Source organism: Corapipo altera, unplaced genomic scaffold (genome assembly GCF_003945725.1).
Source record: "Corapipo altera isolate COAL_440 unplaced genomic scaffold, ASM394572v1 55, whole genome shotgun sequence".
Taxonomy (NCBI): domain Eukaryota; kingdom Metazoa; phylum Chordata; class Aves; order Passeriformes; family Pipridae; genus Corapipo; species Corapipo altera.
In genome coordinates, this window is record NW_020884882.1 from 14,300,307 (window position 1) to 14,364,229 (window position 63,923).

Consider the following 63,923-nt stretch of genomic DNA (forward strand, 5'->3'; position numbering starts at 1 on the left):
CGCCGCCCGCCGCGCCTCGGCCGGAGCCCCCCGCGCCGGAGCGGCGGCACCGCCGGCCACAGGTAACGGGGGCGGCCCCGTCCCCCGGCCCCTGCCCGCGGAACCCCCCCTGTGCCGGCCGTGCCCAGCCCCACGCGTGACCCCACGCGGGTCCCCCCGGCCGGTCCCTTCTCGCTGCCGCCGGTGCTTCCAGCGCTTCCCTCTCCCCAGGTGTTTTCCCGTCGCCTCCGCGAGTGACCGGCGATGGGAGACCCTTGTGCAAAAACTGCGCTGGTTTGGAAGTATAAACTTTTCCCTGCGTGGTTTCCACTCGCAGCGCAGTTGCCAGAGACGCCGCGAAGGTGCGTGGAGGGTTTGGCTCCGCCGGCGGTCCCTCGGTCCGAGCAGCGGGTCCCCTCCTTTGCAAGGCTGGGCGAGCTCAGCTTCTGAAATAGCTGCTTTGCCGTTAGTTTTGGCCCTGTTTCGAAGGCTGACAGGGGCAGTGAGGTACTCGCTGGCTGGAATGAGGAGCTGCTGTCACCTCGGGAGCTTCGCTTCTGCGGATTTCTCCTTAGGGAAGGTGCCTGGTTGTTGCTGTGTGATACCACTGGGTTCCAAACTGCGGAGGCACCAGTGCATTTTGAGCTCTCCAGCTTTTTGTTTTGAATGCTTTTTCTGTGTAAATTCATTATGCATAACTTCTAAAAAAAGTTTGCAGTCCTGGTGTGTTGTATTTCCTCTCCCAGCACCTTACAGGCAAAGTATTTAAAAAACCCCAATTAGTTCAGAAAGAGACCCTGGCAGCTTTCGGTGGGTGGAGGACTGTTTTCCCCTTTGCATTCCAATTATATTATGGTCAGTGTGACCTCATATATCTAATTAACTTGGTATGTCTTTGTGTCTTTGATTCATGATTTCACAGGGATGTTCTGAATGAAAGACTATTCCTGTTTTTTGAGCTCTTACCCCTTAACTTATTAAAGCAGTTGGTTTCTCACCAGCATTGTTACCCCACTGAATGCAGGAGATGTTTACTGGGGCTGAGAATGGGTCACGGGCAGAATCCAAATGCCTGTATTAAAGCAGGATTATTTCCACTAGCAACTGTACCTCCTGAAGTCATTTTTCTTTAAGGCATATCTCTGTGATTATCATGGAAATCAAGAAGAACACTGAAGAAGGGAGCCCTGAAAGTATGGAACTGCCAGAGAGTGTAAACAACTGTTCCATTTCAATGAGCTTCTCAGTAGCATCTTCATGTTTCAAACTTTGACATTATCTAACTTTTCGATTATTTATTGACTTTGCAAGTACTTTTTACAAGGTCTGCAACACAGCAACAAACAACAAAAGAGGAATTTTGTATTCAAACCATGCCTTTTCTTCAAAATGTTGTTTGCTTATGGGGTTTGATTGTTGTTTTTTCCCTCATGATCCTGCACCATTGGCCCCAGCAGTTTGTATAACTGAGAAGCACAGTTCTGTGGGTCCAGTTCTGCCCCTTGCTGAAGGATGCTGGGTTGATTTAATTTATTTGGGTGAGAGTCTCCATAAAAGGAATTTTTGTGAGGCAGGTGTGACATAACCTGTTCCAAGTGGAGGTGGTGCCTGAATTCTTGGGAAGGCAGCAGGTGGTAGGATCTGCTGGGCTTAAAAATCCTGATCCAGGCGAGACTGAAAGGAGTGTGAGGGGCTTGAACTTGGAGCATAAGAGACAGGCCAAGATCCTGTGATGTGATCCCAGTGCACGTGCTTATAGGAGACTGCATAATCGATTCACAGAACCTTAGGGAAGTTTTGTCTGTGTGAATGTAAAAAGTTGTTTCAATTCAGTTTTGCCAAGTTGGTTTGTGTAGTTTGGTCAGAGGATGCAGGTTTTGGGCTGAGCTCAGAAACCAAAGGCATTTTCTAGGATGTGTTTGCTTTAAGAGAATCAGCACCTTGCAGGGAAGGTGAATTGTATTTTAGCTGGGATTTGTAATACTGCTTTCTATAGTTCACATAATGACAGAAGACATCAGTTTTTAGGTTTTAAGTACAGATTTATTCTAACATAAGTAGTTATACATGAAAAAAGCTTCGTGTATGCCCATATCATTAACTGGCTGGTACTTAGCAAATGTTATCAGTGACGTTCATGGGTCCTGCTTTGGCCTTTAGATAATTTTGGCAAATCTAGGTGAGCATTGCATTTAAGTTTCTGTTTAGCTTTGAAAACTGATTTTTGATGGTGGTTTTACTGCTCCTTCATATAGGAAGTAGCAAGTCCTAGGCTTTCAGTAAGACATTTTTTATATGAGGAATTTTAAGTATGTGCCAAACCAGTGTGTGCAAAGTATCCAAAAGCAGAAGGGTTATTTTACATTTGAGGGGCAGATGTGACCATGCTCTCTATTAAACCAGTGTGGCAAGGCTCAGGAAGGGAACCTTTGCCAGCACATTTAGTTCCCTGAAAGTAACTTTTCCAAAGCAAAACATCTCTTGCATGGCAACCTGTCAAGACACTTTTTCTCCCTTTGCAGCCTGTGTACACACACATACAAGTTTGGCTTGAGTTTGGTAATAACATGCTGAAGCCTCAAGTATTTAATACTTGTTTCACAAAGAACTCACTTGATAACAGGAGGCAGAAACACCCATTCTGGTTTTGAGTGTTGCTTTCCCCTCTCTCTGAGCAGTAAGAGGAGGTTGAAACTTCGATTTTTTGATTATCAGCAGCTACAGTTGGTTTTGTGCAACTCCACTGAAGTGAGAAAACTTTGTTTCAAAACATTTAGAGCCTTTCTAATTTATATTTTAAAGTGTGTAAGAAAATGTGTTTCATATCATGGAGCTGCTGTTGGGACATTGACTCAGGGTGACTGTCAGGGAAGGAGCCTGTTCAGTGAATCACCAGTTTGGATACAACGCCTAAATCGAACCTTGTTTGTGCTGCAACAGTAAATGAGATCATAATATGAAGAAGGTTTCAAAAATTAACAACTATATTGCATTTTGTAAGAATCTGCATGCATTATCTTCCTCTCAGGAATAAATTTGAAGGCTTGAATAGATTAGCAGGCTCTGTAATGAGATGGGAATGCATTATTTTGAATGGATTTGGATTGATTTAGACAGGTTTTGGGTTAATTATGTTTGAGACACTTTGACTGTGACTAATAAGAAAATTACATGTAATCTAAACTTTAAGACCTAGAAATGTACACTGTTGTGCTTGAGCACTCAGGCTGCTCCTGCTGTGTCAGTGCCTGCCTGAAAAAATGTAGGCAGTAAATAAAATACCAGTGAACAACTGGATGGGAGCTGCTCTGTGTTGTTGGGAGGTCTTTGCTATAAACATTTTATTGTGCACCATCTTATCAAGTCTGTATTTTGTGATGCTTTCTGTAGAGCTTAATCTTAGTTTCTTTATTTGTTTTTGTCAAACACATTAAACTTCAAGGCCCAGGTCACTGTATTGATTTAGATGCATTTAAACCTTTAATTTATGTTATAAAATCCGATTGTAGGCTCTATTCATAACCAACAAGTTGGAGTATAGATGGATGAATGTGCATATAACTGTTAGGAAGAATTGGCTAGTGTGGATCTATGGGCTTTTTAATGTGCTTGGGACTCTCTTGAGGTGGGGAACTGTTACTGCTCTATCAGCTGTTCCTGTTGTACAGGTGGCTGTATCCTGCACATCCTTAAGGAATATCCTTTCAGCCAGCTGATATTTCTCCCTGTCCCTTCCATTGCTCCTTGCACTGTGTGTAGGTGTGTGGATGAACAGAGGAGGGAGGGGGAGCTGTGGTGTCCTTTGCTGTGATCTGCTCATTTGCCTTCCTGGCAGTTCGACTTTGCCTTTACACCTTCCTCTCCTCAGACTTATGGATGATAATTGTTACTTTTTAAGGGCTAGGTTAAAATTGTAGTCAAATGCATCCTGCTGTGGCACTTTATCTCTTGTTCCAGCTCACCTTCGTTTCCACAATCCTCTAGTTTTCTTTGTGTACTTATAAAAAATATGCAAAATGTTGTGTTCCAAAGTTCTTCTGTACCTCTTTGTGACTTTCCTCACTAACTGTTGCCCTCAGTGTCCCAGACTGTTACTGGCATAGTTCAAGTACTACCTTGTGCCCCTTTTCTGAGGGATTTTTATTCCCCCCTAAGCCATTACAGGCTCCTGACCCCCTTTGCAACTGATAATTCCTTACCTCCAAGGCTCAGCTTTCTCCTCCACTTGCTGTCTCTTGTTATCCATACTCCCATGGGCTTACTGGGAATTCTGCTTTTGTCAAGGGTTGCTTCTGCTGAGTCTGTCCATTGGAAGTGCTTGTCTACACACACACTGGATTTTTCACTTCAAAATAGCTGCATAATGGAGAGCTGGTGGCTAAAACTGCACAGCAAAGCTGAGTGTTGTGGTGTTGGGTTTTGAAATGTTGCAATAAAAGTGTAGTTTAGTCCCTCTCCCAGTGAATTCCATTGCCACAAGCTACATCAAAGCAGCTCCCAGCCTGCCTATGGCTTGATTTAGAGACTCAATTAAGAGGAAACATTAAACAGATAGGGAGAAGGGGGAAAAGGTGATCTGTGTGAGCAGCTAATTATTCACTTCAATAATTCAGTGGATTTTACACTAATAGGTTGGAAAGTAAATACCACTTCACATAGATGTAGTATTCCATTATTTATACATTGATGAAATTGGGGGTTAATTAAGACTAAAGCAGAAGACTTTAAACCCTTAATAAAATATGTTGCTTTGGATAGTCAGTAAAGTGCCAGTAGATGGTGTTCCTTTACACAGAGGTGAGTTACTCTGTAAGACAGAACTCTGCTGTTTCACAAAGCAGCATTCTAATGTCTGTAAGAAAAAATAACAGCTTTATAACTGTCATTTTTCTCTTTATTTAGAACTTCTGTTTGTACTATTAACTTTACTGATTAATTGTGTGTATGTAATTACGTGTGCTGTGAAGGGGCCAGGATTGATGTCCTCTGCTCAGAGATATGTCCAGAAAAGGCAGTGATCTATGATTTGCCTTTTGAACTCTCCAAGAGTGATTACTGTGCTTCTAATTTAGTTCCTTGGTCAGCTCATCCCATGTAATATAAGTGCCATCTGTGTTAGAATGTGAATACAACATGGTAGAAACATTCCTGGGGGACACAGTTTTTAGCTCCACACTGAAGTGGGGGACACACAGAACCAAAAGGCTGTGTTTTCAAAACGTCTTCAACTCCCCAGGAGAGCCCTGATTTTTCTGGCCAGCAGGTACAATGTGCCTTTTACGTGCATATTCCCCTGTAGTCTGGCTGAAATGTATATAAATCCCACACAGGTGGATGCTAAGTGAAAACCCCATAGTTTGCCCCTTGACCACTTGTGGAATATAGTCTGACTCATCTGGGACGTGGGAATATGTTTGTTTTCAAAATTCTCTATTTTACCAAATCTCAGCGATTCCATGGGGTGAAATAGAGAGCAGTCCTTTGAAACTGTGCCAGTGCCTTCAGGCCAGGATTAAGGCATGCATCTTTAATAGCAAAATGAATTAACTGTTAGAACAATTTACATATGGATAGAGTGGAGTTTTTTTTAAAGTATGGATGTCTTCTTCCAGTCTAGCCATTATAAGCCTGGGAATGAAGTTGCTGGATGCAGTTGTGTGATCTGCAACGTGTTAGAAATTTGGCTGGGTAGCAGTAACTCTGTTCTGGCTTCCTGACCTCTGGGCTGGGAAAGGAGCTGTCACTTGCACAGAGCAAGGTGGTGTCTGGTTTGAGGTGCTGTGGAATTCGTTTCATCTGTGTCTGTAGTGCAGTGATTTATGCAAATCCAGAAATGTAGGAATAACAGAAAATTTCTGAAAACAGCAAATTTCTTTGTGTTATAATTGTGACGCTGTTGATCTGTACCATTGACAAAAATGAGTGTGCCAGTGCATGTTCTGTGGGTATCTAACCACAAAAAAACTCCTGACCCCTTACACAAGGAAAGGCAAGGAAAAAACCCTGCTGTCTGTTAATGCGGGATTCTCTTCATGTTTGCCTCAGTAATTTTTATATGCCTATTTCTGAATTTTCAGGAAGCCTGGGGAACAGAAACATCCAAAGGAGCCTTCATCCTTGCAGTGCATGCATCTGGCAGTGGTGGCATGTGGGGACCGGCTGGAGGAGACGCTGATCATGCTGAAATCAGCGGTTCTCTTCAGCAGCAGGAGACTCTGCTTTCACATTTTTGCTGAGGATTCCCTTAAGCCTGAATTTGAGAAGAAGGTGAGTTTCTTTTTCATTTGGTAAATAAATAAATAAACGTGCTAGTTATGAGTTGCAAATCTCTGAGAAGAATTACACGGACATCAACAAGTAGCAGCCGAGCTCGTTGTTTACTGTACACAGTTATAAATTCCTTATGCAAGCTCAGTTTTTTTAAAAAACTGTATAACATGTAGTGTCTGATTCCTCCCATCGTGTCTTTCAGTTAAAGGAGTGGCCTTCCTCGTATACAAAGAAGTTTGAATCCAACATTTACCCAATAACCTTCTCAGTAGGAAATGCTCAGGAATGGAAGAAGTTATTCAAACCATGTGCTGCCCAGCGCCTGTTTCTCCCGGTAAGGCACCTGGATTTCTGAGGAGGTTGCTTCAGGAAAAGGTTAATTCCACAGAAAGGAAGCTTTGCTGGTGCAACATTAAAACCGTTTTGAGGCCGAAACAGCTGCTTCAAGATATTTTGGTTTGTGCTTTAGACTCTGTAAAAAACAACACAGAAACCCAGCCTGGCTGTTTCTCGGCTAACAAAGGATGTGTGTTTCTGATTTGTCTCCAGTTCCATGAGCCTCTCGGGCTCTCCAGATCCTCCAGAGAAAGTGTGAGAGCTCTCTCAGGGCAGACCTTCTGGGGTAGATGCTGCATGCATTGTGTAAATAACATTCTTTTCAACGTGTCCTCTCCTCACACCATCTTCCCTTCCATATGTTAGCCCTTAAACTGATGCTCTCAGTAATCCCTTTTCCTTGAGTTTTATTTCTTTTTCCAAGACTGTCAGAATTACCCTTAAGGTATTTAATTAATACCTTAAGGTATTAATTCCAGTGTGCTCAAAGTTAGATTTTGTGCAAGAGCTTTGTGTGTCCTGGGATCTTCAAGTTCACTGAAAAGTTGTGTTATTTACTATATAATACCTAGTGTCAGAAACTTGGAAAATAGTGAAGGTTGCTGGAGAGAAGGAAAGTGTTGATAACAATTTTGCATCTCAGAAATGGAAAGAACTTTTGCATAAAGCAGTTTCTGTGGAACTGAGAACATCTATCAAAAGTATTTTGTGTGTTGCTGTTTATTGGGGTGACTCCAGTGAAGTGACAAGCTGTTCATATGGTCCAGATTTCTTCATTACTGTCTTATGAGACATGGGGGGGGGGACAAAGAAATCTTTACTCTGTCAGATGGAAGCAATCAGGAGACAGCTGCACGTCCAGATACGTAGCCTATGAATACATATGTGAGAAAATATGTGCTGTCAGCAGTTCTGTTGATCTGCCATTTAGGGGTGGACTATCAACTGCACAAAGGCCAGATGGGCTGAAAGTAACTCCAACTTCAGCAGGGATCCTCTATTCCCTGAGTAAATATTTGTATCACCTGGGAAATAATCCCTGAGCATTCGCTTGTTCAATACAGAGTGTTTGTCAGGATGTGCTGGGTAAACACAAATCTCTTCTCTTCTTATTTCTGTGGTATTTTCTGTTATTTTGGTGAACTAACACAAGAGTGCTTATGGTTTCACTTTTCGTTTGTCATCACCCTTTTGATTAGAGAAAGGGGTTTATGCTGATTCCTTCAGGCTGGGCAGTGCTTTTACGGATTCCTTTTTGTCACTCACATGTTGCCAAAGTTCTCCAGTAACTTTTTGTAAAGAATATTGGACTGTTGCACGTTGTCTTAGCAAAACAAGGAGGCGGCCTGGACTGTAAATGTTTGTGTCTCTTGGGGCAGTTGCAAAATGTTGTGTGTGGTCAGGCTGAGGTTTATGTCTTTGAATAGGAGGGGTTATCCTGGAGGAGCTGCAGCTGACACCGAGTCCATGTGGATATAGTAAAGAAAACAAGCTGAGGTGGCAAGTGTCCAGTTGGGCTTTGGTACTCGAGCTTGCAGGCTGACAGAACCTTGGGCTGTTTCTGGGCAATTTCAGCCGTCATTATTTTTGTTTTGGTGCTTGATAACTGGGTTCTGACATCCCAGCTGAACTGCCTGCACACAGCAGGAGCAGAGGGTTCCAAGTGTTATTCTTTAGATAACTATTTTTACTTTTATTTTAAATAAATACCAGCAGGATGTCAGTGTAATTTTTTTCTTATCCTTCCCTGTACTGAGCATTTTCCCCTGCAGCAGCATAAAATGTGCCTGGAGGACCCCAGGGGAGCAGTAGTTGAGTTTATCAGCTGTTTAGCTCTCAGTTGTGCAAATTGTCTTGCTCCTGATAATGCTAAGCCCGAGTGGAATGTGAGTCTTTGATTCACAAGTGCCTCTCCTGCCAAAGAAATCTCTGCTGCAGCACCAGCAGGCGTGTGAAAGGGGACAGGAGGGTATGAGGAATGTGTTAAGGGAATATTGGGTAAGAACTTTTCAGTGGTTTTACTCACTGATAAATCTGGAGCTGTGGGAGGTGACCCTGCATTTGCAGTAAGAAACTGTTCTGTCCTGGGTAACAGGTTGAGGTGCACATTCCCAGCTTGTTAAATCTACCTTGGATGCTAAAATACTATGGAAGATTGTACAGGATCCTGCATTTTTAGAGGCATTCTGTGACATCTGATCATGTTTAGCCACTTAGATGCAGATAATGCAGGTTGAGCCTCCGTGTAATCTCACAAGCCCCAATCTTTTGCTGCAGTTCGCTGCAGTAAAACCATCCAGGGCATTTGTAAAGACAAAGTTGGGAGAATGGAAATCTTTTCATGAGCACAAAATGAAACTGTAACAATAAACTAGGAGTTTATTGCTGCTCTCACCAGTCACCTGAAACTGGTTTGTTCTACTGACATGGATGTTAAGACAGCGGGTGAAGAACGTTCTCTGCTCCCAGGGATGTTGGTCCTGCAGAGCTGGCAGCAGCTGTCACCCTGCTGCTGGTCTGGAGCTACCAAAACAATCAGCTAAAGTATCCTGAAATGCTTAAGGGATTTTCAGATGATTTTTGGATGAACATTTAGAACCCTTCTCAAAACACTTAATCTACTTAAAGAGCTTTTAAGGTAGATTAGCAATATCCCTGTGTTATAGCTTTCCTCTTGAGGGTGCTCAAGTATCCAGCTCTGTGGATTGGTGGCAGCACTGGGAATAGATACCAGGGCATTATCTATACAAAGGTCTCTGTTGTAATTTGAGTTAATTGCTTACTACAACTAAGTTTACTAACTCAGCTGTGTGGTACTGTTACATTAGCATCAAGCTCTGTGATTTGTCCCTAATTTTGGATAAAGCTGGGACAGGCTGCCATGCCAGCCCTCACAAACCCTTAGGTTTGTACAGCTTCACAGTACTCCAGCATGTTTACCCAGGAGTGTGTTATTCCTTGCTAACCTTGCTAACACAGGGAGAATCTATGGAGACAGAAGTTGTGAAATCAAATTACAGATAACTGAGTATTTAAGTGAAGTGCCAGGCTAAATATAGCCAGTTCTGTGCAGAACTTTTTGACAGATTTATCAAGAATACTCTGTATAGCTGCAAAGCAAAAAAAAAAAAAAATCACACTTCTTTTAAGCTGTAAGTGCCTGCAGAGCGAGGGGGAAGACAAGCACAGTCAAGGCGTGTTCCTGGCCATTCCTTCCCAAAATCCTGGTCTGTCAGGTGTGTCTGCATGGTTTGAGTGAGCTCAGACCTGCAGACACAGTCTGGTGTGGCTCCTGCTCCAGGTCAGCCATGTGTAGTTTTTAAGCTGCACTGCAGTTCCTGTGAGGTGAGGAACTGTCACAACCCCAGTTGGGGACATTAAATCCCCCCCCTCCCCAAGGCACAGCCAGGAAGCATGTGAGCAACTCAAACTCACATCTCCAGGTTTTAAATGAGTCTTAACACTCCACATGTGAAAGAGAAAAGTGTGAAAGTCTTAAAGGAGGTAGTACAGCTTTTTTTTTTTCAGCCTGTTGGGTGTCCTGCAGGGCAAAACCTCAGACACAGGAGAGGGAAGAGTCTTTTTATGAACCAGCAAGGAGAGTGTGTGAACCCTGAGAGGAGGAATACAAGCTGGGGTCAGGTGCTGGTAGGCACCCACTGCACCAAGCACTGAAATACCTGCTTGAATCCATAGGAAAATTATTACAATCCATTGACTTCCACAGACTTACATTGATTTATATCTTGAAGGCTGCTGAAAGAGCATTTTTCTGCTGGAAGAGGCAGTGCCTGGGTTGTCAATTCTGCATGGCAGGAGTGAGGAGTGTCTATAGGCACCTGTTAAACTTCTCCCTTTACTGGGGGAAGTTTTTCCTACTGGAAAATACCTAAACTTGTCTCTCTACCAGCTCCCCCATTAGAAAAAAAATCTTACATGGTCTACAGTGTGGATCCCACAGGCAAAGTCTAATAGCTTTTGCTCTCTGTGTGTTCTTGTGTAATCTCCTGCCTCAGACTAAATTTTGGGGTGATTTTTCTTTTTTTAATATATTTTTATTTTATGTGACTTCATATAGTAGGTCCCTATGAATTAGGGCTTGCAGGTGTTGCAGAATAATTAATACACAATATCCAGGATATCCTTAAACTGAAAACTCTTTCTTCTTTTCAGTTGTTTGCCTTTTATTGATTTACAGTAGCTGTCTTTTTTATTGGTTTTGTCTTTAGGATTGGACTCAGGGATACTTAACATCTGCAAATATTTACTCTGAGCTCTTAGTGTGTTATTGAACTCTTTGTGTCATTTATTGATACCTCCACGTGCTGGTTTGTGGTTTTTTGTGGGAAAACGGTGTATTGCTGTAACATTCCATCCAGCAGAGTGATCTGAATTGTGTATGATGTGTTTACTTGGAGTTTGTTGTAAGTGTAACTTTGGTTTAAAATGCAGAGACACTTCCTTCTCCTGCTTGTCCTGTTCTGTAGGAAGAACGTGTCATTATCCTGTCAGAAATGCAGGTCAGGGATTTGTTAAACTTGACTAAATGTCAGTCTGAATCCTCAAGTGTTTAGTCAGGTGAAAAATCTCGTTTAAGTCCATCCTCACAGATTTGACATCTCAGTGGATGCCTGTTGAGTGTTCTTGGAGGTGATACTTTTCACCCACTTGTTGAAAATCTTAATGTTGTTCTCTCTATTTCAAGGGTAATCCTCAGTCACAATATGTTTGAATTTATGTAAAATCCAATTTCTTTGATAGAATTTATTGTAACCTGCATAAACAGGAGGGCTTGTGATTAATATCATTGCAGTTGGAGGAGAGAGTGATTGTTGTGTTCCACACCCTGGTGAAAATCTGAAGCCTTTTGGGTTTTCTTTTCAGAGCAAAAGAGAGAGAGAGAAATAGGGCTTTTGGTTGAGACCAAAGTAAGAAAATTTCAGTCCTTCAGGAATTTTTTGGACAGTTTTAGCAAATAAGAAGAGCAGCAAACATGCAGTTGAACTGGTGGCCAGCTGTAGGTAATGATCTTTATTATTTGTCAAATGACCTTACCAACAGCAGGTGCAAACATCCAGACAGTTTCCTTGGACTGTTGAAGCACATCCTGATTTGCCCCACTGGCATTCATGATCGAGTGTGTAAGGATTTGGGTAGCCACAAGGGGGAACATGGTCAGCAGGAATAGATTAAATGTCCTGCCTCCAATCTGCAGTTCACACCCTTCTCACCTGACCAACCTCACTGTGGTAATTCCTGATGGAGTCTGGTAACAGAGGTCAGAACCTGACCCTGGTGAGTTTTAGTGCGACACTTCTGTTCAGCAAGCAAATTTTGCTCTTCAGGAGGATGCACGTACATTTGTGATTGATGGGGTTGTCTTAATTAATGTGAAACAAATATATTAATACTGAATGCAAGTCTGTCGGTAGCACAAGGTTGGAATAGGAAAAACAGTCTCTAGAAAGGCATAAGGAAACATGATACAAAATGGAGATGGAAAGTATTCTGCTCTCCTGGGTTACCCTTTTGGTCTGTGGAGAACACTCTATGCTTCACCACTTACAGATCTTGAAAAGAGCTGACAAAGCTCTGTATATAGACATTATTTACATCCTATTTCTGAACTGATACTAAATAGTCCTTGCAGGTATTTTTGAGAGCTCAGTGTGTTGCTGTTTCATATGAAGGTTAATCCAACCTTTGTGCTCCGGTAGCTGTTTTACTGTGCAGATTAAAGAAAAAACAAACCACAACAAACAACAAGACAATAACCTGATAACTGTTGTTCCTCTGTGTAATTACGTTTAGCTGATAAACTGATAATTTGGAAGAGGTTATTGATTTAAAGGAAAAGCACTTTTTGCTAATAATCCTCCTGTTTGTTGCCTCTTTGATTTCTTTCCCGTCTCTTCCTCTCCTCGCCGCGCAAACCCGAAAGGTCATCCTGAAGGATGTGGATTCCCTCCTTTACGTGGACACTGACGTTCTCTTCCTGAGGCCCATCGATGACATCTGGCACGTCCTGAAGGAGTTCAACTCCACGCAGCTGGCTGCCATGGCCCCGGAACACGAGATCCCAAAGATTGGCTGGTACAGCCGCTTTGCGCGTCACCCTTATTACGGGACAACCGGAGTCAACTCCGGGGTGATGCTGATGAATTTAACGCGGATCCGCAGCACGCAGTTCAAGGTGAGAAGAAATGCAGCTGCTGCAGGAGCTTGGGTTTTATGTATTTTTCACGTCTTGGAAAACTTAGTGTGAAATTATATAAGGTTTGTCATATAAAGAATCGGAGAAATATGGAATTTATATGATTGCATGCTAAAGGCAACTGGTGAACGCGGTTGTTAAAACAGGTGAAACTTCCTCAAGGGGATGGAGCGGTGAGAACCTGCAGCTGAAGCAAAATGCCTTCTTCAACAGCTTACCTTCCCTTGAAAACATATTAAAAGATAAACTCAAGGATCTTCAGTGCAGTCACTGTATTGTTTTTAAAATTGGAAAGCTTGATGTGAAAATCCAGAGAAATTGGTAATTTTTGCATCTGCTGTAAACAGACTTTTGTATCCTGCTGCAGATAAGTGGCTCCGTGAACTGATGTGAGAAGGGAGCACTTTCATTGACATCTCCCCTCTTCTGTGAAAGAGGTTTTGGTTTCATTGAGCACATACTCTGAAATCACTAAAACTCTGCTCACCCCAAGTGGTTCCTCATGCAAGGCCAGGGGTTTCACACACCACTGCAAGAACAGCTGGAGTGACAAAAAACACATTGCTCTTAATACCATAATTCCCAGGGAAGATGATCCTTAGACTGTGTTTTTCCTTGGTTTTATAACTTGGTTTTCACCTCATCTCTGCGTTTTTCCACTTTTCCACATTTTTCCCCTCCTGTTGCTCAGAATAGGAAGATTGTGACCAGCAGGAGCTGACATCAGAGCTGGACCCAGGAGACCTTGTTTCCCTGTTTAGGCAAACGGGAGCACAGTCAGCTCTGCTGTTCCAGCCCTGTCCAGGTCTGACATTTCCTGGCAGTTCTTTGTTTTTCACCTGGTGTCTGATATGGCTTAGCAGACTTACAGATCTGTGTGTGCCCCACTCTGAGTCAGGTATCACAGCACTGGTCACAGTATTAACCCCTTGCTTCTGTTTTTCTGCCCTGCAGAACAGCATCATACCAGGTGGTTTGACTTGGGAGGACATGTTATATCCATTGTACCAGAAGTACAAAAATTACATTACATGGGGAGACCAGGATTTACTAAATATAATTTTTTACTTTAACCCAGGTAAGTAATGATTCTTGTGGTTGTGATTATCTGTGCTAGGAAAATCTCTTGAACTTGATTTTTCCTTTGAGTGCTATTTGTTATTTATAATTTGCATAAATACTCTGGCATGAAGTTATTGTGTAAGTGCACCTTGGATTTACAACCTGTGAAAATACATCTGACATAGCTGCAGGTAGTGGGACTTGGACTTGGTTCCATTGAATGTGTAAATTCATTTTCTGGAGATTTTGAGAAAACAGTGAAGTATAGGATTAATGATCAAATGCAGGAATGGAGTTCAGGTTGTATGTGTGCTTAAGGGCATCACTGGACCAGGGTGTAGCTGCAAAACTATTTTTGTTTCAGACGTTTTCCTGAATGTGAAATTGCCAAACTTTCTCCGAAGCTATGCCCTGTTTTTCTGAAGTTCAGAATTTTGAGTAACAGATGAGTGACAAAGATAATATAGACAGAAAGTGGACACAGCCACTGGAATATCTTGTCTAAAACTGCTGCCCTCCCTGCTTCTGCTCCTTCACTAGAAGTTACTATTGGAGGAAGATGCTTCCAGTCTCTGAGGCAAGTGATCAGTCTCAGCAGGCACCAGGATAGTGTCATAGATATCCTGCTGGTGAAAAATGCAGGGATTTAAACACTGGAGCATAGTACAAGCTTCCCAAAGAAGCTGAAAACCTTATTTCATGCTTTGAATGGATGCTGAGTATCCATTCTTATTGCTTTTCCTGTTTCCTATGTGATCCAATATTTCCTCGAGTGATCTTAAGAACGGAACAAGTTTGGATTTATCTTTATTTATTCTGTTCCCTTTTCTTTTTCTCTAAGGAGTCACAGGGTAGGTAATTGGATATACCCAAATCCAGGCAAATAAGAGGAGTGAGCAGAAGCAAAGCAATAAGCAAACGTCTGTTTACTGCAGACAGATGTCAAACATCAGTGTCCCTGTTACACCACACATTACCCTCAGACCTAGGGAAAAATAGAGTGGGAATTAATTTCCAAAAGAAATTAATGTTATGGGACTAGGGTCTCCTGGAATTGAAAAAGAAATTAGGCCAGATTAGTCATGAAGTCAAACTCAAGCTGCTAACTGAAGTGTGCAGCAAAAACCAAAGATTGCATGAATATCTTAATTTTGAGATGAGTGTTCTCTATCAAAGCCACATGTTGGGACTCCTCTGCACCACAGTCCTTTGCTTGTAACTGGTAAATAATTTTTTGTGAATTATGTAACATCAGACTGCTCAAGAAAAGAAAAAAAAGAACTGGATGCAAGTAATACAGAAAACTGGACTCTCTGAGGTTTTAAGCTCTAGATCGTTGAGACTGGCCTGCAAAGGAATCGGCCAAGATGCTGCAGGTACCTTTTTATAGATGCAAGTTAAAACCACACAGGACTGTGTTACCTGGGGCCTGAGGAGCTGCTCCCTTTTCCCATCTCCAAGGGCTCTTCTCCCTTTCTGGAGAGTTCTCCTGCTACAAAGGCTTTAAGGGAAGAAATGGTTCAGAAGCTTATTCTCCTACTCTTCAACGACCACATGGGACCAGCTGCAGACTTCTGGGAAGCTGGGAAAGGCCAAGTGAAGAATTCAATCTTCAGCACTTCTGCCATGACCTGCTGGCACCAGACATGATTCATTGTTCTCCAGAGCCGAGGCAGAAAGGTCGCAGGGACTGGTGTGATTTATGACAAGCAGATTGCGGGTTCTGTGTGCACGGAGAGAGTGTAAAAAAAATCAGTAGGAGAAAGCGAGTTACGAGCCCTTTTGAGGAATTAGGCTCATCTTTAAATAAAACCAGACCTGTGAAATTAATGGGTGATAACTCTTAGGAGGGCTGTGAATAAAATACACGAGTCCTCATGCTCTGCTGTGTAACAAATTATTGTGGCCTCCACGACAGCTTCAGCAGCAAACGCTGGATGTACTTTGCAAGTTTTCCCATGCTGTCTCCAAAGGAGTCAGGATTTTAAGTAACCCTCACTGTGTGTGCTTCCCTAGTCCTTCCTGTCACTCCAGAAACTTTCCTCTGGCAGAGGACACCGGATAGTGCCACCTGATGTGTACTCACTGGGTTTGATTCTGCCACTTTCAGCTCTGTGAAGGGCTCCCTTGGGTTGTGTTTGCTCCCAGACTTTGTGTTGCCCTGTCTGTTGGTTCAGGACCAACATCTGAGGTGTGTGTAGTCATCCTCTGAGGGAAGGAAGCATCTCCATGGAGCTGCTGCTTGGGATAATTGCAGAGGAAGTAACCGAACATTTCCTGGTCATCAGTCCCAGCTTTTCACAGAAATATGGTTTAATTTGTTCTAACTCTTGTTTGACTTGTCTTTTTGCCTTCCCTCTCCCCCGACTGACGTGGGCAGAGTGTCTCTATGTGTTCCCCTGCCAGTGGAACTACCGGCCCGACCACTGCATGTACGGCAGCAACTGCCGAGGGGCGGAGGAGGAGGGGGTCTCCATCCTGCACGGGAACAGGGGCGTCTACCACGATGACAAGCAGCCCACGTTCAAGGCACTCTACGAGGTGATCCGTGATGTGAGTCTGCTGCCTCCACACAGGCACCCCTTGTGTTTCAGTGTAGATTCCTGCTTTGCTGGGATTGCTCTTCCGGCGGATCAGGCTGAGCGTGGTTGTGTTTTGTGTAAACCCATCAGACACAACAGGACACGGCTGCTTTGGCTTCTCGTGTGTTTGAGGTGATTTAAACACTTCTCCATGTTATAGTAAACTTCCAATCAGAAAGGCTGATGAACTACTTTTCTGAAATATTGAAAATAGGAAAAGAGTTTTGGAATGGAGTTCTTCCTGCTGGGAAGCAGCTCTGGTCTACAAATACCTGGTGCAAGTTTGTCCTCCCTGAGCACCTCGAGCCTCCAGGCACATGGAAGGCAGAGGCTTGCACACAGACACAGTGCATGTGTCCACTTGGAATGTGGTGTGTGTGCAGCTCCACATCCCAAACCACTGTTTCCTTACAGTGTCCCTATGTCAGTAAAGCTCCTGTAAATGCACACTCTGGAAGTGCAGTTTCTGGGAGTTGGCTGTTTCAGGTAATATGCTGAGACAAACTTCTCTGAAAGCAGGTGCTCCCAAGCAGGGTTTGAAGTGATGGGCTTGGTGACACCTTGGACAGGTGAGGGACAAGTCATTCCCTACCCATAGAAGGTTTTCTCTTACAGAAACTTCTAAAATGCCATTTTGCATCTAGTGAAAACTAATAATTCATTTTTTCCTTTTCTTTAGTTTCCATTTGAAGACAATCTCTTCCAGTCCTTGTACTACCCTCTGCAGTCAAAGTTTCTGGATACAGTGCACACGTTATGTGGGAGAATTCCACAAGTATTTTTGAAGCAAATTGAGAAAACTATGAAGAAGGTGTATGAAAATCGTGTCATTGTCTACTTGGGGGCCAACCACAGATACTAATTGTAGCTCTGTTTTTACAGAGTTTTTAATTCTTGCACTCCATCTAATGAAGGATATAAATGAAGAATATGAACTCCTTTACCGAAACTCAGATTTAAGATATTTCCATATCCAATTTCCTAATAACTCCTGAAATTACAAAAAGTAGGAAATCCTAGAAGCCTACCTAAAGTGTTATTTCTTGGGCCTTTTTTCTCTTCCTATGTTTACTCTTGTTGCAACAGGGAGAGGTGATGAGTCTTACTTTAATTTGGGTTTAGTTTGGGTATTTAAGTACAGCTGTATTCCTGTAACTTTCCTGAAACTGTGGAAAAAGGTTGTGCTGCTCTGAGGCTTGACAAAGAAGTTATGGTTGGAGCTTTGTAACATGGGGACTCTTGAAATGATGGGGCAAATATTCTTGAGTGTCATGAGAATTCTGAATTACAGAAAAGATCACTCCTGTGACAGGATGAGTTAAAATTTACTGTAGTAAAAGGAAAGTATTTGCTTAAAAGGGTACTTCTGTCTGAAGGTGTATTACCTGCTGTTCTCCATGTGTAGGACCTGAGATTTCCTGTACTTAAAAAGATTAGGGGAATAGAAGTGCCTGTTTCCTTTGTGTTTTACAGCACTTTTTGTCTAACAATTGTCATTTTTCCCATCTGCTCTTCAGTAGTTTTGTGAGGGCTCCTCATGAGGAAGTAGAAGGAAAATACTTAAGGCATAAGACAACCATGTACAAGAAGTGGGAGGTGACTGCAGGGGAAGCTGTGGCACCTGCTCAGCTGACAGAGAAGAGCAGGAGAATCCTTTCCTGAATGGATTACAGTCATGGTCCTGCTCCCCCAGTCCCTTACAGTTTAGGAATGTATTCTCTGGCTTGGTAACGTGAATTGCATTAGGTTCAGTCTAAGAATATTGTGAACGAAGAGGACAAAATCAGGGACTATGGATCCATTTTCCTCTAGAAGTGCTATTCACTGCACAGGAACAGTGGTATTCCAGCAACAGTTGTCCCATTCCTGCCTTGGGAGATGGCCAGTGCTGCCTCTGACTCCCCTCTCCTGCTTTGCCAGAAATCTGGGGCATGGAAATGTATTTCTGCCTGGCACTTCCACTCCTGGAATCATAATCACAGAATTCTAGAATGATTTGGGTTGGAAGGGACCTTAAAGCCCATCAGTTCCACCCCCTGCCATGAGCAGGGACATTTTCCACTATTCCAGGTTGCTCCAAGCCCCATCCAGCCTGGCCTTGAACACTTCCAGGGATGGGGAAGTCCAGAGGTTTATGCTGGCATCATAATGAATAGCCTCAAAGTGAAAGAGCATTTGATGTTTATTTAAAATGATGTATTTAGCTTAGCTTTCCAAAGTCTGATCATCTTAGGATATGCACAAAGAGCTTATTAAAATTGCAGTAGCTGAAAGGTGCTTGGAACCAGTCCCTGGGGAACTGGAAGTGAGGACACTCCTAAAGAGCAGCGATCCAAGAGCAGACTCACTCCTAAAGAGCAGTGATCCAAGAGCAGACTCCCAGAGGGCATTTTCTAGGTGTAAGCCCCGAGGGGGTGTGTGGGCGAGTGATTGAAGAAAGCAGCAGAGAAAATGATCTTACTTTTCAAGTCTGTTCAGCAAAAAAACATTAGGCATGACTTGGAACTGCTTGCTCTTGTGTCTAACAGGCAAAGTAGGAGAGGGGTGAGCAGAGTGAGAGAATTAAGCTTTCCCCTAATTACAGGAAAACTGGCACAGATTGGCATCCTGTACATGTAACATACATTTATTAGAGGTAAATGTTTGAGGTGTGTGAAAGAGGGAAAGGGTGTTTCCAAAGTTAAAATAGCATTTCTGAAGAATTGCAGTTTTGGGGATTCTACTCTATCAAGTCAGGATGCACAGACTCTGAGAGAAAGCCCTTTTATCTCACACATCCTTTCTCCTTGTGTGGCAGCTCCCAAAAGGAGGGAAAACATGGCCCTGTTGGCATCCCAGGCTGCCAGATAGCAGCCTGTACACGGGATGGAGTGCTGACAAGCTTTTCCCAAACACCGGAGTGTGAAGGTGTCTGTGACACATCTGTGAGCGTGCTGGGTGTGTGACAGCTGGGCAGAGAGCAGGGACAGGGGTTTGGAGCAGGGGACAGTTGGTCTGGCAGTTCTGTGCTGGCCTGTGCCAGTCCTCACAGGCACGGCAGGGGAACAGAAATGTGTGTTTGCACCTCTGTGTGTTGCAAAGTGTAATCCACCAGTTTGATTACACAAGGTCGTTCTGACTCCATCTCTTATCTCCCCGTGTTTGCCACCACAGCGTAAATTGATGTGGGAAGAACAGAGGCAGCTCTGAGATGTAGATGTTGCTGTCTCTCCAACTTTGCTTAGGATTTTTTATTCGACTGAAGTTTAAGTTGCCACTTTAAAGAACACTAGACTTCTACCTGTAGAGAGAAGTTTGAAATGTAACCCAAATAGCATTCAAGAATTCAGAACCAGAAGGCAGAGAAAGGAAGGTTGAGCATGCTGGTTTAAGAAGTTTAGAGATAATATGACAGGGAAACCTTTAGGCCAGCAGTTCTGAGAGCTCGTAAAAAGTATTAGCTTGCTTTTTGGTCTTTATTTTCTCATATCAGGGTAGAGCTGACAGCAGGTCAGATGAGGCTGGAGGAGTCACATTCTGGGAACGCCGAATTCCTCATTTCCATGGTGTCTCCAAGCCACAGAAAGCTGCAGAGCAAAGTCTTGCTGCCCAGACAGTTGCAGCCTCGGTGCTGAGGCTCTGGAGTTTCGGAGGCTGTGGTTGTGTAAGCTGTGATTCAGCAGAACCCTGCAACCATGGGCACATTCAAATGAAGGAGTGGAATTCATTACAAAACAAAGGCATTATTGCATATGAACTGGTTAGAGATTAAAGCAGTGCTTTTAATGTTTACAGGAGGTGCTACATTTTGTTTAGGAAGAACTGTGTTATGTTCTCAACAGCTATTAAATATATAAAGTATTTGCTTTACATGAGGACTTTTGTTAATGTAATATCGGCTGGCAGGAAGAATGGGGAGGTTCCCCCCTGCTGGGCTTTTTCTGAGGAAAAAAGCAATAATTTCAGCTCTCCAAAGTGTTTTAAAACAATTATGTAATTTTGTTTCTTCTTGTTGTTAGAATTATTAATTTATATTTTATTGCATCTTCCAAAACCATGTTATATTTTAGTTTTAACAGTAGTTGGTTGTAATATTCATCTTATTTAGAAGCCAGTTTTAATTAATTTTGTATTTCATACTTGTGGCTAATTCCTTGTTAATTAGCCTTCATTTATCTTAATAATGGGATGTGTAAATACTCATAAAGACTTTATGTCATCATTTCCCCTTCCTCTCCTGTATTTTGGTTATTTCCAATGGTTTAACGTAAACACCTTCACTAATGTAACACCTTGAGCAGTGTCATCATTTCTTTACGTGGACAGAACGTGCAGCACATGGGATGTGTTGGCAGCAGAGGAAAAGCATCACCTTTCCCACTGTGATGGGAAGGGCAGGTACAGCCCCGAGCCCTGAGCCTGGGTCAGCTGAGCCTGAGCCCTGACCCAGCAGTGTTTGACACTGTCCATTCTGCCTGAGCAGAGCAGAGCTCAGGCTGTTACCCTGTCCTTGCTCTACCAGCCCCAAATATTCAGGGTTTCACTTGGCTGTATTTCCCTTGAACTTGGCTGAAGACAGATAAACAAGGGCTTTCTGTGAGGGGCTGCTGAGCCCCTCCCCTGAGCCCAGTGCAGGGTTGGAAGGTGCCAGTGCACATTGAACAGCAAAGAGCTGTGGTGTCATTTCTATAGGGGGAAGGGTTTTACCTGTTTGATGATACAAGGTGGGCTTGGATAGAGCTCATCAGCATTTCACCTGCAGCGGAGACTGGAAACTGCTCTGTGTGTGTGTCTGTGTGTGTGTGTCTGTGTGTGTGTCTGTGTGTGTGTGTGTGTGTGTGTAAAAAATGTACCTTTTCTCTGTTGTTGAATTGCTTGTGTGTTTTCCTTTGACAAGTGCACCGACTGCTGTAGCTCCCAAGGAGGCCAAGCAGTGCATCTCTCATTGAGGACACTCCTTTGGCTTACAGTTCAAATAAATGAAGTTTCAAGCAAGCTCTGTAATTTGCTAGTTTTCTTTTAAACACAAGATTTTGTGTGTGTGTGCTGGGTCTGGTTGTGATGGAGTTTAGAAGTGATGTTACAGCCTATGTGTACAGGGTATGACAGCATGGAACAGAGATAAATGTTCCTCTTTTACAGTTTTACTGTAGTGAGAGAGCGTGATATTGGATATAGAGACAAATACATTTAACTTTCCCCAGAGTGCTCGTGTGTCATGCTGCAGCTCCAGTTGTGTTACGGTGAGCGTAGATCAGAACCTGGTCCCAAAGGAAATGATTTTACTCTTTACTGTTTCTCCATTTCATTTAGCAGCATTTCCCTTCCCTCCTTGTATTTTTTTGGCACTGTGCTGTGACACCTCTGTGTGACAGAAGCTTCCAGGTTGTCTGTTCAGCCAAACCAGTTGCCTGCCTGGTGCTGACATTGTCTGATCTGGGTGGTGTGTGTTACACCCTCCACCATCACACTGTCCGGTGACCCAAGGTTTTTCCCTTGCAAACGTGGCTCCAGTCAGTGTTGCTGTGGGGAGAAGACAGTTTTTCCAAGCTGGGAATAAAATACAACTAACTGAAAAAAACCGTGAGACTGTAATATGAGGATAAATCTTGACACTTTGTCAACTGTCAGAGCCAACTGTCAGGGAATGTTTTTCTCCTCTCCTTCTCATCAGGTACAGTCAAATACGACAGCAGTAAAAAACTGAGCACCCCCTCCAGAGGTGGAATGGGACAGGACAGGTCCATGGATTGTCCCTCTGGAGGCTGGAAACATTCCCCCACTGCTCTTGAGGCAACTACGATGGGATCCATACAGCTGCACCTCCCACTGGCACGAGATAAGGAATTGCTCTTTGGGCTTCAAAAGAAAGAGCAACGTTTGGAAATTTTGCTTTCACTCTAGACTGGAATGAAAACCAAACTGTCAACACTTCCTTTGAAATGAAAATGGAGACAAAACACCAAAATAAGAATCAGCATTGAAGGTGAACAAAGGACTTTGTTAATGTTTTCTTTTGAGGTAAAATATTTTGTGTTGCCTTTTACATTTCTATAAAAGTACCTTGATTGCTGCTGTTACTTTGTGAAAACTACAGTATAGTCCTAAAATGTGGAACGCTGACTTGGAACTAAAATATTTTGGTATTGCTGAAATAATGATGCAGAAATGACACAGCCCTTTTCTTTAAAGACCTATTCTTGCAGAAATATCTTTCCCTAACCCTTCTGAAACAGGTTAATGCCCTGCTGTGGGGGTTAGAACTGTGCAAAGCAGGCGCCTTCTCAGGGTACACACCTTTAAAAAAACATTCCCATTCTGCTTAGTGCTTCCAAAGGGTGCTGTGGTTTGAATACAGCTTCCTCACACCTGAGGCTCCAGGTGAAAAAACAGGTCTGGTTTTAGTCCAACAGGTCTTGTAGTTTGTGCAGTGATCTGCAGGAAGCTCCTGTCCCAGGGATATACTGGAAGAAAGGTGTGAGAAAGCAGCTGGGAAAGAAAACTGCCCTGGCACTAGTTTGCAATGGGCTCTTGAATTAATAGGAGACAATCCGTGGGGACTCTGTGTCAGTGGCTGACCCAGGTAAAGCCAGGAATGTTTTATCACATCCCACTGTTCCTTGTTCCTGTGGGTACTCTCAAAATAAATACTAACTTCCACAAATACCATTTTTCTGTTTTCAGCCTCTTTTTAAGGCACTGCACATGAGCTGTTTGGATCTTTCAATACTCCCAAGTCCTCCGGAGTTTTTAAAAGCACATTAAAGATTTTTAGTCGTTTATATTAGAGGAGGGACGTAATTTGTCTTGAAGGGGCTGTGATATACTTCAAAGAAAAAACCAAAAAACTTCTGAATGGAAAGCAGAGACACAACTTTTAGGGTCATTTTATTGTACCATGCTCAAATTTCTGCAGCTGTAAATTAAAACCAAACAAAATCCCTATACTCCTTTTGTAAATCTTTTGATGTATACTGATGTACAATATTTTCTGAAGACCTAAGTGGGACTTAAAACATGATTGTTCTCATTTTCTTATTGTTCTCGCTGGATTCCGCTGCGTCTCACTTACTTGATGCTGTATTGAATGGCTACAGATTTTTTCAAAGCACAACAATCAATTTGGGTTCAAACTGGGTGGAAATACCTTACAAATTGCTGTCACACATCAGTGAATGAAAGGTTGGGTCAGGGACCTCTGGATACCTAATCTAAGCTGCATTACTGGGAGCAGAAGTATCTGCTGGTCCAACACCCCACATCATTTTAATTATTGATCCATGCCCAGGGGTTGGACAGCCTGTCACTCTCAAAGGATACGTTTTGCAGAAGCTTAAAAGAAATCTAAAATGTAAATGCGAATGGGGCTTTGTGTGAGTTTAACACAAGAAGAAACCCAAAATCTGGATTGTAAAACAGTTTCTCATTGTTCTTTAGTTAAATGTTTAAACCATCCACATCTTCCCCGAGAAGGTGATTTTTCTCATTGTTGGATCTCAGTGAATACAAGCAGGTTGGGAACTGACACAGAATGAAATCATCCTCTCTGTGTATGTTGTTATTACAAGGTGTGTCAAATACCTTACAAGGAGTAATTATCATTTGTTTCATTAATGAAGAAGCTGAGGTGTGATTGCCTCACCCCTTTGCCCGAGATCACACAACAAATGGGTGATGAAACTACCTACAAGCTTTTTGTATTCTAGGATTATATTTAAATGTTTCACCTTTGAAAATGGAAGGAAAAGATGATTTGCTGTGAATTGAAATCTTTTCCGGTTAGTTGAGAGGGCTGGGCTGGAGTCTCTGAGGGCACTTGTTCTGTTGAGCCTGGAGGAGACAGGTCAGACCTCATCGGGGTCTGCAGTGTCCTCCAGAGGGGCAGCTCCGCGACCGGGACAGGGCCCCAGGCAACGGCTGGAGCTGTGTCGGGGGAGGTTTAGATTAAATATTGGGCAAAGGTTCTTCCCCCAGAGGGTGGTCGGGGATTGAACAGGCTCCTCAGGGCAGTGGTCACAGCTCCAAGTCTGACAGAGCTCAGGGAGTGTTCGGACAACGCTCTCAGGGACAGGGTGGGATTGTTGGGGGGTGCAGGGCCAGGAGTTGGACTGGATGATCCTTGTCTGTCCCTTCCAAGTCGGGATATTCTGTGATCTTCTTGAACAATAAAAGGGACACAGGCACGTCCCTGCAGAAGCAGGGATTTGGTTGGTAAGCGTGGGGGACGCGTAGTCACCCTCAGCCTGAGAGGGGGAGGAAGGCACAAGAGCTCCCTGAGAGGCTGGCGCGGGGGAGGCTCCGCGTTCCCATCCCCTTCCCCGCGGATCTGCCTGGCTGAGGCGGCATGGGGAGAGCGATAACCCGCGGCCAAGAGGAGAAGAAGGGCAGAGCCTCCCCCAGAGCCTCCCTGGCGGTCACTCGGGCGGGCGCTGCAGCGGCGCCTTTCCCGCGCCTTTCCCGCCTCGTCCCTCACGGCCGCACGGCCACGCCCCCTCACGCGCCACCGCCTCCCCTCAGGGCGGCCCCGCCCCTCGCGCTGCCACCGCCCCTCACTCGGCCCCGCCCCGCCCATTGGCCCCGCCCCGTGTCCCCGCCCCCGGCGGGCGGCGCCGCGGGGCCGCGCACGGGCACGGCGCGGGCGCCATGTTGGAGCGTCGCTGAGCGCGGGGTCTCGCTGCGAGCGCGGCCCGGTCTGCGCGGGGCTGGGGCGGGGGAGCCGCGCGGAGCCGCGGGGGAATCGCCCGGGCGGACCATGGACGTCGAGAGGCTGCAGGAGGCGCTGAAAGGTGGCGGGCGGGGGCTGACGGCGGGTGCTGGGGAGCGGTGTCCCCGCGCTCAGGGGAGACGGGGGGTTCCTCAGACCCTGTGGGGGGAGCGCCCCGCGCTGAGGGCGGCGGGTCCCTCCCTCCCGACCCCCGCCGGGGTCCCCGCGCCGTGGGGAGGGGGCTGCTCACTGTGAGGGGTCCCACGGAGCGGGGAGAGCGCGGGGGTCGCTGTGGGGAAGGGGAGGACGGAGCCCCCGGTGCCGCTGCCCAGCGACCCTCAGGGCTGAGCGTGGGCCGTCAGTGACCCCCGGCTCCGGGCTCGGGGCTGCCCGGCCTGCCCGCCCCTTCCCCCGCGTTCCTGCCCTTTCTCCCCGCATCCCACCCCCTTCCCCTGTGTTTCTGCCCTTTCCCCCCCGCATCCAGGCCCCTTCCCCCCCTTGTCCTGGCCCCTTCCCCGCATCCTGGCCCTGCCCGGACCTGTCCCCTTTTCCCTCCCCAGCCCACCCTGTGCTGGGCTCAGCCTGAGGAAATCGGCCTCTTTCTATGCTGTAGCTGCTCAAAAGAAGTTGCAAATCAACTTCTGATACTCCGGTGCATGCAGTTTGTCCGCTGGAAAAATATTAAGTGTTTTACAGGGCTGGGAAAGCTGGTGGAGCTCTTGGGAACAGCCGGAGCGTTGTGAGAGCGCGACAGTGTTTGTGTGGGAACTGTGCTGATAGCTAAAGCAAATAGCTAACTATTGTGAATTGTTGTTCTGTCCCGTCTTCTTTTACCATTTCTTTTGTGTCCTTCTCATGCCAACAGATTTTGAGAAGAGGGGGAAGAAGGAAGTGTGTCCAATACTGGATCAGTTTCTTTGTCATGTGGCTAAGACTGGAGAGACGATGTAAGTGTGACTGTTTTTTGGGGGTCCTCAGTTGTGGCTTATAACAATTCTGCACTTTAAGTCAGTGAGATTCTACCAGGATTCTCTTTTTGCCTGTGGGTTGCTTCAGTGAGCTAAACAAGCTTTCCTTAGTACCCATAATTTTGGGCTGAATAGTTTTGTTTGCTGGTAGTTTTAACTAACGGGGGGAGGCTTCTTTTATGGGCTTTGCCCAGGGGTGTCTGTCAGGTCTTACTGATCCTGCTCAGCACAGTAAAAACCTGTTGCTTTTTCTTCGTTTTACCTGAGATCAGGTTTTTTAAATGGCAAGTTCACCCTGTTGCAGCTTCTGTTGTAAACTGTTGTAATAACTGTGTTTGCAGTATCTAATTGTATCATTTACATGAAGATACCAGTGGCTCAGAGTATTTCTCTGTGGGCTCTGTAACCGTGCTGTGATTGTGTCTGAGTGTTCTCGGTGAGGAGACCCGGGAGGTGCTTCCTGCAGAGGAGGTGTGTGGGAACTCGCCTGAATTCCCCTCGCCGTTCAGCTCGCCCGGGAGTTTCCCTTTTCCCGGACTTTGTTCCCTGCCGGCCGGAGGTGTGAGGCCGCAGGAAGGAGCCGCGCTCCTGGTCAGGGATGAGCGCTGGTGCTGGGTGACTTCCTCGGGGCTCACTATTTGGCAGGAAGGGGAAAGGCTTCCCCGGCTGCGTTGCTGTAGCTGTGCTCACTTTCTGGCTCCCGGGCTGTCTCCTTGTTTTTGAGGCCTAGTGCCAGACTACGGCTCCAGCAGGAGGGATGTGCTTTTACGAGTGTTTTGTGAGCAAGCAGTGACCACAGGGGCTTTGTTTGGGTTTCTAGAGTCCCTTCGACTTGTGAGAGGTTTGCAGGTTTGGATGTTTTTCTTTTTTTTTTTTTTTTTTGGTAGCTTGCAAGCACTGCTTGGATTAATGGTTTAGAAAGAAAAACAAGTTCTGAAATGTACTTTGCTCTTTGAATAGAAGGCTCAGGCTCAGCAGACATACACAGCTGTAATGCTTAATATTTTGGTGTAGAGCCTATTATACAGAAAAAACACACCACAGTAAGCCCATACTAAAATATGTTTAAAATATCCTGTTCTGAGATATTTCTTCAGGTTGTTTTTATTGTTTCTGCCACTATTACATATATTCCAAAGTTATTTTAAAAATTTTTTTGGGGGGTAAGTTCTTGGGGAAAATTATTACTTATCTGAAATTTGGAGAATGATTTTTATTTTCACTTAGGAAATCTACATTTATTTTTTTATTATTTTTTATTTTTACAAACTTAAACCTGAACTGGAATCCGTCATCTGAAACTATACAGACCCTGCCCTCTGTGTTTCCAGGTTTCCCTGGGGCTTTTTTTTTTGAGGTCTTGAGCTCTTTTCAGCATTCTTGAGCCTTTCAGATGAATTAAATTGTTTTTTAAAAAATGTTAGATATGAACATCAGAGGTATCTAATGTAATCTGGAGACAGACATGGAAATATTGTTCTGTAATGTTAAATTTGCTTCCTGTTGCCTACCAAAGTCTGTATTTCTTCATCAGACATGCTTGTGTTTTCACTGCTGTTTTATGTATAGAAATATCAAGAAAAAATGAGTAAAAACTGAAATCTCGTGGGAATCATTCATGTAAAGATTGGTAATGTGCATTTTAAGAACTTAACATAATTTTAAGCTGGTACAGTCTGACCATTGTAAAAGTGTTCTTGAATATACAAACCTCCCAAATATAAATTTAAAATGAGCCAGATATTCTTTATTTCCTCTTATGCAAAAGTAACTTTGTTTAATAGAAATCTAAACCAATAATAAGTAGATACCTTGGCATGAGAAGTTAAAATAATAGTTTACAGTGACATTTATTAGGATTTTTACAGAGTATAGCTTTAAAAAAAAAAGAGGAGGATTAATTCAGAGTTAATTGCACCAATGGTTTGCAGACTTGATTATTGAAAAGCAATGGATCTTAGTCACAGCCTGTTCCTAAAGTAACAACCAAAGAGTACCATGGAAGTGAGGGCTGAGGCAAATCAGGATAAGTGAAATGTGAAGTATTTTTGCTTTGAGTTATTATTTATAGGACAGTTTTATAGTGTTCATGGGGGTTCTGCCAGCTTTTTAACTTCATGATGAATACTGATTTTTAGAGGATATACTGCAATCTACATCCTGTGTTAAATGTTCTCACCCTCTGCACCTCTTCTGGACACAGTTGCAGCAGCCCTTGTCAACAATTAGTGAACTTAGTTTGAAGAGATGCTAATAAAGCCAATTAAAATGACTCTTAAGGTTCTCCTCAAAGCGTGGTGGTGACACATGGAGCTTGTTCAACAGATGGGGAGCCCGGGCTCACACAAGGTCCTGTGGTACCTCCCTGCCCCCACTTGCTCCAGAGTGCTTATTCATCTCAGGGAGTTGGGAACAGGTAGGTGCAGGTTTAGGTGAGGCTCTGATCTTCCTGGGGTTCTCTTGGCAGCAGCCTGGGCTGGCACAGCCTGTTACTGTTTCACTCCATCTGCTTCAGCTGTTTCTGGGGCTGCCTGGGAACCTGGGGCAGGAAATGGCTCCCGGTTGGGACTCCCTTTGACAGGGTTCAGTTCATGGATCCCGCCTGTTCTGTCCCTGGTAACTGGGATGTCAGGCTCCAGAGCAGCTGAAGAGGTGGTGAAGGGGAGGAACAAAGGATGAGAGATATTAAAGCCACTGCAGTCCTGATAAGGCTCCTAGAATGTGTCTTTATTGTCATTAAAGGTCTTCTCATTTCCAAGGAAGGAGTGGAATAAAAACACTGCTAATTTTGGTTGTATTATCAGTGTGAGCTTAGTTGTGTTACCAGTGCTGGGCAGTAAAATCCTGATGGTACAGTCATGTGCACTAACTTCATCTTTTTGAAGCTGGAGCTTTCCTCCTGTGCAAAGTTAACCATTCACTTCATTGCTTGGGAGATTATGGCCTACATTTACAGAAGCCAGTCTAAACTTCCTATATTGGAGGTGACAGAAGCAAAAGTCTGATTGCTTGGCTGCTTCAAAATATTTTTCTTTCTCAATAGTTGCTATGGGAAGACTTAGCCTTAGGTGAAGTATAAAGTTTATGGTTCAACCTTTTCTAAACTTGTCTTGAGTATTAGGACTTGGTTTTTTTTTTTTTTTTTCAGAGGAGTGACACACTCCTTAATTGACCTGACTTTTTATTGAGATACTACCATGGAATTTCCTTAGTGAGATCAAGTATAGTCAGAGAGGATTGTTATAACCTCCTTGTCTCTAGTCTGTAACAGATCAGTGTGACTTGCAAAACTGAGGAAAGTGAAGAGAGAGGAAATTTGTTAGTCTTAGTACTTTATCTGAAAGACCTTTAAAAACAGGATATGTTTTTGTGCTTTGCATAAGAAAGCCACTTATCTACTTTTTTCTGAAGCAGAAATGGTTTTAAGAGATAGGATGGAAGTCACAGCACAGCAATGCTGGAAGTGAAATGCAGCAGTGAAGTTTTTTTGTTTCTGAAGAACTCTTAAAAATAGATGTGAAATTGATTTATCAATTGTGATCTTGTCCTGTATTTAAAATATATTTTCTCTTACCTCTTAGGAAAGTTTCTTGGTTTTAGAATCACTCTGCCCCTTCAATAGCAAAAATGTTTTTAAACTATTTATTTAGGTACTTCACCAAGAAAATCCAATTTGTTGGACTGGAAAGGAAAATTAGGATTTTCTAAAGTGGAAAATAAAACTTAGAAAACAAAAGCAATCAAAAATGTTATGTCTGTTTTCTCTGCATTTCCCCCACTCCTGCCCTGGGGCAGGGAACCTATAAAGTGCAGTTTTCATGACTTACTGTAGTGGAAAATATAATACAGATGCTTACTGACAGTGAAGGAATCCAGAAATAAGTGGTGAAGTACCAAAATCTGAAGAAATACAGTATATAGGCAGAAGTGATTAACTGTAAAATACTTTTAGGCTAAAGCTGAGATCTTGGCCTGGGCAAGATGTGATGCAGTTACACCAGTTCTTGCCTTGAATACAACATAAACAACCATTAAAATGCATCCTGGTTTTATTTCTTCATGTAGTGAAATTCTTTCCTCAGAGTTCCACTGGAAGATCTGAAATGTTAATTTGAACCTCATCTGAGCCTGAAGACAGAAGGAGGTTGTCTTTTTGCTTGTTTCCTTGAGGAACAACTGAAGTGTTTTTCTGCAAAGTTTCTTGAGTCAAGTTTAATACATGTGATTGCAGAGCAAATAGGGACATGGATCCTGTCATCACAGAATGGTTGGAAGGGGCTTCTGGAGGTGATGCAGGCAGAGCCTGTGCTCAGGGGGAGCTAGTTCCAAAGCTGGTTCAGATTGCTTAGGGCTTTGTGCAGCATTTCTGCAAATCTCCCGTGATGGCAATTCCACAGCCTCAGTTTGGCTCCCTGTTTCACTGCTCAGCCACGTGCACTGGGAAGAACATTTCCTTTGGTGCCTCTTACCCCTCTCTTGTGCACCTCAGAAAGGAATCTTTCATCCTCCCTGTGTGCACCGAGCCCTTCAGTGGTGAAAGGAGTTGGATTCCCCCTCCATGATCTGCTTTCCAGAAGCAGACACTTCCCGCTGGAGTTGTGTGCTGCAGCTCCCTAACCAGCTCAGTGACCTTCTGCTCCCCTGCCTGCCTGCTCCCTTTGGGGTTGTGTGAGCCCAAATCAGACACATTCCTGCAGGTGTTGACTCGGGAGTGCTGCCAGAGGGGTCTGTTCCCTTGGATGTGGTCACAGCATGGTCTGACAGGTGCTCAGCTTCCCCTCTGCCCCGGCGCTGGCTCTGGGCACCATCATTTGGAACTGGCTGCAGTGGGACTTGGAGGAGCTCTGCAGTGTGGGGCTGATGCTGCCCTGAGCCTGCAGGTGCCCAGCTCTGCCGTGGCACACTGGGCTGTGTGTCCTGCTCACGCTGAATTCACAGTGTCTGCTCATCTTCCCTCCCCGTCGGTCAGTCAGGTGGATCAGGGACAATTTGCCTTTGGTAAATTACATAACTGTAAATGTAAGTTACATAACTGTAGTTCTACCAAAGATAATGGCAAAAAACCACTTTTAACCCTTTTCTGATTCATGTACTTTGTGTAGCAGTGAACTCTTGTCTTACCACATTTTTAATGCTTTTTGGATCAGTTTAACTTTTATATTAGGTTGTTGCAGGAGTGAAATAGTTTGTCAGCTGTAGGAGAGATCTGAGTGAAGATACAAGTAGCCATGAAGTTGTACAAGAATAAGTTTGCATTCTCAGCTTAAGTGTTTTAACCATGTACTCTGAACTCTTGTGTAAATATCCTTTCTCATGTTACAGATGTATAGATGTTTTAGCTGTATATCCTTCAGCATGTTTCACATGCTTAAATTTGTCTACTTTCTTCTCTAAATTATATTCTCTGATTTTATTTCACTGGCAATTTTCTTGCTCAACATGTGTATGCTAGTATTTTTTCTGATTTGGAGACAAATAGTTACATGGAGATCTTAGCACCTGTTTGGAGAATATAATTCCTTATTATTTTTTTCAACAATGAAATAAAACAATTCTCAAGTTTCTGCCATAATAAGCAGGATAATATTTTTCTGGAAGAAGTGTGTGTGCCTTTTTTAGTATAAAAGTATTCATTACCATGTTCTTAGTGAAGCAAGAGATATGAGTAAACTTCCTTGTGTTGTTTCCCACTATTATTCCTCACTAACTCCGTTCCACTGAGTGTCTGGAATGATTCCCCACTAATTCCCATTCCACTGACACTGTGTTCTGTCTCATAATCCACTGATGCCTGCAAAGGAGAGGAATCTGGGCTAAAAAGCCAGTGATGTATCTTTGTCAAAGCTGGTTTAACTTCCTTGCTCCTTTACCTAAATTATAACCCCAAATCTGTGTATGTATCAAACGTGTAGCAGTAGCACTTCAGAGGAACCAGTTGTGATTCTGATGAAATCACTTGCTCCTTTGGGAAACACACTGTTGTAGTGTTTTATTTTAAGTGCTGCCACTTCGTATCTGTTGGGAGTGGGGTTTATGGTGTAAAGGTCAGACTTTAACTGCCATTATAAAATGTGTGTGATGAACTGATCCTAATAAACTTTAGTCTCTCTGTACAATACACATGTAAGGAAAGACAAAAGGCAAACTGATGGCAGCAGTAACTTCTCAGGGTAATTGGGCTGTGTCACCCACAAATGTGGCTGTTTGTGCATTCAGACTTCAGTCTGTAAGTACATCTCCCTTCCCTGTTGCTGCACACAGCTGTTTGTGTAAGCACACTGCCTGGTACTATTTTTTCAGCCAGTTCATGTCACTGTGCACAGAAAACCACCCCACTGTTCATGCTGTAGCAGTTAATACAGTTAAACAAGTTTCTGGTGATCAGTTTTAGAAATAAAACTGCTTGAAGACAATTAATTACAAGATCTCCAAGATGGCTACAGCTGGTGAGGCTTGGTTTGGGAGTGGTGAGGGAGTGTGATGATGCACAAACACCTCATGCCTGTGTCTGAGGTCACTGAGGTAGGGTACACCTCCTCAACCCAAGCTTAGTGTGTGTCTGTTTGTAGAAGCCAGTTTGGGTGGCTTTTGTTTCTGGTTTTGGAATGAATTAGTAACAGAATTGCGATTTACCTGATCCCAGTGGTGCTGCTGGGAGACCTGAGTGAGGGCTGTGGGTTTTGCAGGACAGTGCCTGGCAGGTGTAGGGATACAATGCCAGTAGAGATCCAGGAGTAACTGCACAGGGTGCACTTTCCTAATCTGGTTTCCCAGCTTTATTGCTTGATGCAGTGAAGATCTGACTGTATTATCTCAGTGTGGTCTGCTGCTCCTCTGAGGTAACCAGGTCATTTAACAGTGATGGTTACACTTACCAGAGGAGTTACAGCACTTCTGGTGTGTATTTGATTATTCTGCACAAACTGGGGATACCTCGAGCAACACTGGTGTCCTGTGTTAGTAGATACGTGGGATTCAGTTTGCTTATGGAAGAGCTGATGTATTCATATATGCAGTTATTCAAACACTAATTTTATAGTGGTAATTTTTCTATGGGTAGCCTCTTATAGAGAGAGTAATTTTAACTTGGTGCAAGTTCAGGAAGACTCTTAAATGTGCTTCATTTATTTCATAATACTTTTAAAAAATGTTGACTCCTGGACTTCTGTTATACAGGTTTATTGAGGAAAGTGTCATCTCTTTAGTATTCCTGTATTCTATCTGCATCAGCTCCAAAATACTATGGAATGATATCACACCTTTGCCTGATGGGTTATTTTTCTGTGCAATCTCAGTTGAATCAGATCACTCTGAACTGTGGTGTGGAATTCCTGCAGGATTTCCACTGCACACTGGACAGCATCACTCTTGAAACTTGGTGAACTGTTGTGTCAAATTCGATCTGAAACGGGAATAAATAAAAGCTAAGAACAATCCCCAGAACTGTTAGAGTAGAAGTCAGTACAGCTGTCTAAAGTTCAACAAAATGTTCAGTCCTGTTAAAGGCAGATCTGAACTCTCAGTGGTTTTGGGGAGGTATTTTGGCACAGACAGTGCCCTGCTATTGATGATCTGTGGTGAGTCTGCTGAAATGCAGCTGCAGTTGCTTCTGGTAGAGCAGAGTGCTACAAATGTTCTTAGGGCTTTTGTGGTTGTGACTTGGGAGAGAAGTCAGATACCTTCCTCCCCCGTGGGCTTTTTGTGCCAGCCACTTAAGTGAGATTGTTTGCAATTCTAAGGTTAATGTGAATGGCCTTGAATTGAAGTTTAAAGATTCAAAATGGAATTTCAAGAATATGGTTACTGAAATCATGGCACTCTGAAATTTCTACAGAAATGAGGCAGATGTGGGCTGGGAAAACAGTTGCTATACTCAAAGTGATTACAATTCTGATTCCAGTTCTGAGCAATTGTGTTTTACAATTCAGTTACACAGGAAATAATGTTTAGAAAATTGTCAATCGCATTAAAAATTGCACAAAACTCAAGAAAATCTGGTACAAAGCGTGTTGACAATTTTTTTTTACAAAGATAAATGTAATAATTACACAGAATATTGCTAAAATATTATCTGGACTAGAGAAATAAACTTTGGGGTAAAGTCTCCTGTAAAATATGTGTCAGCAGGAAGGTACTAAGTCTGCATATATTGTGGCATAAGTTTAGTGTGCTTACCTGAGCCAGTGATTTTCCTGCATAATAGAAAAAAAGAGGTAACTAAATTGTAAAGAAGTTTAGTTGGTACTGCTCAAGACTTGGGTGATATTTATTTGATAGTTTGTGTTTGTAAGACTTGGAGACCTTTGTAGTTGCTCTGCACTTTATAGGAAAGTCAATATCTGGGGTGACCATTCTACTTTTAATAAGACTTGAGATTTATAAGAAACTTTGAGTATTTACATAAGTGAAATTATATGGAGAATAAAAAATCAGTAAGGGAAAAATTTAGATATTGGTACACTGCAGAAGCATATAAGTGGAATAGTTCAGTAAATAACCAGTTTATTCTTACCAGCTAAAGGTGACTAAGTAAATTTTCAAATGGAAGAGGGAAAGTGAATGAAAACACCATCTACTTTTACTTTTGGCTTTCAGTTTCTTTGTGTACATTGTTTTCTGCTCTGTGAAAGCTAATTCTTGAATGAAGAATGTTGCAATCTTGTACTTTTTTGTTCTGTGGTCAGTTTTTGCCTTGAAAATAAAAGAAAATGAAAGGTACTCGAGTTTGGCTTTAGACAACTATATTAAGAAATGTACTTTCTAGAAAATTTTGGAGTGAAAACCTTTTCTGTTGTGTGGGACAGCTGCGTTCTGTTGGAGTCAGCTGAATATTTATCAGCAGAGATCAGAATTAGTCCCTTGATGATTACAGATAGTGCTTTAACGTGTTCTTCAGCTGTGTGTTTCCATAACTGAGTCCTAATCTTTGTTGTTCCTGGCAGTAACTGTAGTAATTTGCAAGCAGTAGAGAGATGAACACTCACTGCTGAAGTAGATGAAGTTCTAATGTCTGACAGTTTCTGTGGCTCCTCGAGGAGAGCAAAGACTTAATTTAGGCTGACAACAATCAGTGAGTGAAAATGGAAAAACGCCTTCTGTGCTTGTGGGAAATACCAGTTTTTCCTCTTTGGAGCCCTTCAATATATTTTTAATTAAAGTGAAAGGTAACATGAGGTCAAATGGTACTGAAGATAAAACGTGAGAGTGTTTTAATTTTCCATGAGTTATCAGGTGAAGGGGAACCAGACACTCCCCCAGGAAGAGTGTTTGCCAGCCTTTTCCTAACAGGAGCACCCTGTTTACAGCGAGGCACAGTGCTCAGTAAATTCACCCTGCTGTAGCATCTCAAGTTTTAAAATTGATTGCTCATTCAGAAACACCCATAAAGGTTCTAGCACTTGCTTATGGCTTTAATGTCTGCTTGCCAGAAGCATGTGAGAAACCAGCCTGCATTGGTGCACTGGGGATTTTACTGTGTAAATCTGTTGTCATTGTTTGGAATTTCCCATATTAATCTGCACCGTGTGGATGGTGAAAATAGCAACAGTGTGCAAAATCACGAGGCTGAAATGAATTGCATCAAAATAGTATAAAAAACCCCACAGGATGTAGAAAAATAAGTTTAAAATTTAGAGAATATTTGAAGCAAGAGTGGAATTAAGTAAGGAATGTTCTTCTACCTTGTACCTGCTTAAAGGAATGGCTCTGCTCCCTACCAGTCACATCACACAGCATATTCTGCCTTATCTGCAGCATTAATTTTGTGGTTAGATTAGTGATCTACTTCACCACCCTGTGTGTGGGATCACAGGAATGTGTGGGAGCAGCAGAGCTGGCTTGCCCCTTTTGGTGCAGACCAAGGACAAGGTTAGGTTAGGACGTGATGTGGCAGCACCTCCTGCTCCTCCCTGGGATGGGATCCCTGTGGAACCTCAGCCCAGCTCAACTCCTCATTAGTGAGAGTTCAGTGCTTTGCATCCCAGAAATTTTCAGAGGTATTTTCTGAAAAAATTGAAAGCCATTTCGCTACCCTTAAACACTACTGGTTAAGAAGCAATCTTTGTTTATATCATAAATAATGAAATAGTAATTCCTGAACAAAACCTAAAATATCAAATGGCAACAGGTTTGGGGTTTCTTATCTGTTGGTGTGGGAACTCTGGGAATTGTGTTTTACAGGCAGCCCCTTAACAAGATTTTTAGCTTGTGCACCCCTTCTGTGTAGCTGTGTATTCCAGGTATCCTTGGTTGTACCCCGTGTGTAGATCTGCAGTCAGGCTGTGCTAGAGAAGGGAAGGTTTGATCCAGAACAATGGCATTAAAAAGGTGGAGGGAGTAGACTTTGCCTTCCAGCCCAAAGAACAGAGATATCCGAGGGAAGAGATGAGTGTCTTCTGTCTCCTTTCTCCCCCAGAACTGCAATCCATGTGCAGCTTTAACCACCCTGGCTGCTGGAGAGGATCCCTTGGATGTGTGTTCCGTGTGCTGTGCCGCTGCCAGGGAGTCAGGAGCGGGACAGACCGTCCTGGGCAGGCTCCCCTTCTGGGCAGGCCCCCCTTCTGGGCAGGCCCCCCTTCTGGGCAGGCTCCCCTTCTGGGCAGGCTCCCCTTCTGGGCAGGCCCCCCTTCTGGGCAGGCCCCCCTTCTGGGCAGGCTCCCCTTCTGGGCAGGCTCCCCTTCTGGGCAGGCTCCCCTTCTGGGCAGGCCCCCCTTCTGGGCAGGCTCCCCTTCTGGGCAGGCTCCCCTTCTCTCCCTGCTGCTGCTCTTTCACAGCCTGGGGGAAGGGAACCACGCTGGGGCCTCTCCTGCCTGGGATAAGCCCTGTGCTCCCTGGTGGCAGAGATGGGCCTTTGATCTGGGAAGTGGCATATTCGGTGTAGTCCACAGTGTTCCTGTTTGGATACATCTTGCATTAAGGCTGTGGAAGAGCATGCTGCAAAGTTTGCTGCCTTGCCAGGGGTTTGAATTGGATGTGTGATTGCTGAGTGCTCTTCATTTTCTCTGCCTTTTCACTTTCCAAATTATTCTGGAGATCCCATTGATAGACCAGAATAGAAAAGGAATTAACTTGTTTTGGATGAAACTTTAATTTTGCTTTTGACAGCCTAGGGAAATTACTGTGTCTTGGAGTATATCTTCATCTTCTGTGAGCTCTAGAACAAGGCAGGAAAGAGAAGAAACAGTTATTAAAGTTGGCAAGTTATTTCACTTTAAAACACCTGTTTCCTCCTAGCAGGTCTCTGTGGGAGTGTAATCTAAGTGAACAGTAATTGGGGGGGCAAAGGTAATAGAGTGACTCATATCTCTTGTTACATGTTACTTAAATCCCTCAGGGATTGTCCTCTGGTTCTTTCCTTCTGTATTCTGAGGGCATTGCCTTAAAATCAGTTCAGCTGAACATGAATTTTTTGCATCCTAAATATACTAATTTATATATATTTTTTTTTATTTTCTGCTGTCAGAGAGCCAATAGCAGAAGAGTAGAGAGGGAAGTACTCCCTTGTACTAAGTTCTGATACTTTTTATGGCCTGTTCAATGAACAGAATCAATAGTAGATCTACTTGTTTTCATTTTATGTTCTGTGTGGTGTGTAGCATGTCTCCAAAACAGATGGCATCCTCTTAAAAATTTAAATCAAGTAATTTTGTAATGAACTTAAACACCATGAAATCTGAAGACAGACATTCCACCAGGACTCCTGGGACTCTTCATGTTTTAAGTACATAGTTGGGTCTGTAGAAGCTTAACATCTCTTCAATATAATGTTTTTCTTAATTAAACCTGTAATCTGTGAAGCAATTCCAGAAAGATTTATGAAATAATTGCAGTACTTTCATTTCAGGAGGTAGCCTTGTTTCAGGCACTCTGAATTCTTCCTCCTGTTCATCAGTTAATTTTAGGTGTTGTCCTGCTTTGCTTCCATGGGTCTTACTGGAGTTTGCACCTTGAAATCTGTAGAGTTTGTCTGAGGTGTGTAAGCCATGTGTGCTATCTTAGGGCTATGCCTGATGTTTTATTGCAGTTGCTAAAAAGGGAGATGGATAACTCAGTCTGGTTGTTTCCTGCACTTGGGGAGACTTGCAGTCCACCCTCCCCTTCATGTCCAAGCCCTGTGGTGGTGTTGGGAGCAGTGTTGGAACAAAGCCTTCCAGTGGAGCACTAAATGCAGGAGAGCCCTGTGTTGCTAGTCCAGCATGGATAGTTTTCCCTTAAAAATAGCAGGGATTTTCATGTTCATCAGGTCTTGCCCAAACAACTTTGTTAGGTGTTTCAGGCTTTTTGCTCTCCTTGTTGAAATCTGATCTCCCAAAGTGAAGATACCAAAGTGGCAAAAGAATCAAATATAAAAACTTGTCCAATGGTCAGAATAAAATATCAGTTCTCTCTGATATACAAAACGAGTGCAGATATTGGCAGAGGCTTCTCCTCCTCCCCAGTAACCACTGAGTGAGAAAGCTGCTCCCTCAGTTCCATCAGAACAAACATTTTGAATAAGCAGGAGATAAGGGACTGGGAGAATGTCTTTTGCACTCTGGGAGTGATATGATGAGATTATTTCCATGTGAAATGCAATTTTGTTTCGATATGCATGTTTGGAAGGATGAATTCTATGCAAATTGTGTTAGTACAGACACAGTCATTCCTTGCAGGCAACTTTGTGCTGGTAATTCTTTTAAATCAAAGCATTGCATCAGATTGCTTTACCTGCTTTCTAAGGTGACCCTTGTCCCTTGTTGAAGATGCCATTCATCAAATAGAATTGGTGGATTTCTAAACTTGGTTGGCACACTTTGATTCATCTGCAGATGGATTAGTTTCAGCAGAAAATCGTGTAGTTCATGTACAGATGTGAAATAGTTTGCTTTTATTAGAGAACAGAATTATGTAGGATCGTGTTCTTCTGTGTTTCTGCCTTGGCAGTGTTAGGTTGTGCCCCTTGTCTAAATTAGTATCTCTTTTTGTTGTTGTTTTTTATTATTCTTCCCTGTGCAGTGGAGATATTTTTGCTGCCTCATCAACTTTCAGTGACTCAGTGATATTGTAGAATTGTTCTAACTGTAGAATTCCCTTACACTCCTTTGTGGTTTTGTCACAGGGCTTCACTTTGTCTTCACCCAGTAATTCTGACCCCATCCTGGGGCTTTGTGTAGTTGTGTGGGGAACTTCTTAAAAAACAATTATTTATTTGCGATTTTTTTTTCACAGCCTGTCATTTCATTTAATCTCTGCTTGCTCATTTCATGTCTTCCCCACCCTTTTTTAGCCTTTTGTCATGCTGCCTCTCTAATTACATGTAAATCTTCTCAGAACTTGCTTAAGTTTCTCACACAATTGGCTGTTTGGTCAGGTGCTGTCTGCTTTCCTGTTTGATTTCTGTAGAACACAACTGAGTTTCTCTGTTCTATTCTTAATTTTTACTCAAATTGCAAGGTCAGGGTCTGCACAGGGGTACGATATTATGGTGTAAAACATCTTTTCATACTTCAAAGCACATTATTAGCAGGTGTTAAATCTAGGGCATGGTAGTATTGTTTCTGAAGGTATTTTTACAGATCACACAGTGCTCTCAGGAACTTTTTTCTTCAAGTGGCTGTAAAAGCTCTCCAAGTTGCTGGTACAAATTCCCAAGCTGCTGTAGTGGACAGGAAGAGCATGGTTTGGAAGAAAAGGCTGATTATGTACAATGCTGAGTGGGAAGAGCAAGTATTTATAAACAAGCTTGCTCAGAAGAAAGCACAAACAGTATTTTCTCCATGGCGTTTCTTCAGTTTGTTTCTTTTACAGAACTTAAAATGTTTCAGTTATTTTCCAGTGTATAAAACTTAATGAGTTTATTCATAAAGCTGTGTAGAAGAGTTTGGCTCTTGATTTAACTAAAGAAGGTATTGACCAAACTTTTATTAGTTTTGGGGTCTCACATTTTGTAACAAAGCAGCCAAAATAGAGATTTTTCATCTTAATGCTGAAGTTGTTCTCGGGGAGCTTGTGATACATATGGAAGTTTTTTCTTTTCCTGAAAACAGATATTTGACACTTGTTTGTCTCTTTTGTTGTCTGGCTTCCCAAGCAACCAGTCCTTCACTGTATGGGGATAACTTAAAATTTGTACAAGTGTAGATATAGATTGCTAACTAGGAAGATATACTGGTTTTAATCTTAATTTTTTTCTGTATTGGCCAACAGTTCTACCCATGTTTTATGAACTAGTTGGTTTTTTTTTCTATGGATGAGATAGAAGTGAGTTTGTAGAGTTCCACTGATCCAACTTTACATGGCATTTTCATGGACTGGTGAAACAGGGAAGGTGACTTTGATCTTGTGACACTCACTTTTGATCACTTCCACGAAGTAAATGGGAACTGAGAGAAATCTTACTGTCCCTGCAGAAACTTGGTCAGAAGTGGGTTTATTATTTTAACAACACTGAGGGCAGGGGAAGCACGAGACAGTCTGTGGCTTGGAAGCAGTTTGCAGTTGGGACTGCAGTTACATCTGAGGTTGCACTGTGACTGTCCCCCTTGCCTTTGGCCACTTCAGCTTTCACACAGCTGCCAGTGCAGCCACAGCAGCAGGAATTCACCAGTGCTGAAAAAGCTGCTTGAGAAACACAGCAAGGCTGTGCTGAGCCCCTGCTGCTGTGGTTACACTGCTTCTAGCAACAGCTTTGCTGAGTTGATTTAAGCTGCTGTTGCTATATCTGGATTAGGCGTAGTCAGGCTTGTGACTGCAGGCTGAGTTTGTCCTTAAACTCTGCTGCCTCTGTTTGTAGCCTGTCCTGTGTCACCTGGTCAGCAGACAATTAGGAAATGTTTTGGAATACAGGGCAAAAGATGCTTTTTATGTCAGTAGTTCAGTGTGTTGCAGATACGAGTTCTCAGCCTTATTATAATAGAAGAAATACTAATTAAAAATACTTGAGTTTAAAATCTCAGTGATAGTTTCTAGGCTTCTGTGTAGGGGCAAAATGTTGTGTTCTTTGTTTTCTGTAGCTTCAGCATTGTAAAGGAGCTGTGGGTGCTGCTTTTGGGCAGTAGATGGACATTTTTAACTCTGTTGTTGATTTATTTCAGCAACACAACACTGATGGGTTAAGTCTATGAAAAGATAAGTGTTACTATTTAGCAAGAAATAAGTAACAATGAAAACAAAGAACAGCTCAGTTTTTGAAGTGTGGAAATATATCTAAATGGGGTTGTCAAAGAATGTTTAGAATGATAGTGGAATCCCTTTTCATGAGGCAAATAAAGCTCTTGGGATGCTCTGTGGGGAGTAATCCCACTCTGTCATGGGGTTATTTACTGTGGGTTGTGATGTGTTTGTGTATTAAATCTGTGATTTGTTACAAACACTTTGGTTTCATGGTAAGAGCACTGCAGAGTTGGGCAGCTTTTTTAATTTGGCATTTGTGGTAGTAATGCCCAATACTGTATATTGGACCATTACAGCATTCAGCTTTGGGTGTAGAGGGCTGATTGGAGGCATAATCCAGTAAGAGTCAGTGGTGCTGTTTAACCTATCCAGGCTATTCCCTTTTGGGACCTTGGTATTTATTTATTTATTCATTATTATTATTATTCACTAAGTCCTTCAGTCCCCTCTGTTGTGAGGTGCTTAATGGCCCCCCATGAAGGAGAACAGAGGTTTGCTTTCCTCTTCATATTTCTCCCATTCTCACAAATTTATCATTCCTAATAAAAGATGGGGGCTTTGTGTTTGGGTCTCTGTAGATAAACCTGAGCTGTGTTTCCCCCCTTTTCATCTCATAATTGCTACTCTGAGACAAAGGAGAAAATTAGGGCAAAGATCACATGGCACTGCTCTTCTGGTGAAAGGAGGTTGATATGACTTCTTTGGCCTGTGGTTTGAGATTTGGTTGTGCTGGTGCTGGAGAAACAAATGTCACCATTTGCTTGGGTCATTCACAGCACAGATGGTGGTATCAGCCCCACAGGAGGTCAGGTGTTTTGTAGGGTTGAAAATGGTTAGGCTACCAGAGGCAGCCTGTTGTAGAAATAAAGCCTTTGGCAAAATAGTTTTATATCTAGTTTAATATTTCTTTGAGCAGGAGCTGAAGGGCTGTCCAGGGGCTCACATTTTATGCCTGTTTGATTTGAGTCTGTTCCTACCAGATTGTGTGTGTTACAGATCAATGTCAAAGACCATTTTCTCTCTTTCTTTATTGTTGGCTTGTTATTCCCTGTTACTGCTTTTTCTCTACTAGCATCTCCATCCTGTGAAAGCTCCTGCATCAACAATAATAGAATAAGATCGATAGTGAACTAAATCAGTTGTTTTCAAGTTGCTCCCTGTGCTGCTCAGACATGAACAAGCCAGAGGAGGCCCCAGAGGGTTCCTGTGGCTGTTGTGTGAGGCAGTGGGTGTAGAAGGAAGCACTTGTCTGTTGCAGGGAGACACCTTTTCTTGAAAATTTCAACTTATAAAATTCTGTAAATGATAAAACTTGAAGCTGTAAGGCAGAAGGTAATTTGGAAACATCTTAATAGATTACTGACTGTCGTGGGAATGTTTATCAGGAGTCAAAGTTGTTTTGCTGAGCGCTGTGATACAAAATATATTTGCTTTTTTGAGAAGAAGAGGTACTGATAAATGCTTCTAAGGTGCACAGAGTTACAAAAGGCTTTTAGTAATGTTCTGTAAGGGAAGGAGCTAATGCTGTGTACAGTTACTGTATGGACTTCTTGTTTTGGTGTGGTGGGCTTCTTCTTTTATTTTTCTTTTTTTCCTCGGCCGTTTGTGAGCTCAGTGAAACCTTGAGGCAGTCTGTAGGTTCACTTCACACTCTGTAGAACACATGCAGTGTCACATCAGGTTTGCAGTGTCAGTGGATATTGGTTCTTCAAGGAAATGGTTTACTCTGCTGCTAATGACTTGTGTTACATTGTTGTACTGTAATTGTTTAAATAGTTATCGTGCTTTAAATTCAGGAAGGAAAATAATAGTGCATTAGTTGCCTTGTTTATCTTAGAACTGGCATACCAGAGTGAATGTTGTTATGCAAGCATAAACTTACACTGTTTTTCTTTGGGTTTAGGACTGACTTGCTTAATGTCTTAATGTCTTAATTCTTGTGCTTTTTGCAGGGTTCAGTGGTCTCAGTTTAAAGGCTATTTTATTTTCAAACTGGAGAAAGTCATGGATGATTTCAGAACCTCAGCTCCTGAACCAAGAGGGCCTCCCAATCCAAATGTGGAATATATTCCCTTCGAAGAGATGAAAGAAAGAATCCTGAAAATTGTCACTGGATTTAATGGGTATGTATCCTTTGTTTTCTAAAATCAGGATAACAAACTTTTTTCCCAGTTTTTAACATAGTAGTTTATATTGTCTGTGTGTGATTGTTCATTTTGCTTCCTGAAATAGCTGAGCAGAAGCAAATATGCACTTTGGATACATTACAGTAGTTCCAGAACCTTATTATTTTGTCTTTGAAAATGATGACATCCTGTGACATCATTCACTTGGGTTTTTTCAATGTGCAGTTAGTTTTTAAACAACGCAGTTCAAAGAAGCATCATATTACTGTGTGCATTTAAGAGATTAAATAGATAGTAATGTCAGATTTCTTTCAATATATTTTGAAATACCTCATGGAAAGAAGTCTTCTGGTGTTGAGTTCTCAATTGTTCTGTGGAGGTTCAGTGGCTTTTGAAGAACTCCTGCTCTGATAAACCAGGAGGCAAAAGTGTACCTGGGTTGCAATTGTAAAATTACTGCAGATTCAGATTTATAGCTGGGGTGGTATTTACTGATGAGGGACTTGGGGTGTTTATCTGTGCTGACAGTGTCCTAGATTAAAGTGTATCTGTGCCCTTTGCTGCTTTCATTATTTTGGAAGTTTTTGTTTCCTTTCAAATAAAACTCCTGATTTTTTTTTTGTCTTATTTGGTGTGTCTTTTTTAATACCTTGCACAGTATTTTTGTTGTTTCTAAACTGGATTAAATACTTGCCATAAGCTGAGTCATCCTGTTTGTGAGGCTTGGTGCTTGTTAAGAAAAATGCTGGAAGTCTTTCTCAGCATGTTAATAAATGGGGATGTTCCTAATCTTGCCTCCCTGTTACACTGAAATTTCAGCTTTGGAGGTGCTACTAACACATCCTTAGTATTGTATTTTGACTCTGTGTTGATAATTTACACTGTCATTTCCATACTACTTCATTTATTTGCAGTTTAAGTGTCTCACAAGTCAGATCTCCTCTTCCCCCTGCAGTTGCTCTCGTGTAGGAGACTTCTAAGAATGTGAAATTCAGCTTGTTCTCAGCCACCCAATATTTATACCGGGCTACTTCACTGCAGGAATTTAAAAACAAACCTATCCTTTATGCTCAAGTCTGCCTCTCTCCCGCCTCCCCCAGCTTTTTGTTAATGCTCCGTTGGCCACAGAATGGGTAATGTTCTCCCAGGGACAGCTAATGAATGGGCTGCTGTTATCTGCTGTTGTTCCCAAGTGTACCGAGCAAACCTCTGGATGGCCGAGTCTGGAGCTTTCCCTGTGCCTGGGCTGTTTTCATCCCAGGCTGGAGCTCTCAGGGAGCTCAACTTCCTCCTGCCTTGCAGAGAAGCTCCCAGGCTCTGAGGCAGCAAACTGCACCCATTAAATACCTTAAAGAAAGTAAAGATGTTTCAGATCTCAGGTTGTGGACTGGTTCATTCAGCAAACCCTGTGACCCCCACAGAGGGTGTGATTGGGAAATCTGAATCGGTTACTTACCAAAAAGTAACAGCAGCAGGGTCTGGGTGGTGTCCTCAGGTATATTCAGCATCTCTAAATTTAGAGTTGTGGATGTCACTTCAGGGTACCAGAGCAGAGAAGGAGGCTCCTCGATGTGACCTTATTATTGGGATGTTTTTATTAGTGTTTGTTTAAAAGAGTGAGGGAAAGAGTTCATTAAAACAAGCAAGTTTTTGAACAACTTCTCTGTTTAGAGTTGAAGAAGTAACAAATAAGGAATGACCACTGTTTCAGGGTCTTTGTAGCTGAAGTGTCTTTCAAAGAAAGCACAGACTGGCTTTTTAACCTGTCTGTATCTTACTTGGCATGTTGTCAGAGGCTTTCAGAGCCAGATTCTCATGCTGTTATTTACAACTGCTTTGGAGTAGGGACTTCTCAAGACTTGACATTTTTTTTATCCTATGTTAGTAAAACAGAGTTTCAGTATAAGTTATTGAAGACATGTGAAGACAAAGAAGTCTTCACAGCATGAATAAAGTAGATCATAATCCAAATTTCCTTTTAAGTATATTTTTTTGCTACAATTTAATATAGCTTATAATATAGTTATAAGTAATTTTCCTAGATGTCTTCTGAATCCCATCTGTGCAATGAATTTTTGGTTTGTAATTCATTCTGAACTGTAGTGCTGGAAGTGCAGTTTTGAGTGTGTTCGTATAGAATTTTAAGTGGTTACCTTAAGTAGGCACATCAGGACTATTCATGCAGCTCATGTGCTGAACTAATTAGATTTCTGAGCATTTACAGTCAATTCTCATACTGCTCACAAACTTCTGCATTGGTGTTCCTGTATAGATTTACACCAGTTTAAGTTAGTTCTGTTTTAAGATCACTTTGTTAAAGTATTTTAAAGCAATAATTTCACCAAAAGGAGTTCCTGAGGTAAAGTTTACTTTGGGTTTTGCCAACTGAAAACATTTACAAATGCTGAAGGAGTTCCCTGCAAAGGCTGTGATAGTGTGACACCGGCTGCCATCTGCTGCTCAGAACACGAAATTCAGTCTGCTCCGGAAAATTTTGGAGGGAAATGAACTGGCTTTTGCTTTTGTTTGAACTTTTTATAGTTGAGAGTAAAATACAAAGGCAGCTTTTACTTGTGGAGTTAAATGCAGGCTGCACACTTCTGAATTTGCTTATTCCCAAGTAAGACAGAACTGGGTTGATGTTCCAAAATACTTCATGTCACAGCATTCCTGAATTACATGAGGTACAGCTAAATCCAAATTGGCCAGACAGTGATTCCCCAGGATGTCTTATAGATCTGGCTGATGGAAAATAATTTAAAATTCAGTGTATATTTTCTTTCTGAGGAATAAATCGATTTTGAATTTAAAAATAGCAAAATCTCTTTAATTATGGACTCCTCAACCCAAACCCAAAATGGCCATCACAAGAAACAGTAGATCAAATTAGTGTCGTATCTATGTGGAAAAGTTAACAGATCAGGTAAATTCTTTGTGACTTAGAGTTGAGAACTTTGTTAAAAGAAGGCACTGCACAGAAGCTCAACATTATGAATATGGTTGGACTTGATGATCTTAAGGGTCTCTTCCAACCTTGATGATTCTATGATTCCATGAAGAATTTGGTTGTCAAAAGACTGCTGGTTGACCAAGAGTTGCTGAAGACCAAGGGAAGGGAAATTAATGGTGACAGAACCATTGTCAAGCTTCAGAGCCTTTGTGTAATAAACTGAATTAAAAGGAACACTTGTTCCTGTGGTTTTTTTCTGGTTTGTTGAGGATTAGAATTTCCTCAGTAACATCATGTACAGGCAGTTCTGAAAAACATAATTAAATTGTTGATACTTAGTCACTCTCTGATTACTACTTGCTTTTAGTTAAAGTGAAGTGTCATGTAGGATGATTAATTGTAGCTGTGCTGACCTGTTTGTGCTGAGCTGGGGGCAGGTCTGTGCATCTCTAAGATGTGGCTTTTTAGCTAATGAACAAAGCTGGAGATACAGACTATGTTAGCTCATGAAAAAGGCTGAAAACACCATGTACTGAGTTCCTCAGGAAATAATAAAAGGTGAATTTTGACAAAAATCGACAGTATAGGGATATATAGACACATGCATGTAAGGGTGTATTGATACTGCTCTGGATTTGTTGTACTGCCATTCAAGAAATGCTTCTTAAATATTGTATTGTGCCAAATACTCCTCTTAGATAAATTTTTAAAATGCTTACAGCTTCATCTTGAACTGTAAAAATGCATGATTCTTTATTGGTTTACTGAAATATTTTTGTCAGAAGTTTGTCAAAATGTGACTCTGAACTTGGGATGAAGGTGTGTGACATCTCAGGTAAATGTCTGTAAAGCATTGCCTGTCTGGAAGGTCAGGGATGAAATTCAGTGCAGAATTGTCAAAACCCAAAATGTGTGAATGTGGTTCTTGTGAGTTTATACATCACTCTGAGTTTAATTATTACATTTTTAAATTAAATCTTATTTATTACATTTTTCCTGATCTGTTCCCTGAGAGATAAGTACACTGTCCAGTTGTGGCAAAATAGAGTGTTTGTAACAGCTGAAGAACAATGGTTGTGCTGATTCCAACATTTAATGCTTTATCTGTAACTGTGTTTTGTAAAACATGAAATAAACTACAAGTTGAGACTTTTTTAGCTCTAGTGTGTATGACTCAAATTTGTTTTGAATCACTTACCATTTCTGCTCTGTGTGTTGGAATAATACAGTCAGAAACTTTACTGTTGATGATCTGATTTCCTTTTTGTTGTTTTATTGAATCCTTTGAGTTGTGGGATGATGCATTTAGGATTCTGCCTGTGTTTTGTGCTGCTGAGCACAGAAGACAGAGCTTTGTGTATGAGACAGGAAAAAATAAAGCCTCGAATTACCTCCCTGTATTGCTAATAGTAACAAATTTCACTGCTGTTTTTGTTCCACCTTCTCAATTAGGGAGAGAAAGTAGTAATGTTGTTGCTTCTTAACAGTCATACTTGTGAAAATAAAATTAAATTGTCGTAAATCTATTTCATTGCAGCATCCCCTTCACTATCCAGCGACTCTGTGAGTTGCTGACAGATCCTAGGAGGAATTACACAGGAACAGACAAATTTCTAAGAGGTGTGGAAAAGGTATGTACTTTTCTGAGAGAACACAGCTCCACAGTGCCAGCCCCCACTGAATAACTTCCCAATTGCTCCCCGAGGTCCCGTGGTTTCACTGGGGCTCAGAGTACAGCCAGTGGCTGCTCTTAAGTGTACGAGGTTTTGTACCTTTCAGCATTGAAAAGCACTTCTAAAATAACTTTAGACATAAAAATAAATCTCAGGGCTGCAACTGTTGTGTTTCCTAATCACTGTGCAGTACTCCTGCTGTAGTTTGTGGAGGGTGTGTTGCCACTTTTTATACTGAGTCCTAGTTAGAAAGAATCAGCTGAAATAATTTGAATTTTTTGATCAGGCATTTCCTTCCCCGTTTGAGTTCAGAGTAGACCCAGAGGTGAAGGAGAAGGGAGGCCCCTTCCCCACAGTGTCTTTTGTTCCAGTATTTAAATCCCATGGTGTAGAGGACTATGCCTTCAGGAAAACACAGATGTCATGTATTTTATAACCTATGTCAGAATGTGGGATTGTTCAAAAGTCAGTAACAGACTTTCAGGATGTGCTTCCACATAGGATTTTTTAGTACTTCTGAATCCTTTGTTTTCCAGAGATCCTTCAGTTAAAAATTACAAACACCTGGGCCTGAGGCTTGATGTGCTGGTCTTGTTAGGACAGTAACCCACTTCAAAAAATACTGAATTTTAGTGTAATTATGGCCTGACCTGGTAAGAGGGAGCAGAGATACTTTAACAGATATGACCAGAATCTTGTAACTCTTTAAGTTTTGGGATGTTGTCAAGAGCTGAAGCTTCTGTTTCTGAACTCTTGATGTGTTTATTGTTTGTGTGTTACAGAATGTCATGGTTGTCAGCTGTGTATATCCATCTTCAGAGTGAGTATAATCTCCTTTTCCATGAAACTTCAAGCTTGTGTTAGTAACAGGGAGAATGTGTGTGTGTGTGTGTGTGTGTGATGTATTTCTCTTGTTGGCAGCAGTTGTATCTCAAAGACAGAAATACAGAGCTCAGATGTGGTTATCAATAGCTGAGTCAGCAGCAGGGATGGTGTCTGCAAATGCAGTAATTTGGAAATGGATGAGTGGAGAACCCCTTGGGGACTGACAGTGGGGGCTGTTTAAGTTTGGGAGGTGGGGAATTTTGTGCAAACAAGCTTAAAGTAATTTATTCCTAACATTTTTGTTGTTGTTTTGTTCCTTAGGAAAAATAATTCCAGTAGTTTAAATCGGATGAATGGTGTTATGTTCCCAGGAAATTCACCAGGGTACTCTGACAGGTGAGTTTGGTTCCAGGAGATAACTTTTTCTGGATCAAAGCAAGGGAGTTCTGAAAACAGGTGGTTCAAATCCCTTATTACCTGTTCTGATCCCAAATAGGTAGCCTTAAAAATGATATGTTACATGGAATAGTGGAGAAATGGGGTAGAGGAGGCATGAACATGCACACTGTGTACTCTGTATTTTGATCTCTTCGTAACCTCGTTGTTGAGAATTTTTTTTGTTATGCAAATTCTTTATCACTGTACGCAAGGAACGTTTTATTCAATGTAAACCAGCAAAGCACCCCATCTATTTGTTTTGGTTTTTTGAATCTTTTAAACAAGGGTATAACTGCTTTCTGCCAAGTAGGAACAGATTACTTTATTGAAGGCTGGGTTAACTTTTCATTTTTATTTTTAAAGATCTAATGTAAATGGCCCTGGAACCCCCAGACCAGTAAATCGAACGAAGGTTTCGTTGTCGACTCCAATGACAACAAACGGTTTGCCAGACAGCACAGAACACAAAGAGCCAAGCTTGCAGCAAACAGAAGAGAAGAAACACAGGTTGGTCAGGAGGAATGTGTTTTGAGTTTTTATTTTTTCTCAGGTTTTTTAACTTACATTTTAAAAATAGTTTAAAAGAGACTGGCCATCCAAGGGATGCATAATGGAGTCTTAAATCAGAAGTGATGGCTTTGGGGTTTTGTTACAAGTGAGTTCTATTGTTATCTCTTATAGAGGGTTTAAATTGAAGTAGCTGCTACTATTTTTTAAAGTCTGACAAGATAGAGAATGTTTTTCTTCAGTAAAAGCTACAGCTGCTTTTCTTGCTTACAGTGAATCACCAGCAGCTGAACCAGAAGGTGCTCAGAGCAGCCCAGTAAAAAATAAGCACTCTGAGGATGATCCCGCAGAAGCAGAAGGGCACGAGGTAAAAAGACTTAAATTTGACAAGGAGGGGGAAGCCAGAGATACATCAAACCAAACTGCCTCCAGTGAAGTCTCTTCAGGCATGGGGGAAGAGACAGAAGCATCCTCCACATCTCAGGATAAAGAAAAAGATGCTACTTGTCCCAGACAGCACTGTACAGAGGAAGAGGAGGAAGGTACTTCAGATTTAGTGTCTTTGTGCATTTTCCAAGGAATTGGGATTTTCTTAGCTGGAGACTGGTACTGTGGGATTGCTGAGTGCCTCCAGTTGTGCACGAGGATGAGCTGTTTATACTTCAGTTTTGCATAATTGAGAATTCCTGTTATTTCTGTTTCCTTTTTCCTACAACTCAATTTAAAACTTACAAAATGGTACAAATGGCAGTAAATTAAATCAGGGTGGCAATGGTGTACCAGATATTCAAGAATCCCTCCTTTAGGGAATCATCAGGGGTTCTCATCCCTTCCCCAGGAGTGGGGTGTGTCATACCTGTGTTTGACTGTCTTGAATAATAATATAAATTAATGAAATACAGGTAAAAAGTTATGTTCTTTCACTGAGGAGACAGAGCAACAATCTCTCCACATCCTGTTAGAAAAATTGCCTCACTCTAAGCACCTAAATTAAAAAAGAACTGTAATTAAGAGACCAATTTAGGTTTTTACATATTCTCCAAATTTTTCTTTTTTTTTTTTTTTTTTTATGGTGGCTCATACATTTGTAAAATTTCCCTTTAGATCATAATGGCTGTAGACTTGAAACAGTCATGTTTTCATCATTTCCAGAAGACTGTTTCTGAAGGCAAAGGAAGGAAGCAAGAAAAATCCCTTGTTAGATGTCTTTACCCACTGAAGCTTAATTAAGTGATGCTTCCTGTTAAATAAAGTAACTGGCTTTTGTTTTATGGTATATCAGCATAGTTTGGATGTCCTGACGAAGGTGGCTCATGTTTTACATCTCCTAATGAAATCTGGGTTTGTCTGTTTTTCCTGCCCTTGGCTGTGTTGTGGAAGTGTTGCTCAGCACAGCTGGGAATGGAGAGTAGCAGGATTAAGGTATGTTTAAAAATGCTTCAATAATACTGTACTTTCCCTGTTTCTAGAGTCCTTCATGTCTCCCAGAAATGTTGGTCCAGACAGAAAAGATCAAGACAAAGACACTGAATCCTCGGGTGTGACCGAAGAGAGCTCCGAGGAGAACAGTCGGATGGAGGAGTCCGACCAGTCGAGGGCAGAGAAGGATTTACACTCGGATGACAGTGAAATTAGTGGGTCTGCCAGTAATGGAGCTGACTGCAGTGAAACAGAAGAGCTGGGGTCCTATGCTAGTGAAACTCCAGAAAATTCCTCAGAGAGCCCGATGGAAAACAGTGATGAAGCCACAGAAGCTGCAGATGAACCTATGGAGCAAGACTAATTTAAATAAACTTAGATGCAGTATTTTCCATAAGGCTCCGGTTTTACACTGTATAAATAATTTTATGTAATAAAGTGGACCTTTAGTTTTACAAAAAGAAGCAGGTTGTAAAATAAACTTCTCCATGGATTGAACCTTGAAAGAGTTGTACATGATAAGAACTGTGAATACCAGCTCCTTCAGGTCCTGCTTACCGCTGAACTTTCGTTTGGTCAAATCAGTGGTTTGTGTATAGTTTTTTTTATTTAGAATAAAAGTTTTTAAACTGGAAGGTAATTATAATTTTGACAACTTTTTTGGAGATCACCACACCTAGTTGTATGTAAGCAAGAAAGCTTTTTGTCTTGTCTTTTTCTGACAGCTCTAGCAGTTAACTTCATATTTTGGTTACAGTTTCAACATTTGACATATGAAATAATGGGGTTTCAGGCTGGTTTCCAGATTTTTATTTGAGTACACACTCTGGAACCTTCTGTTGTGTGTTTAAAATGTGTTACATTTCACACACACATCTGTATGCACGCATGCACACCTGTGTGTACCCTCGCTGTTCTAAGGGGGAAAGGGTATATTTTTCTGTTTCTATAAAAGATAAATACAGCAAATACTTTTTCTATAGGGAAAGACTGAGTTCACCTCTCAAGGCACTTTGTTTTGCCTCTGGAAAAAAACGAAACAAATGAAATCTGGCCCATATGAAACCCTGGAAATACTAACATTGTTGAAAACACCAGAGTAAACACATTCCAAGAGAACTGTTCCAATGACAACATTTTTGTACACTTCTGAGGTGCCTGAGTGAAAGGAGTTCGTTTATTTATGAGAAAATGTGCTTTATGTTGAGAACGTCGTAATTAAAACATTAGCTTAAACTTTTGTAGAAGAAATGTTTGAAAATAAGAAAATATCTGGGAAGAAATGAGCAGGTACTTGCCTTTTTTGAGCTTCTTGGAGCTTTGTGAATATTGTAGAGGAGTCTCAGAATTGCTCTAAGGTTTGCAGATGGCATCGGTCTGATCACAGCACTGGAAGGGAAGGAGGGATATGTGACCCTGGTCATGTACCTGAGCTACGAGGTTTAGGGGTGCATAGAAATCACCATGATTTGTATAACATTTTGGAAGTGAACTAAATATTTTTGAACATGCTACTTTGACAGCCAGTGTTACGTTTTTTTCAAACCAGCTCAAAGCACAAACTACTGCTTTAAACTCAATATTTTCCAGTTCCCATATTTAAAGACATGCAAGCTGCAACCTCCCAGTCACAATTACTGGCTGCCAAATTTATACCTGTTTCTTCAACTGTACCTTTTTGATATTTAGAATTTTTAAATTTCTGTAAAGTAGATTTTTTGTAGATTGTAATGAGTGCTCACTGCCATTGTGAAACGGTATATAATTGTATAATTTCTGTGTGTAAACTGAATGCTTGGGCTTTCAATACAGTATTCATATAAAGCAATAAATATTAATGTTATGAAATATCTGAGTACATTTTTATCACAATTGTCCCTCTTTGGTTTTAAGTTCACGTACCTGAAGTACAAAAATGACCTCTAAAATGCATGCTGATAGATTCTTGTACTACATGGTCTGCTTTGTATCGTTTGGGGGAAATTTAGGTTTTGATTAACACCAGAATTAATTTGGCTCAGTTGGAATATTTATAAAGTTATTTCTTGCTGATGTTACCTATCAAGTTGTGAGCAGACAGGATTCAGGGAGATGCTTGCAAAAAAAAAAAAATCGTATTGATCGAGATCCCCTTAAAGAAGGAAAATTGTACTTTGACTCATTTCCATTGTGCTGAAGGGTTGGATGTGTGTTATCAAACTAAAGGACTGAACCAAAATGATGAGATTAGGAAAGTTTAAGAATATAGTGACATCTTACAGTTCTTTTTTTTTTTTTTTTTTTAAATATTTTGCCAATGAGAAAATTTTAAGATTTCTAAGTTCAGAGATTTCTGAAATTTTCTTTTAGATTGTTTATTTGTGACGATATTGTCAATAAACTTGTTCTTTAAGCACCTGTGACCTTTCCAGATGTTTGTTTTAGCAGCGTTAGTGCCACTCCTGCAGAGACCTGCAGAACTTTGAGGTATGGATCTGCAGCTTCTTTTGATGGCTAATGAAAATGGAAATCGTGCTTTAACCTCACAGTAAGGACCTTAATCCTAACTGTGCACCTACATTAAATGAGATCTGCTTTACATTCCCACACACCCCACAGTGTGTTGCTTCAAACTGCAAGAGAATGGGTTTAGACTGGATATGGGGAAGAAATTCCTGAGTAGTGGTGGTGAGGCCCTGGAATGGATTTCCCAGAGAAGCTGGGGCTGCCCCAGCCCTGGAAGTGTCCAAGGTTGGAGCAGCCTGGGATAATGGAAGGTGTCCTTCCATGGGCAGGGACAAGGGGGTGGAACCTGGATGGGCTTTAAGGTCCCTTCCAGCCCAAACATTCTGTGGTCCCATGATTCTGTGTTCCTGCACAGAGCCAAATTCAGTGTCTTACTTGTCTTCCATAAGGAAACGTGTGGTTGAACCCCAGAAAACCAGGCAGCAGGTGCTTTAGAGCATTCATGGGTGTATTTCCTATTAAAAACTGTTGTGTGGGACCAGAATATAAATAGAAAGTGAAATGGAGTTTAGTTTTCAGAGTACAAGCTTGAAGTCAGCCCTTAATTCTGCTCTTGATATTAAAAAAAATGAAAATTAAAAATTACTTCCTTGTAGTATCCAAGATGCTCAGTCAGCCTTGATTTTTAAATCTCAGGAAATGCTTGGATGATTGCACTAGGGAGAGCTTTCTACTACAGCATGGATTTGGGATTTCTTTTGTAAATCCTCTTGGATCTACTGCTGGCTTCAACAAAGTGAATTTCATTTTAAATACAAGAATAGTTCCGTGGGTTTCCAAGGCAGAGGCACCTCTGCAGCACTGACTGTTGTTTTTAAACATGTCAGCAGGAAATGCTCCTGGCCGGAAGAGTAGGTTGGAATTGCATTTCAGTTTATACCTGGCCTGGGGGATGCAGGAAACGGATGAAAAATATTTCTGCTGCTGCTTCAACCTGTGAGAAGTTTTTTGTGTGTGGTGGTTTTCAGTCGAGCAGTTCTCTGAGAAGCTGCATCATGACAGTCCTGGGTCTGGAACAAAAGAAACAAACTTCAATTTTTAGCTTCTCTGTTAATTGTATGTGAGGGAGGGAAAAAAAACCCCAAAACCAGAGCCAAGGCCTGATGGAACCTTAGTTATATGAGCTTTCTGTTGCAATAGTTAAGTGGCAACACAGTGATTTATTAAAAAAAAATAGATTTTTCCTAGAATGGATGCCTTCTATTGACTGCAACTGTACAGAACACCCTTCTGCAATCCTCTGGCATTCTGATCAGCTCTAGGAAGAGATTAAAGGTTGTTTGTGTCTCTGTGTGTCTGAGGTCAGCGTGTTTCAGTGAGACAATCATGGATGAGGTGTGAATTGCCGGCAGCATCCCAGTTATAGCCCTCTATTGCCAACTGGAGACCCGTGTTTGTCATGTAAACTTTTGTTAGGCAGCTCTTCATCCTCTTTGCTTCAAGGACATTCATGCCAGCAAATTCCTTCTGGATATCATGTGCTCTTAGTGTCTGCATGCTTTAACTGACAGTTTTGGCTCTGGAATGGGCACAGAGGCTGTGCCACCACCTGTGCTCCCTCTACCTGTGTGTGGTGGGTTGCTCTGCTCCTGGGCCCCTCCCCAGGCTGGCAGTGGTGACAAGTTTATGGAATATCTTGTCTGTATTTCTGTGTCCGTGAGCAGGTCCTGAGACACAAGACACCTTATTCCCAGGATTCCTACAGCCTGCCCAAAAGCATTAATGCCAGCAACTCGTCTGCTGCAGACTGGAGGTTTTGGGTTAGGAAGAGGAGAATGAGAGGGGCTCTCATCAGCGCATATAAATATCTCCAAGGTGGATGTCAAAGGATAGTGCCAGACTGTGTTCAGTAGTGCCCAGGGACAAGATGAGGAGCAATGGCCATAAAATAAGGCTCAAGAAGTTCCACCTCAGCATGAGGAAGAACTTGTTTATGCTGAGAGTGGCAAAGCACTGGAACAGCTGCATGGTGCCTCTCTCCCTGGAGACATTCCAAACCCACCTGGGGGTTCATGTGTCATCTGCTCCAGGTGACCCTGCCTTGGCAGGGGGATTGGGTGATCTCCAGAGGTCCCTTCCCACCCTGAACCATTGTTCTGTGAGACAGTCCTGTGTTCCCAGGTGACTGTGGATGTGCTGCTCCCTGCAGACACAACCAGCAGTGGGGGTTTGGACCATCCTGTTCAGCGGCACCGACAGATGCACTGGGATAACAGGAATGGAGACAGTGAGCCCAGCACAGCGTGGTCCTGGTGTTGATGTCACACAGCTCACACACGTCAATACACCAGTGGAAGGACATGGATTCCTTGGATGGGGGAGCAGGGCAAGGAACTTGTGTGCCAGCTCGTTCCCATGATGAGAAACCTGAGATGCGGAGCTGCCTCCGGACACGGGGCAGAGCACGAGGGGGAACTCGAGAGCCGGAGCTGCGGGTCTGGAATGGAAACCCCGGTGACTGACGTGACCCGGCTGCTCGGCAGGTCGATGTTTCGGTGTGCCAAGGGGAGGAGAGGTCGGGGACAGCTGACAGTGACAACCAAGTGCCGGCAGAGGCCGCCTCGGCAACGTGGAATGTGATGAGGCATCAAAGGAGCTGGCACAGCACCCCTGTCACAGGCCCCTGCTCTGAGGGCCCAGAAAATAAACCCACAGATCAGATAGTCTTCCACATTAAAGAAATCAGGGATACCTTTATAACCTTCAAACTTGCCCCTTTGAGTTTCCCACCTCTGCAAACTTTCCTCTTAAACTTACACCCTTGTTCCAGTGAAAGCTGAGCCGTTTCTGTATTAATTCCGTGGGTCCAGGAGATGGAGCTTTAGAGCAGACAAACCTCACACTGCAGGAAAACGGGAGCTGAGATGCTACAGGAACATCAGCCTGAGAGATGGGAGCTGCAAAAGTTTTTGCTTCTTCCCTCTCCAAAGTTGGAAAGCACCATAACTTTGTTATCGTATCTGCAGGGAACAACGGGCTGGAGGTGAAATATCTGTTCCCTTGAGAGGGACTGATCCTATCTGGAATTCCACGGCAAGGGTGCTGCTGGCATAGCTTGTCAGGAAATCAGGGGAAGGGAGCAGTGCTCCACACCTGCATCACTTCCCAGCCTGTAATCCCCATGATCATTCTCTCTGCAGTCCCACAAATCTCACAAACCACTGTAGCAAGTCCAAGGTTGTGAAAGAGATCTCAGTGAAATCTGTGTGAATAACAGGAAGCTTTTTGGCTCTGTGTACTGCATGATCTGTTCTCTTTGCCCATCGTGCTTAGGAAAAGAAGTCATGGATTAAAATGACAAGAGGGAAATTGTCCAGGTCTTTGGGGAGCTGGAGGGATAAGTGATGTGCTGGAATAGCTCACTCAGTTTTCTCAAAGCACTTCTCCCTCGCTTCATCCCTGTGATGGAGCCCAGCCCTATGGTTCAGGGTGGACTACATGACTTCTAGGTTACAGAACAGAGATGATAGCTCTCAGCTGTGTAGGTGTTTAAGATTATTCCACTCTCCAATGTACTTACCTTTCAGGATTGTTTATTTTCCCTTGATGTTCCTCAGAAACCCTCTCTGTTCCATCCCACTTTTCCAAGATATACTTAACTGTCCTAGTTCTCCTAACATACACCTATTTTTGAGTGCCAAGCCTTTCCCTCTGGGGCCACTTCTCTCAAGTGTTTCACATTTTACCTTTGCTCACAATGACTCCCAGTGACTTCAGTTGCTCTTTCCTGAACTCCTGGGCCTGTGTGGCATTTTATTACCAACTTGTAAAGATGCTGAGGAGACGCTGGTTCTCCATCAACTAAATGACTACTTATGTGGGAGACAGAGAGACTCCTGCCTTCCACTGGCGTCACTTATCTCCCTGGGAATCCTACCACGGAGTGACAGTCCCTGTCACAGGGGCCTCTCTCCAGGCAGTTACCACATCCAGGATCTTGCCTTCGGATGTTCTGTTGCTGGGACATCCCTGGTCAGTGTCTGCTGCACTCCATGGTTTATTGGGGAAATCATCCATGTAAATTCCTCAACAATCCTGTGAGCAGGAGATTGACACATCTTTTCCCTGACCAGGTGACTGCTCTGATCATTGGGCTGGTGGGTGATGCCCAAACTTGCTTTTTTGTTTGTTTGTTTGTTTTCCTGAACACACACACAACTTTGTCTCTTCTCTTGTACAAGGGATAAATTAAAAAAATGTGGAAAATAAAAACCCCGTGGTTATTATGAGGCTCTTCTTCCCCTGTAATAGAACAAAATGAACAAAATTGACTTTAAACAACAATTGATGATTTAGAACAAAATTGAATTTAAACAACAAAAGAATCATCTTGTTTTCCTGGTGCTGTAGGACTATCAGAGTAGATCTGTGCCTCTCTGAGTCTTACAAGACTCTTTCTACTTCTGTTCTTTTGATTATTTATTCCTTTCTGCATTCTCTTTGACTTTCAGCTCAGTGGAAGAGCCGTGTGCCCTTCACCAAAGGCCTCCTCTTCAGATCTCCCTCTGACTGCAGGTCCTGCCTGCCTTGTTTGAGTCTGGGCATTCAAAGGGGCCCGTGTGTGGCAGAGACTGGAATTAAGTGCAGAACTCAGTGATCTGGTAGTGCTGCTGCTGAAATAACTCGTGGAAAACACACATCTTGGCTCTGTGATTGTAAAGGGGGTTGTTCTCTAAGCACAGGGGTTTGGCTTTACCAGGGCATTATTGCAGAGGCCTCTGGGGTCCCAGAACCAGCCAGGCTTCCTCAGGTGGGCTCAATGCCCTCCACAGGCACATGGAGCTGTCTGTGTGTGAGTATGGAGAGGTGTGACCTTTTGAAGCTGAGTTAATCCTAACAACCAGCTTCTAACCATAAATATTTTTTCCCCAATCTTTTAAAATGTTTACAGTGGGAACTTCACCTTTATACAGCGTTAAATTCTTACAGCATTTTTACATAATAACATGAACTTCCAATTTAGGAATTTTATGGAAAACATTAACCTAATCTTTGCATTTTCCTAAGAAATCTCCATAAGAGGGACTGTATATTGATGTATCTCTCTTGTGGTGCAATAAACCTCAGGTGTTTATAAAATAGGCTTGTGAGTTTTCTGCAGTAAGGCAAGTGAAACTAGAAAGCCAAAAGCAATTTCTCAGCGAAAAATTGAGGACTTTGAAATCAACGCTTCACGAGTGGGTAAGAGGGATCTGCACTAGTCCCAGCTGATGTGTTTCAGCAAGGAGGATTTCTGACAGCAGTACTGACTCCCCAATCTAGAGTAGAGGAGTGGGATAAAAAGAGGCTGTGGCAGAGGTTGAGTCTCTTGTAGGTGTGAGGAGATGCTGGTTTTGCTGTTTCTCTGCAGGTAAGGATGGTAATGGCTTCTCTTTGGCTCTCCTAATAGAATCTGAGTTTAATTAAAGGAAATCTGTTTTGAGCAGAAGGAAAGTGATGTTGTGACATCTGATACATTAATAAAACAGCTGGGTTACTGATCTAGCAAATTAAAGGTGTGAGGTTTGGAAGGTGATAGGGCTCTTTTAAAATTTGCCTTATAATTTTAGGACCTAGAGTCAGCTGCCTTCTGACAAAGGGGGGATTTTTAGCCCAGGCCTCCTTATGCCCTGTGGGAACTGGAAGGGCTGTGAGTTGTGTAATGATGAGTGTGTGTGATGAGTGAACCCTCCTCCAAAGGAGAAGGAGGTAGGAAGTCCAGCTTTGAAATTACTTCAGCTGAATTTGGGCTAAGTAATTCTGGAGTGATGAGAACCCCTGGCCAGAGACTGCTCTGCCTTCCTGCCTTGTTTTCAAATGGATAAGAAGAGAAGTTGCTGTTGTGCTTTGGCTGTTTGGACTTAAGGCACTGTCTTCTTTTAGGCAGCTGCAGTAGCTTTTACAGGGTGCAACAACTTCAGGGATCAACATGGCTTTGATCAGCTTTTGTCAATGAGCAAAGCAACCAATAACACTTCACCTTCCAACAGAAATATCTCTTTTTTATGAGACACTGGCAATCAGTTTTGTAGTGGTTTCTCAGGGCTGACACAGGACTGTTGTGTTGCCATTGGCTTGCATAGAAAGAAAAGCATTAGGTGACCTCTGGGAGGGGTGAAGCACACACACAAATGTATGAACTGTGTGACTAACACAGAGCATTAAAAATTTGATATTATTCAGGTGAGTTAAAAGTTAAAAGCAGATGGACAGGTGAGACCTACCCCAGGCTGTTTGATCACAGAATATTTTGAGCTGGAAGGGAGCCACAGGGATCACTGAGTCCAACTCTTAGCCCTGCACAGGGCCATTTCCAAGTGTCTGAGAGGATGACACAGCTGTGCTCTCCAAAACAGCAGTGTAAGGAGTGTCTGAGCTCTCTGGAACAGCTGCATAGCGAGGAGAATCAAGCCCCCCAGCCATCAGGTGTGATGGTGCAGGTTACCTGTAAGCACAAGGACTTCTCTTGCTCTGTGTGCTTTTGTGGCCAGGGCAAGTCATGTATTGGTTGTTAGTTTCTCTGTGGTGTCTGTCAGAGCTGGCTTTGATCTCTTTTTAATGTTATTTTTCTCTCTGATTCTGGTCAGTTCCCAACCTGCAGGAATAAATGACCAGGTTTGCACTTTCCAACTGAGCTGTAGAAAAAGCTCATCTGGGACAGAAGCAGATTCAGCCTGTGTGTGCACCCGAAGACAAACTGGGTCTGATCTATGAACCATGAAAAGGTCTTAGATGGGAGTGCTGAATTCTTTTGCATGGGGTTAATTAAAAGTCAACCAGCCTCCCATGGATAAAACTGTTTCTGCAAGCACCTCCTTCTCAGGGATACATCCCTGTTGCAGCTGTACCATGTCCTGCAGTTGGTGGCAGCCTGGGAGCTGTGGTTCTGGCTCTGCTGTGCTGGGTGTGCTCTCAGGCTGAGAGTGGAGCTGAGCTGTGGGATCTGACAGTGCAGGGCCTTGGCCCATGGAGGGGGATATTTGCACTTGTGCATGTCCAACCTTTCTCTGGAAAGCTGCAGTTCAGTTCCAGATGCTACCCTGCTGCACTTCTGAACAATCTCTGCCTGGGACTTGCACTGGGACAGATCTGTCACTAAACTTATCTCCTTCCATCAGGCTCCCTGGTGTGGGGTGTGCTTTGTGTGTGAGCCTGTGGGAGAGGGGCTTCTCTGTGGTCTCTCTGCTTTCCCACCCATCCCTGGAATTATTTAGCACAGGCTAAACTGAACAGGGCATGAGAGCCAGCACTGGACAGATGTTGGGAGCAGTTGGTAGCAGACCAGCCCTTGGAGTGATCTATGGACAAACTCTGAGAGGTCAAACATAAGATCTTTGATCAGGCAAACTCACTTGAAGACAGACTTGACAGGAATGCAGAATTAAGCTTGACAACAAAAGCAGCTTTTAAAACTTTCTCTTCCTAGCAAGCTTCTTTAACAGAGAGCTCCAAGTCTTGCCATGTTTCAAGATACGTGATTTCTTCCATAAGTCATACAGAGCAAATATATTACACAACTGTGTTTGAAAGAGAGGAGTAATTTTATATTGGAGTCTACTGCTTTCAAAGTATTTATATGATGGGGAATTGTCAGCCTGTGGCTGCACAGCCTCCCTTTGACTGGCTGGTTGTTACAAGCACCATCCCAGTGCCAGTGGTTGCACCCTGGACAGGCTTGTGCACATCTGGTGCTTTTTAAGCTTGTGGGAAGACTGGACAGCTCTTTTTTTGTTGTTGTTGCTGTTTCTAATCAGCATTGTTTAAACCAAGCAAATATTTGTAGAAGTGTAACAAGAAAATTATAATGCAGGAGAGGGGGAAGACAAAGGAAAGGAGAAACTGGAGATGGGGTAGAAAAAGCACAGGGAGATGAAACAGTTTTGTGGCAGAGGAATTAAGAGGAATCCAGACCTCTTAATTCTGAGCACAGAAGGCTTTGCTTCCCGGAACCCAGAGCATGAAATACTGTTTAACATTCCCCTGTCCTTAGCCATCAACTGGCTGTTCAAAGGACCTGAATGTGTCTGTGTGGTGTTTGCTAATCTAAATCTACTGCAAATGGATGGAGGAGCTGGTTAACTTCTTGTGTGAAAGGTTATTCTGCAGCTGAAATTGCTTTAGGTGGCTCAGCTGTATTTTGTCAATAAAATGTGCCATCAATGGAGGAATTGGCAGTAAAGTCGCTTCTGTGAGCTTGTAAATGGGAAGCACGTTTGAAGGGCAGCAATAGAGTATTTAGCAGATGTAGTCAGCAATTGTATCACTGCAAAGTCTGTTTTTGGGGATTTAGAATTTCAATGTCTTTAATTGCAAAGGGCTGATATGATTCATAGCCTGGATGTGATTCTTTCTCCTCTCTTTTGGCGGCTGCAAAGTGAACTGTGTGATGCACACGAGTTCAGTGCAGGGAGGAAAACGGTGCATTCCTAATATATCTATGTATGTGTTGGGAATACACCCTGTAACATCTCTGTAAAGTGCAGTGAATGTGTGTGTGGGGTGGTCCTGGTACATAATATCAAGTATTTTTCATTTCAGTAGTTGAGATGGAAGAAAGGATCTTGCCAAGCAGTGAACTTCTCATAAACTTCAGCAAGTTTAAGTGTTGATTTCTGTCCCCAACAAGAACACATGGATGAGGCTGTTTCTTGGTGTAGCTCTTCCTCCTGAAAAGACAACAAGGATCTTGATAGTAATGCTTGTGTCTTGTGCTTTTTAAGAAAAGATTTACTAGAGTGAGAAAGGGTGGTCTTGACAGTAAGACTCTGGGAATCAGGTGTCATTGTTAATTCTGATACAGACTTTCTACATTAGTTCTGGGGTGAACTAATTTATCTTTTTATTTGCCCTCTTCCTGCTTGTTCTGTTTATTTAGGCTGGATTGACTGGGACCTACAGGCCTTTGCTGCAGAATGTGGCCAGCTCAGTAAGGCCTGAGCTTCGTTAGGGTCTTCAGGTATTGTTGCAGAACAACTGAGCTTGAACAGCATTTCAACAGGCCTTGTATGCAAAGGACTTTTCCCAAAAGTTATGAGAGAGCATCATGTTTTGATGTGCACAGAGGGACACAGCAGGTTTTGGTCACTGAAAGCTTCCAGCTGATCTGATCAGCTCTGTCAGGTTGCTGTTGCAATCCATGGGTGCAGCAAGGGTACCTTGCCCTTATTTGAAGATTGGCCTTTAAAATCATACTCTATAACTAATTCTTTACCAGTGTTTATGAAATTATATCATTAGTTGATAGAAATATGAAATCTACTGGGCCACGTGAAAATCTTTAATGAATCAGTGCAGTACTCTGTGTGTGTGTGTGATACAAAGGAATTCAGGGTCACTCTTGGACACCATTTCAGTCATTCTGCAAAGAGTTCTGTGGGCCAACAGTAAAATCAGTGACTGGTTTTATGCAGTTTTGTCACCATTTCAAGACAAGTTGAGAAATGAGCTGAAGCTGCTGCTGTGCTGAGCTGCCACACAGGGCACAGGGCTAAGATCCTGCTGCTCCTTTTCTGTGGGAATAGAGATGTGCCCTGGCTTTGTGACTGTGGTTCTCTGAATCACTTCTCCCTGCTGCAATATAGTGGTGGGAGAGGGCTGGCTTTGATAAAAATGGAAATATTTGGCTGTGAGTGGAGAGGCTGATCCACCTTTGGTTTTATCTGTTCTTCCTGCTCATCTCTGTCCTGAGCAGCAGCAGCTTGGGTAATCTAGGACAGAAGATTGGTTGATTTAATCTTTTTTTTTTTGCCTTGGCTCTTTATTGAAGAGTTCTGAACTATGGAGATGCTCTGGGGGGTGTCATCCAAGCAAGGTGGCTGCCCTCAGTTTGACATTTTGGAGAGAGCTGTCCTGCCTGATGATAAAAAGACAGGATTATGGAACAGCTGGGTTACCTCACTGCAGGGAGGGGAGCAGGGGGTGGCTTTGTGAAACCTGCTGGGGAATCAAGCATCTGTTTAGTACCAAGCAACTTAAAATGATATGTATTTAGACTAGGGAACTAATTTAATGGAAATACTGAAACAAATCCTAATTATAATTTTGCACAAACCTCAGGAAATAAACAGGCTTTTTCTTTGAAGGTTGTTTGTGGTTTTGTGTTGTTTTTCTTTGTTTTGTTTTTCTTTGTTTGGTTTTTCTTTGTTTTGTTTTTCTTGGTTTTGTTTTTCTTGGTTTTGTTTTTCCTTGTTTTGTTTTTCTTTTTTGGTTTTTGTTTTGTTTTTCCTTGTTTTGTTTTTCCTTGTTTTGTTTTTCCTT

The 63,923-nt window shown here is 42.6% G+C and overlaps 2 protein-coding genes across 4 annotated transcripts; both read left to right on the plus strand.

Moving 5' to 3' along the window:
* Window positions 1-42: 42 nt before the first annotated feature.
* On the plus strand, window positions 43-21,228 carry GXYLT2 (glucoside xylosyltransferase 2). 3 transcript variants are annotated; one of them, XM_027640362.1, is made up of 7 exons: window positions 43-62; window positions 6,057-6,246; window positions 6,452-6,583; window positions 12,527-12,778; window positions 13,754-13,877; window positions 16,242-16,414; window positions 17,123-21,228. In XM_027640362.1, exons 2-7 carry the CDS (start codon window positions 6,106-6,108, stop codon window positions 17,303-17,305), a joined length of 1,005 nt encoding a protein of 334 aa, XP_027496163.1. In that variant the 5' UTR covers window positions 43-62; window positions 6,057-6,105; the 3' UTR covers window positions 17,306-21,228. The 3 variants fall into 3 exon arrangements, with proteins under 3 accessions (XP_027496163.1, XP_027496161.1, XP_027496162.1); XM_027640360.1 differs by lacking the exon at window positions 43-62 and adding an exon at window positions 314-341; XM_027640361.1 differs by lacking the exon at window positions 43-62 and adding an exon at window positions 508-559.
* Window positions 21,229-25,081: 3,853 nt separating this feature from the next.
* PPP4R2 (protein phosphatase 4 regulatory subunit 2) lies at window positions 25,082-53,579 on the plus strand. Its single transcript, XM_027640336.1, has 9 exons — window positions 25,082-25,208; window positions 25,992-26,073; window positions 43,197-43,367; window positions 47,858-47,951; window positions 48,776-48,813; window positions 49,140-49,214; window positions 49,620-49,763; window positions 50,037-50,305; window positions 51,233-53,579. Exons 1-9 carry the CDS (start codon window positions 25,175-25,177, stop codon window positions 51,544-51,546), a joined length of 1,221 nt encoding a protein of 406 aa, XP_027496137.1. The 5' UTR covers window positions 25,082-25,174; the 3' UTR covers window positions 51,547-53,579.
* Window positions 53,580-63,923: the final 10,344 nt, after the last annotated feature.

Coding starts and splice junctions, on each gene's coding strand:
- GXYLT2 (XM_027640362.1), top strand. CDS start 6,106: ATGCATCTGGCAGTGGTGGCATGTGGGGACCGGCTGGAGGAGACGCTG. Junction 6,247..6,451: donor AGCCTGAATTTGAGAAGAAG/GTGAGTTTCTTT, acceptor CGTGTCTTTCAG/TTAAAGGAGTGGCCTTCCTC. Junction 6,584..12,526: donor CCCAGCGCCTGTTTCTCCCG/GTAAGGCACCTG, acceptor CAAACCCGAAAG/GTCATCCTGAAGGATGTGGA.
- PPP4R2 (XM_027640336.1), top strand. CDS start 25,175: ATGGACGTCGAGAGGCTGCAGGAGGCGCTGAAAG. Junction 26,074..43,196: donor GCTAAGACTGGAGAGACGAT/GTAAGTGTGACT, acceptor TGCTTTTTGCAG/GGTTCAGTGGTCTCAGTTTA. Junction 49,215..49,619: donor TCACCAGGGTACTCTGACAG/GTGAGTTTGGTT, acceptor TTATTTTTAAAG/ATCTAATGTAAATGGCCCTG.